We start from the raw sequence: 65,229 nt of genomic DNA on the forward strand, positions 1-65,229 counted from the left end.
TTTCAGCAAATAAACCTTGTCTTTCTGCCCTTCAACTTCAAATCCTTCTGGTTGGTCAACATATATCTCCTCTTGCAAATAACCGTTGAGAAAAGCAGATTTCACATCTAGTTGAAACACCTTCCAACCCTTTTGTGCTGCCAAAGCAAGAGCCAATCTGATTGTATCAAGCCGAGCCACTAGTGCAAATGTTTCGGAAAAATCAACTCCAAATACCCTTTTGTGCTGCCAAAGCAAGAGCCAATCTGATTGTATCAAGCCGAGCCACTAGTGCAAATGTTTCGGAAAAATCAACTCCAAATACTTGAGCGTAACCCTTCACTACAAGTCTGGCCTTGTGCTTATTAATGGATCCATCTGCATTGAGTTTGGTTCTAAACACCCACTTTACACCAATAACATTTTTGTGTTGGGGTCTAGAAACCAATTCCCATGTTTTGTTCTTCTCAATCATGTTAAGCTCCTCATGCATTGCAACAATCCACTTTGGATCCTTTTTCGCTTCTGCAAAATTTTCAGGCTCTAACACAGCAACATTACACGTTTCATAAATGTCAGAAAGCAATCTAGTTCCTCTAACAGGTGGATCATCTATTTGTTCATCTTTCACTAAAGATAAATCAGAAAATTGATTCTGATTATCTTTCTCCCAACTCCATTGTTTTTCTTCAGCAAAATGAACATCTCTACTTATTAGAATCTTACCAGTTTGTGGTTGAAAGACTCTATAAGCCTTTGAAGTTTTGCTATAGCCAATAAAGATTCCTACCTCTGCCTTTTTATCTAACTTGTCTCTTTTCACCTTTGGCACATGAGTAAAACAAATACATCCAAAAACTTTAAGATTTTGAACAAAAGGTTTATGACCATACCATACTTCAAAAGGAGTTTTTCCTTGAACAGCCTTTGTAGGAAGCCTATTTAATAGAAACACGGTTGTATTAGCAGCTTCAGCCCAGAATTTCTTTGGAAGGCCTTTTTCATGCATCATACATCTAGCCATCTCCATTATTGTTCTATTCTTCCTCTCGACTACTCCGTTTTGCTGTGGAGTGTAAGGAGTAGTAAGCTGGTGTTCAATTCCCGCCTCTTCACAAAAAGAATTAAATTGATCTGATACATACGCCTTTCCATTGTCAGACCTTATGACTTGAATTTTACAATCACATTGATTTTCAATCCAAGTCTTAAACCTCCAAAAAACTTCTGCAACTTCAGACTTAAATCTCAAGAAATAAATCCAGCACATTCTAGTAAAATCATCAATAAAGGCAATGTAATATCGACTTCCCTTTAAAGATATTTCAGGTTGTGGTCCTCCGAGGTCTGTATGAATCAGCTGCAATTTTTGTGATGCTCTCCAATTTGATTGAGGAAATGGTAGCCTGAATTGCTTCCCGTATTGGCATGCACTACAGCTACTGACATAGTCTTCTAATGATGGAAAGCCTTCCACAATATTATGTTTTTTAACATACAACAGTGCAGCATGGTTGAAATATCCCAATCGTTTATGCCAAAGCTCAGTAGCACTGATTGGACTTGAAACAGCAGCCTGCACCTCTTCCATAAGATCTAAAGAGAAGCTTTTTCCCTTCATTTTGACCTTAAACAGATCATGCCCGTTTGCATCTTGAATTAAACACATTTTATCTTCAAACAACACTTTGTAACCTTTTTCAAGTAATTGCCCAACACTCAACAGATTTTGATGAATATCTGGTACATAAAGCACATCAGTAATGATTTTAGTACCTGAGCAGCTTTCAATTGCAATTGTGCCCTTTCCTTTAACTGAAATGCACTCTCCATTGCCGATTTTGACTTTTGAAATGGTTGTTTTATCCAACTCCTTGAACAACTCCTCATCATTGGTCATATGATGTGTACATCCACTATCAATTAGCCAACTTTCACCATGGTTGTTAGTGGAAAAACAAGTTGCTACAAATAACTGCTCCTCATCATCTTGTTGATCAGCCACTTGAGCTTCAGATTGAGCCTGCCTTTTGTTCTTGCAAATTTTTGCAATGTGTCCAAGCTAGTTGCATTTGTTGCAGCGTATGTCAGGCCTCTTCCAGCATCTAAAGTGTGGATGATTTCTTTTTCCGCAATGCTGACATGCGGGATTATTTGTCTTCTCGTCATCAGCTTTACTGCTCCATTTGTTGGAACTTTCTCCTTTCTCTGAGTTGTTCCATTGGCCCTTTTTCTTCTTTCCTTTGTGACTTTGACTGAGCTTCAGTTTAGCTTGCAATGCACCTTCAGTTGTGCCTTCCTCCCTCATAAGTCTCCTTTGTTCTTGGGCTTGCAAAGCATACACCAATTCTGACAAAGTAATTGTTGACATATCTTTGGAATTTTCCAAAGAGGAAATGGTGGATTCAAACCTTTCAGGAACAGTTACAAGGATTTTTTGGACAATCCTTATATCAGAAAACTCACCTCCTAACAACCTCACGTTGTTGACAATGCTTAGAAGTTTGTCAGCATACTCTTTGATTGTTTCTGACTCCTTCATCCGCTGCATCTCAAACTCCCTGATCAAATTCAGCACTTGCATCCCTTTGACTTTCTCATTTCCTTCATACTCTTGTTTGAGAAAATCCCAAATTTCTTTTGCTGACTTCAGAGTCATGATTCTTGTGAAGATTGCTTCAGAAACAGCAGAAAATAGATAAGACTTTGCCTTCGATTTTCGCTGCTTTCTCTCCTTATGATTTTTGATTTGTGCAATTGTTGGATTGTCTGGTAATGGCTCAATCTCATAATCATCCTCAACAGCCTCCCAAAGATCATGAGCGTCAAGATAAGCCTCCATTCTGGTTGCCCATAGGTGATAATTCTCACCCTCAAAGATTGGCAATTTTATGGCTGAGTTATCAGAGTGCATTTTCAACTCTTTGGTAAGTGTTTGGGTGTTTAGTGGAACTCTCAACCTCACCAGGTCCCTCAAGAACAAGAATGCTCTTGATACCACTGTTGGAATTTAGAAAAGAAATTAAGCAGACTTATGAGTTCTGAAAACTGAAACACACACATTTCATTCCTTCTAACAACTTTAAATACAAGAAATTCATAATCAGAAATAAACAAAAAAACTGCCTATAAATTTGTAACAGACAAACATAAATTTGTAACCTCCCATAATTCCTATAGTTAAAATCATAACAGTCATAACCATAGGAATACTACAATAAACTCTAATAATAGGTTCTGATCCATATTCTCAACAAAATCACATCATCTACATAGACCAGAAGAGCAGTGAAACTTTTGTCTGTGTTAAGTGCGAAAAGGGAGTGATCTTCATTGGATTGTTTGTAACCTTGAGAAACTAGAAAACCAGTCAACTTCTCATACCATTTTCTACTAGCTTGTTTCAAACCATATAGAGATTTCAGTAGCTTGCAAACTTGATTTGGTTTTGGACTGACAACTCCTTGTGGTGCAGACATGTAAACTTGTTCATGTAGATCTCCATGTAAGAAAGCAATATTTACATCTAATTGATGTAAATTCCAGGAATGTATAGAAGCTAATGCAAGCAATGTTCTGACATTAGTTATCTTTGCCCCTCAACTTGATTATATCCTTTAGCTACTAATCTAGCATTGTACCTCTCTATAGTACCATCTGCTTTATGCTTCACCTTATATACTCATTTACTTCCAATTGGTTTAACATTTGGTGGAGTATTAACAAATATCCATGTTTTGTTTTGCTTCAAGGCTTCAAGCTCAGAATTCATAGCTTTCACCAAACATTCATGAGTACTTGCTTCTTTGTAGTTGTTTGGTTCAGAAGCACCAGTAACAGACAAAGAAAAACTTCCATGTGAAGCAGAGAGGTTACTAAGAGAATGAAAATGATTAATGGGATAGAGTATACCTGAAGACTTTGGATCAACTGATTCTTTTGAGAGATTGCAAATGTAATTTGTCAGGTGTTGAGGTTTGTGAGTATTTCTGGTTGATTTTCTGAGAGTTATAGGTTGATGTTCAGGTAAGGTAATGTCAGGTAAAGGGTTACCATTCATATTATTAGGAGATGAAATATGGTCATCAGGTTCAAATATGATAGGGTTTTGACGTTGATTAGGTTGATTTTGGATTCAGGTGCTTGAGAATGTGATTCAAGGTCAACATAAGAAATTATGGGATGATTTGAATGATATGTCCAGTGAAACGGTGGATTTGAGTTGTGATAGGGAATATATGTTCATGATAGGTGTCATGTCTAGAAAAAAAATATGGATTTGGTATTTAAATCATGGAGCACAGAACCTTTGACACCTTGCTTGTATCCTAAGAAAATACTCTTTCTAGCTCTAGGATCAAAATTTAGTTCCATGAACTTGTAAAGTGGAAGAAAAACAAAGACATCCAAAAACTTTTAACTCATTTAGATCAGATGCTTTACCAAATCTAAGATAGAAAGGAGATTTATTTTGTAACAAAGAGCTGGGAATACGATTGATAAGGAAAGTGGCATGCAAAACTGCATAAGACCAAAAACTCTTGGGCAATTTTGACTGAAACAATAAGGCTCTGCCTACATTTAGAATATGTTGGCGCTTTCTTTCTACCCTCCCATTTTGTTGGGGGGTTTCAACACAACTAGTTTGATGTTCTATTCCTTTATTTGAGTAAAAATCTGGCATTGGAAACTTAGGACCATTATCAGTTCTGACAGTTTTAACAGTGCATTAATATTGATTTTCAATCATGAGAATGATTTTTTGAACTAAATTTGTGACTTCAGATTTAGATTTACAAAGTATGATCCAAGTAAAACGATTAAAATCATCAAGAGCAGTAATGAAATATTTATAACCATGAATAGATTGAATAGAAAGAGGACCCCAAATATCAAAGTCAATCAACTCATAACATTGAGAAGCTTTATTATTGCTAAGCTTGAAAGGCAATTCTCTCTGTTTGGTGTAATGACATATATCACAAACAAAATCTTTATATATGGTTACATAAGGAAAACTATGATGTAAACCTAGCAATCTATGATTAGAAAGATGGCCTAGCCTAAAATGCCGAAGGGCTTCTTCTGGTATGATAGTAGATTGAGATTGAATCAAAGATGAGGCTATAGTGGCTTGAGGTCTTTGTGTGGAAAGGAAGTACAATCCCTCAATTAAATCAGCCGAACTAATCATCTTCAAGCTCCTCTTTTCCTGAATTAAACATTTATCATTATAAAAAGTTACTATGCATTCATTGTCTAAACAAAGTTTGGGCACAAACAATAAATTCAAATTGAAATCAGGCACAAAAAGCACATTCTTTGCAATTAAACCAGGAAAAAATTGCACTGTGCCAGAGGTTTTTGCTATAGCCATGTTACCATTAGGCAATTTTATGTGAACAGGTGTGATTGGTGCATGTGAATAAAAAATTCTCAGAGATGAACCAATATGGTCACTTGCACCAGAATCCACAATCCATGATCCAATATTTGAGTGATTCAAGGAATAAGAGAACTTTGTTATACCTGATGTAACATGTGAAACTAGATTAACCTTGCTAGAAGATGCTGATTGATTAGCTGCAGATCATGAACACTGAAGCAGATTCACCAACTACTCATATTGATCTTTGGTGAAACCATAAGATTCAGTTCCTTTTACACTCCTTGAATCATCAATGTCCTCCCTGTCTTCATTCGTCTCAAGGGAAGAGTGACTTGCCATAGCAGAATTCTTTCCAAAATTTGGATGAAAACAATGTTTCCTATAACAAGTTTCAATGGTATGCCCATTTCTACCACAAAAAGAACAGGTATGCGTCTGATTTGAGGGGAATGAAGGACCATTGCCACGTCCCCTACCTTGTGATTTCCCATAAGAAGCAGCATTTATGAGAATTTTGGACTCATAAACTGGTGTAGAAATCTTGAACTGTCTCTCATGTTGCAAAACCATGGAAAAAAATCTTGTTGAGAGTGGGTAAAGGGTTCATCAACAAAATTTGAGATCTAAGCATGTCAAAGGAATCATTTAAACCGGTTAAGAACCTAATTGAACGTGTAATTTCATGTTGGTGTTTAGAATTACTCAAACCAGTAACACAAACACAACGGTGAGGGCATGTTGCACCGAATTCATGATCCACGAATGAATAAGCATGTTGCACTGATTCCAAGCCTTAAAACTTGGATCAAACTCTGTTGGAACAGGGATTAAACCGTCAACAAAATCATACTTATTCCTGGCTCCAAGTGCTCTTCGCATCGATCTCGCCCAAGAATGATAATTGGAATGATTCAACACCGGTGTAATAGAAACGGAAGAAGGTCGATCAGAAGCATGAACGAAATAGACGTTGCCAGGTTGAGACGGATCTTGAATCGGAGGCACCACATTTGCTCCGCCATTAACGACAGCGTTAGCATGCACCATGGTGAAGAAGAAGAAAACGATAAGGAACCGAGAAGAAAGCGATGCGCAGCAGTGCTCAAAAGAGCTCTGATACCATCATGAAGTTCATCATCTTCTTGATGATGATGAAGAAAATCAGAGAAATTGATAGAAAAGAAAGAGAGAAAAATGCAGAAAATGTATATTCTGTTATTCAATGATAAGAGTTAGTTACAATATATGTTTATATAGGGGCTATCTAACTGTATAACATCTGTAACTAACAAACTCTATAAGCTGTGCTATTCTATGTAAGGTACTTGGTAAAGGAAACTTAGAGCACAAGTTAATTTGCACAACTAGTTAACTATGGTGTAACCAGAAGTTTAACAGATAGTATATAAAAAACTGTTATTTAAAAATAAAACTTAAAACAAAAAAATGAAATCCTATATGAATTTCGAAAAAATATGTATTTTCATATCAGTTGCTGCCTTGTTAATTAACAAACATATGCAAGAAATTCAATGGTGGAAAAATTAATGAAATTGACTTAAGGAGAATGCTTAAGTGCACGACAGTTTTGTCGCACAAGCGCTCGTATTTTTTGATTAAGTATGCAGTGGTCATATACAGTTATACGTTACTCCGTCTCTTCAATTCAATTTTATCTAAAAAGACATAAAATTCAATTTATTTTTTTGGTTAACCTTCGTGTTCTTAGAAGAAAGGACACCGACAATTTGAAGTTCAGTTGTGATATAAATATAGTTTGATTAAAATTGTTTCACCTAAAAATTGAATTGGGGTTTTCCAAACAATTCCTTCTTTAGATATGTTCAGAGCCTCACACTCAATCAGATAATTAAACTTAAACACGAGCTTATAAGTAAGGATAGTCTATCATTTAAAAACCGATTTATAAGGTTGAGTTATATTCAACTCAAAGTTTAACACCTTTTTAGAATCTATTTGCACTTGTGTTAAAAGTTCAACATGAGAGATGACATAACGTCTATACCGACCCAACTCAAATTCTAATATTTGCGCAACAAAAAAAAAAAAAAAATCAGAAGTTTTTCTCAATAATTAGTATTTGAATTATTTTTATTGATGTTTCAACTGAGAAAATGAGTTGATATTCTTACGTGGAAACTTTGTTGGCTGGGATGTCACTGTGTAGGTGGATTCTTAACAATTAAATCTGCCGTCAGCTAGCTTATCCGCTATAAACCCACTATCATAAAAAATTTGTTACTTTTTACCAACAGTTTGCCACAGGCACGTCAGGTGGATAGGACACAAAAAGAGTACTAATCAGAAGATGTATGATTCAAACCCTGAAAACTAACATATCTCAGTAGTATTTGCCTATAAAAAAATGCATTATGCATATATGAAGGCATTCTAATATAGATGTACATGATTCCATATCCAATGTGCTAATGTTTTTCTAAATTTATTACACATGATTCCATTTGTTATAATTTTTGGAAAGGAACCTGTTGCTGTGATAGTCAAGGGAAAAATGGATCCTCTTTGTTCACGAAAATCTCATATAGTTGTTTTGAGTAGAGAAAAGCAAGTAATCTGAAAATTTCAACTCTTTTCAAATTGAATTCTTGCAACTCGTTCACGGTCTTCTTTAAGCCACCTTCAGGATTGCCATCAGTTAAGAAATCAGCCAAAGTACCTCCTCTGTAAAATTGGGAATTTCAACCAGAAAATATTAGAAAACTGATAGAAAATAGATGACCAAGTAATAAATGCTCAATCATAAAAAAATATTCAGATTTTCATCATCTTTTTAGTTTTTAGTTACACAGGAAGTTCAAATACTAAATTTAGAAAATAAGAAACATTCTTAACAATATATAGTATTAAGAACTCACAAGACCTTTAAACAACAATTGTTTAATAAGCCGAAAGAGGTGTCTGGTTTTAAATTGCGATCCACAACCAAAACTGTGACTACAATATAAATGAATTTGAGGTCTCCGCAATGGCAACACAAATTCAATTTCGACCATATTGTCCCGCAATATTAAGGTTTGCAGTTGCAGCATAAGTGCATAACTGCAAAACTGCAATTGAAAATCATACTGCCACCCACATATACGGAAGAAAACCATGCATTGTATAAAGCTTCGTTTATTTTCATATAGGGCAGTAGTGCACATTGCACAAAGCTTAATGGAAAATATGTGTATATACATTGCTAAGGTATTTTTTTCAAAAATATTAAAGACTTCTTCATATTAAATTCAATTTCGACTTTAATAAGAAACTTATATGATTGCTCAACTTCACGTGTTTACCGACAAAAATTGAAAGCTTGACTACTCTTAAGAAAACATGTATTAATCGGTGAGTTTCATGATATGGCCTTCTCCAAACAAAAACACACTGCAAGATTCCTATGGCACAAAGACATTACAAGCATATTATGAAAGAACAAATGAATGAATTATTCTCATTAAGTGTGATCAAAGTGTTGTTACAACTTATATAGGAAAGCTGAAATACTATAGTAACTAACCTATACTAACTGTATTCTAACAATATTCCTAATACAGTTATGTAAGAAGTAACTAACTGATAACTTGCATAGCAAGTTATCTCTATGACTATGATTTGTTATCACTGATCTCTTCACTATGCAATAGCCTCCCACAAGTTGGAGGTTGGTAAATATCTACCAATCCTAACTTGGATAATAGTGTATGAAAAGGCTGAGGTAGCAATGCCTTTGTGAAGAAGTCTGCAATCTGAGCCTGAGAAGTAATAGGAAGAAATTTCATCACTCCAGCCTGCAACTTTTCCCTAACAGATGACAGTCAATCTCTAAGTACTTTGTCCTTTCATGAAAAAATGAATGGGCTGCAATATGGAGGGCACTCTGATTATCATATTAGATGACTGGTGGCTTGATGCAAGTTACTGTAAATCCTTAATGAGATATCGAAGTCACTGCAGTTCACAAGTAGCTGCTGCAAGTGCTCTATACTCAGCTTCATATGAGGATCTAGACACAATCAGATGCTTCTTGGTGCGCCAAGAGATGAGTGATTTACCCAAGAAGAAGCACTGATCTGAGATGGATCTTTTAGAATCCAGACACCCTGCTCAGTCTGCATCTGAGAAACCTTGAACCTGAAGTGTGGAATCTCTAGTGAAGAACAAACCTTTGCCTGGACAACTCTTAAGGTACCTGAGTACTCTCATAGCAGCAGTAAAGTGAATATGTGTGGGTTTAGTGAGAAATTGACTCAATTGTTGAGTAATGAAAGTAATATCAGGTCTTGTTGTATTGAGATAAAGTAACCTGCCAATCAACCTTCTATAGGAAGAAACATCTTCATAAGGTGAACTAGAATCACCATGCAGTTTAATGGATGGATCAAAAGGTGTAGAGACCGGCTTAGAGGTGGTGAAACCTGAATCAACAAACAAATATCCAAGCAGTACTTTCTTTGGCATAAAGATACCCCTTGTTCAGAACGAGCTACTTCTAAACCAAGGAAATATTTTAATTGGCCAAGATCTTTGATTTTGAAGGAGTTGTGGAGAGTGGTTTTGATGTGTTTAAATTCAGAAAGTGAATTGCCTGCTAGAATGATTTTATCTACATAGACAAGCAGTATTGTGTATGAAGAAGATGAAAATTTGGTGAATAGAGAGTGATATGAATTTGCTTGCTTGAAACCTTGAGCCACAAGTAATGAAGTGAGCTTCTCATACCACTTTCTGCTAGCTTGCTTTAATCCATAGAGAGATTTAATCAGTTTGCAAACTTGATTTGGTTTGGATGTTTTAACACCTGGAGGAAGTTACATGTACACATTTTCTTGCAAGTCGCCATGAAGAAAAGCATTATTGACATATTGATGGATAAACCAATGGTGAATGGATGCCAAAGCAATAATGAGTATGACAGTCGTAAGCTTAGCTACAAGTGAGTATGTGTCCTAGTAATTCAAACCTTCAATCTGATTGTATCCCTTTAGCAACCAAACGTGCTTTGAATCTTTCTATGGAACCATCTGCATGATGTTTAATCTTGTAAACCCATATGCAGCCTATTGGTTTGATGTTTGGAGGTAAATCAACAAGTTTTTAAGTACCAGTTTGTTCAAGAGCTGTAAGTTCAGTCTCCATAGCTTTATTCAAACAATCAAATTTTCTAGCCTCAACATATGATTTAGGCTCAGTGTGAGTGGTGAGAGACAAAGCAAAATGAAGATGAGCATTAGACAATTTATTATATGACAGCAAATGAGAAATAGGATAAGTAGCAGTATTTACAGTATTAGAAGATGATGAATGGGAAACATAACCTTTGAGATGTGGTAGCGGATGCTTAGTTCTTGAAGATTTTCTGGTCGAAGACTCAGGAGTATTGTAAATGAAAGAAGGAGGAAGAGGAGATGAAGAAATGGGAGATGGTTCAAGGGAGACAAATGATGAAGTAGAAGACTGAGATGAAGAAAATGGAAAATATTCCAAATTCTTCACAGAAGAAGAAGGATAAGGAAGTATATGGTCATGAAATATAACATTTCTAGAGATGAATATCTCTCTAGATGAATCTAATTCTATTTTTTATTCCTACCTGAGAGCATCATGCTTGTTAAATCCACGCTCGTTACGGAAAAATGTTCCCTTGATCACCTGTTCCCCAGAAGTTTGTTGTCGATAAATAGCGCAAACAACCTTCATACATAACACAGGATCCTTCCCAAATTATGCAAGCATCTCAACCTCCAATTCCCACTTAATTTTGTGCTTCTTTTTCCTCAGAATTTCCGAGAATATCTTGCCAAAGTTCATGTCCTCATCATATACATTGCACGAATCAGAATCTTTGCTATTATGATATTGTAAATCATGCGAGTTATTCAAATCAGAGTCTACATCACCATTACATCCTCCATCTTGGGACATGCTAGAGGTGACTTGACAACTAGATACATCAAAATCATCGACGATAAAATCTATAAAGTTTCCTTCTTCGCTTTGTGATAAGTCCTCTATTGATCCATAATCATTATCATGAGCCTCTTCATTTGTTGGAATACTTTGCTGATAGTTGACCTTATCACCATGAATTTTGCTTACACATTTCATTTGAGCCTTGAGACGGAGCCTACTTGCTTTCTTCCTCCTTATAAAATCAGAAATTTCCTCATTGTTTTGATCATAATTGGAGTAAAAGTTCTTCGCTTTTCTGCTGCAGAACTTGTTGGCAGAGAAATACCTCCACTACCTTGCATTTCAGATACATCCTGCAAATAAGAATCCTTGCTACTTGAACTAAAGACGACACATATAGTTTCTTTTGTTTATAATTTTTTAATTCATTTTTATGTATGACAATACTAAGTCAAATTTGCATATTCGACTTATAAAAAACAATAGTGTATAAGTGATACAATTATGAAACAATAGTGTATATTATGAAGTAGATTTAAGTAGAATTTCAAAAACAAATTAAAGTTCAACAATAACAATTAACATTCAAATATTTTGAAAATTCACTTTAAAGATATATTTTAGGGTGTAGGTTTTTAAAAACTAAATGATATAAGTTGCAAGTTTGAAATTATTTTATTAAAATGAATAAAAATGCAATTTTGGACATATTCCTATTCCCACCACTGTTTGAGGTCTACACCCCTTTGAACTAATCAGAATTGGGCAAAGCCCAATTTCCCTCCTTAAAACCGGCATGTCTCCTCCCATCCTCATTTCTCATTCTCTTGAAACCCTAAACACAATTTTCTCCCTCAGCCGCCGCTGCCAACCTCTCTCATACCACCATCGCTGGATCAACATCGATCAATCAAAAGAATCCTCCAATCCTCATTTCTCATTCTTTTGAAACCCTAAACAAAGTTTTCTCCCTCAGCCGCTGCTGCCAACCTCTCTCCTACCACCATAGCTGAGATCGACATCAATCAAACAAAATAATCCTCCCATCCTCATTTCTCATTCTCTTGAAACCCTAAACACAATTTTCTCCCTCAGCCGCCGCTGCCAACCTCTCTCATACCACCATCGCTGGATCAACATCGATCAATCAAAAGAATCCTCCAATCCTCATTTCTCATTCTTTTGAAACCCTAAACAAAGTTTTCTCCCTCAGCCGCTGCTGCCAACCTCTCTCCTACCACCATAGCTGAGATCGACATCAATCAAACAAAATAATCCTCCCATCCTCATTTCTCATTCTCTTGAAACCCTAAACACAATTTTCTCCCTCAATCGCTGTTGCCAACCTCTCTCCAAGCACCATCACTGAGATCGACATCGATCAGAAAAAAGAACCATGAAACTTCACTGAGATCGACATCGATCAGTCGCCGTTGCCAACCTCTCATGAATGGTTATCTCTTTTGATGGAGTTTTCATGAAAGTTCAACCTCGTTTCATTATTTGGGCAAGAAAGGTAATCCAAACTTTTTTCATATTTTTTTTATCTAGATCATTTTGCATGTCTTTCTCAAATTTGTGGTTGTCTTTTATGTGAGTGGTTTCAAACATCATACTATGTAATAAATACATGGATTTTATTTTAATTTATTATCCACACATGGATTTCTTATACTCTTCAAATTCCCCATCTTACCTTTGGGGAAGAGTCTTCCTCCTCATCACCAGTGCTTTTCATTTTGTTCAACAAGAATTCCTTTTCCCTTTGATGCATTCCTATGTACAAAAATTTAATATAAAATGTGTACTAGAAGTAAATAGAAAATAACAAATACAAGTACATATTTTAATAACCGAATAAAAAAAAAATCACAATATACCTTGATTCTCCCTTTTCGCGAGTACATGAAATACCTTCCATCTTGTCCTGTTCAATGATGTCAATGTCACTCATGTGTCCACTAGTCTAATTAAGGTTGATTGAATTTAAATTAAGAATTGAAAAGAATGATTGATCTTGGAATTTAATTATTCTAAAATAATATTTCACATTAAAAATTCATGTTATAAAGAGAGAAGTGATCACTTAAAAGAGTGAAACACAAAATATTTTGTGACTAAAGATAATAAAATATCTTACCCTTATATCCAAGTTTAAGTCTGGAATTTGTGTGCTAGGAGGCATGGAAGAAGGTACATTGTTTAGATTTGCATTATCAATGCAAAATGTTAAAAGTCTTCTAGGAATGCCTATTTCATTCAAAGAGGTGTTTATTTGGGCACCCAACTCTAATTGGTGTCCAAGAAACCCCCGACTTGGGTTAATTCGCCAGGCTTCCCCTTCTGTTAGGATTGAATCAGCAACATCCTGTCTTTGATGTGGTTATGTTGATTACATGATTCTCATCATTCCAGTTAACCCCAAAATATGAATGGCATTCTGAAAATCAGCATACCTATTGGCCGAAAAATATTGGCCAAATTCACAATCAACACCATGCCTTCTTCTCATATTTCATTACACAATGGATCAAAGAAATATAAGGGCTAATATATGTTGATTGTGATTTTGGTCAATATTTTTCGGCTAATAGATATGTTGACTTCCAGAATGCAATTTAGATTTTGGGGTTAAGTGGCCTGATGAGAATCATGCAATAAACAAAACCACATCAAGGACAAGATGTTGCTGCTTTAATCCTAACATAAGGGGAAGCTTGGCTAATTAACCCAAGTCGGGGGTTTCTTGGACACCAATTGGAGTTGGGTGCCCAAATAAACACCTCTTTGAATGAAATAGATAATGCAAATCCAAACAACGCATCTTCTTCCATGCCTCCTAGCACACTAATTCCAGACATAAACTTAGATATAAGTATAAGATATTTTGTTATCTTTAGCCACAAAATATTTTATGTTACACTCTTTTAAGTGATCATTTCTCTCTTTATAACATGAGATTTTAATGTGAATTATTATTTTAGAATAGTTAAATTCTAAGATCTATCATTCTTTTCAATTTTTTAATTTAAATTCAATCAACCTTAATTAGACTGACATCATTGAACAAGACAAGATGGAAGGTATTTCACGTGCTCACGAAAAGGGAGAATCAAGGTATATTGTGATTTATTTATTTTAGTTGGTTATTCAAATATGTACTTGTGTTTGTTATTTTCTATTTGTTTCTAATACACATTTTATATTTAATTTTTGTACACAAGGGAAAAGGAATTATTGTTGAACAAAATGAAGAGGAGGCCACTATAGAAGAGGAGGAAGACTATTCCCGAAAGTAAGGTGGGGAATTTGAAGAGTAGAATAAGAAGTTCATGTCTACCCAATAAAATAAAATAAAATCCATGTATTTATTACATAGTATGATGTTTGAAAACTTGTATTTGTATATTATACAGATGTTTAAAATATTATAATAATTTAGCCCACAAAAATTTAGAATTTTTCTAAATAGATATGATATAATATGAATTTTTGAAACCTAAAAATTCATATTTAACACATTTGTTGTTAAAATAATTAAAATTTTGCAAGAGAGGTTTCTATAATATACTAAATATGATTTTAAGAAAAAATCAAAATTTTGAAGGAAACACACGAGTTTACTTAAAAGCATAAACCAAAATACGTGATGAAAATTTTCTTTAGAACCAAAACTTGTTGAATTTTTTTAGAATGATTAAAAACAAATTTTTTGATGTTTATATGGACAAACAACTTATTTCACCTAACCAAATACTTACTCACAACATAAGTGTCGCATTTGCCGATTTCGCATAGATTAATAAAATGATGATCAATGAAAACAAGAAAGTATCGATATACCATATTATCCTTATTAACAATTGATGCATTCTAATTATAAATAAATTTAGAGTGATGCACGCAATATTGATTAGATGGAATGATTGAAAAAAAAAATTAAAATTGCATTGAAAACTAAAAAATGACAATTGTTTTGCAACAAATTATTTGAAGTTTAGATTTTAAGAGGTTGATGCAAAGTGTGCATGAGTGTGGTGAACTCTTGAGCTACTGAGCGAGTTCGATGAGAATCCCTAATATAGACCCCAAATTATAGGGACCATTGGTGAACCTCAAAGAAATATGACTTGCTCCAGCCAGTCACCGACCTAAAACCGTTTTTTGAGAAGGAAAATAAAAACTAAAAACTAGTAAAACTTCTTTCATCTTTTCAACAATCAAAATACAACCCGACCTTCATCTCGTTCATATTAAGGATTTCCGAGTTTGATTACCATCAATAGATCTTAGATTGACACACAATGTAGGAAGTTTTGCTAGCACAATACCTGCAACCAAGTACTGAAGCACAATATCTTTAATCGTGCCGTCTCTGACATCCCTGCCAACTATAGTCTGAAATCAAAAAGGAAGATATCCAATCAAACTCAACACTAAGGGCTACTAAAACCACCATTTATTTAACTTCTAAAAGAGCAATACAATGAAAAAAATAATGAATTTAAAACCAAAAACAAAACACTTAAGTCAAGAACAGTTGACAATATTTGCTATTAAATTCAAATTTTAAAATATAGCTATCGTGATGTTTTCCATACCTTTAGTTCAGGTTCCACAAAATTGTCATTTCTACACTTTCCATGATCATTTTCTGCATCTCTGCTACATCAAATGTATAGAAGTAAGTCACTAAAATTTGGAGATGTGTCAAATTACATAAATTGTGTACTCATAACACAAAAGCAGAGACACATTGCTTTCCACAGGACTGTCAAAACAGAATTACAATTAATAATCACTATTCAGTGAACAAATGAACTTGCAGAATTGTAATATAGTATACACAACTACAACTCAACAGTAAAAGGAGAATACATTCCTAACATTCTTATAATATGAGAGAAATTTAGAAGAAAACAAAGTAAAGATCAAAGTATTACTAGGAGAAAACAGATTATGCATCAATAGATGAAAAAAATGGGGTAAACGGATGCTGTATCAACAAGTAACAACACACTATATAGGTTTTTTTAATTTTTTTTGTGAGAACTAAATACGTAGAGCAATACTAAGAACTAGTAAACTATGTTGGTGGCACAAAGAACCAATATTGTCGAATTGTTCATAAAGATGCAGAATCAGTTACAACTAGTTTTCAACGATTAGTCACACATATAAACATACAACCGAATTCATAAACATGATGTAACTAATAAGCTGCAATTCAGGTATAGGCCTCAACACACAATAGTATTAATGAAGGCCACAATTTAATGTTTTGGATTAGGCTTGGCTTACGTGTAGTACTATATAAGAAAAGTAGTCAAACATGGATTAATTGAGAAATATATAAAAAGAGAAACACAACAAAAAGTACTTTTTTTCAATCGTCCTTTCCTTCACAAAGAAAATGAAATAATTGAATGTAATGTAATGACATGGTTGGGTACCATGCGTGTCGGACACCTAATCGTGTCAGACCCCTGACACACTTTCAATCTGAATTTGTCGGTTCGACGTATATCTACAGATCATCCAACCAATATTTTATAAATGAATGAAAATAAATTAAAATTTTCCAACAGCATTAAAACCAAGAACAAAAAGCAAATTTTTGTAAAAATAACTAACTACTCAACAGATCATTCAACTATATATTACATAATTGTAGGTTCACTACTTTCATACATTAAATCAATTAAACAGATTAGGTTCACTACCAGCGCTACTTACAAGGTGTGAATTGTGTTTGAGAAGACACAAAGTCATTTATATGATTCTATCTCTCAACACAGGGGATATTACAATTATAAAATTATTTCATTCCAAGCTAATGAGACAAATACCATATCAGTTCAAATTATTTGAATGCAAGAGAATTTTGAAAAATTAATACCTAATCTTAATGCAAGCATGATGTCATAATGAACCAGACTTACGCCACGCCTTTGGAGCAGATACTCAGATTCTCTGTTTACTAATATATAGTTTACCAATGATGTGAGAAACCGAAACGTAAAGTTTACTAATATTACGAAATTGCCACCGCGTTTATGTTTCCCCTCATGCATTAGTTCCACTTATGTCAAAACTCCTGGGCTTCTATTTTTCCCCTCAGCCATTTCTTCACCTGAAGTCAAAACCTTGTCCAAAGCATCTTTCCCATCAGATATTTTCTCTGCCGATGTGAAAACCAAAAACCCCTTGTTGTCAAATGTATATTTTCTAGTAGCGTGTATTCATTTATATGAAATCTAAAAGTAATCAGGGTAGATTGCATGGATTCTCTAGCAATTTGCCCAAATTTTTCGATCATCTACCTCGCATACAGAGCCTAAAGATTGCCGATGGATTTTTAAAGGTACAATGCTCATCCACCCCCTACAAATTTATAATGAACCACAATAATGTGTAAGCAACTCTTGATATGTTTTGACGGTTAGTTCAAAAATATTATATTTTGATTAGAGACATTCTCTTGTTTTGCTTCAATATTTGGCTGCAGGTATTGTGCCAGCAAAACTTCCTAAACTGTGTGTCAATCTAAGATCTATTCTCCATATAAAGGGTTTCCGAGTTCGATTACCATCAATAAAAAAAATAGATTTTCAGATTGAGTGCACTATTGGTCGCCTATTTTTCGATGATTCAAAATTTTATTCCTTTCATATCTAAATTAAACAAATATAGTGTCTTACTTTTAAAAAATAAAAAAAATGATAAAAAAAGATAAATAATTAATAATTCAAAAGTTTATTTTTGTTAATGTGTCCGATATTTGTATTTTAAAAATGTTTATAAAAAGTGTTAATTAAAACTTTAACTTAAAATAAATAAATAAAGTAAATTTTCAAAAAATTTGTATTGTTACATTACTTGGTGACTCGTTATATTCAATAAGAGTAATCAACAAAAATAAGAGAGACATTAATAGTGGGAAAATTAAAAAATTGTCTCAAATACAATTTTGATAAATCTCTTTTGTCTCATAATTCACAATTTGGTCATCTACTTTCAAATCGACAATTTTAGTCCTTGACATTATTCCCACCTATACAATACAATTTGAGGCTTAATTTTGATTGTTTGCAGGTGATATTCTTGTGTGGAAACTTATCACTTTGTAGGTGGTTACTTAAAAGTTAATATTCCTTTCACTATAACATACATTAATCTATATTACAAAACCAATTAAATTTGATCTAAAATACTTTTTTTAAGGAAGTGGGGGTGCAAATGGATCTGCTAACACCCGAAGTCGATTCAAATAAAAAGGGAAAATTACAAAAGCTAGAAGACATAAAGTCTAATCCAGTAAACGCAAAAAAACAAGAAAAACAAAACTACCCAACATGGTTCATGACCATAGAACCTAATATGAAACAAACCAGTATACACCACACACAATCTAGCACACCTGCGTACGCACACAAAACCAAATTGCAAAAATTGAGGTGAATAGTTACGAGCATCATACCAGATCTTTAAAGTTGTGATTGAATCTGACCGTGAACACGGTAACTAACAAAATCCGCACACACCAACTATTTACTACAATGAACAACAACAAATTAACAACCATTTTATGACTCGCACTTCAATGCCAAAGTGAAAACATATATCAACCAATGAGACCTGGAGATCTCAACATATCTAAAACTTCAGAGAACCATCGAACATGAAACTAAACATAATCAGTTTCATATAAACACTTATGCGTGAATCCAGATCGAGGGATAAATCTGTTAAAAACCAACATACACTTGCGGCAGATTCTCACTTAATAGTCTCTTACTATGTCACCAGCTTACTCATCGTATAAGGATATCACTTGTCAAATTATTAAAAAATAACCAAAATGCTAATTGGGGAAAATATGAAAATTGATGGACCATGCAAATTCGTGAGTTTAAATATAGGGAGACCAATATCAAAAGTAAAAGCAAACACACGAGATTAAAATTGTATTCAAACTTATATGAAATTTTAAAAAATTTATACTTATTTTTTTTAAATCTAAAGTATTCTCTATGTTCAACTGTGAAGACTAATTCTCCTGAGGTAACTAAAATCCAATTAATGGGTCGAAAACTTCTAATAAAGATTTTTTTCACACGTAAAGGTCAATGATTGAACCCTAGACCAAATGGTTAAGGCATACAAGTATCTACCATGTTGTTGGGGACAACTTTCTAAGATTTAGAAAAAGGAACCATAACTGTGAATTAATGAAAATAAAAGGACTAAATATTTATTTAGTAATTCCACAATTCATAATTTTCAAACGTTAACGCAAAGAAAGATAATTAGTAATTCCAGCTGCAAATCAATAACAATTAGAATCATGAACCATTGGAGTTGATTTTAGGGTCAGTGGAATGTGTTGTTTTGTTGAATGATATATTTTTTTATTGTTATTTTCCTTTCACATGTATTGTCTGTTTTATAATTTGGTTACCACTTACCACTTATAATAATATGATTGTTGAAACATACATGGAGAAATATTATGCATGGGTGTGATGCGCGAGCTACCACCAAAGATGAGATTTTGCTGGGGTGTTTAAGTCAGTGGAGTTTGATTAATTAATTAATTAATTATTACACTAACAATTTAGAGGATTGTTTTTTAATGGCAAAAAATAAAATAAAATTATTTATCAGAGCCTGGTTTTAATCCAGGGACCTATGGGTTATGGGCCCACCACGCTTCCGCTGCGCCACTCTGATTCCTTGATCATCTTAAAGAAATTAATTTATGGTTGAATGATTATCTCTTTATCACACAGTAAACCATGAATAAATGAAATTAACATGCAATATTATAGAATAACAATTGTCATAACTTTTTTAATTAAGAGCTAACTAAGTCCATTAGTTTAAAATTAATATCTTACGTTTCTGATTATCTCTTTTAAATTAATTTATGTGGTCCATTTCGGACATTGCACACCTTCATCATATGGTACTACACGTGTAGATTTCATGGGTTATATTAAAGTAGTATTGACCTTAGTTTTACAAAACTAGAACTCAACTATTAGTTTTAAACAATAAACATAAATGGTTTTTTGTTCCAAATTGTGTATATATGAAGGTAGCCTAATATATAGATAGATGTACATGATTCCATTTCTTAACATTTGAAAAGGAACACGTTGTTTCATACTCAAAAAAAAGAAGGAACATGTTGTGCTAGTCAATGAAAAAGTGGATAGTCTTTGTTCTTGAAAATTTCATGTAGTTGTTTTGAGCAGAATAAAAGCAAGTGTTCTGCAAGTTTCAACTCCATCCGAGTCAAATTTTTGTAACTCCTCTACAGTCTTCTTTAATCCACCATAAGGATTGCCATCAATAAGGAAGTTCCTCTGAAAAATTGGAATTTCAAGAACAAAATATTAGAAAACTAAGAGAAAAGAGTTGAGCAAGTATTAAAAAGTTCAATCATCAACCAAATTTGCGGCCGCAATATAAAGAATTTTGAAGTCGCATGCAGAAACTAAAATTTTGACCGCATCAGCCATATTTTCCCACTTTTATCGCAATATAAAGGCTTGCAGTGTAGCTGCAATTGCAATTTAAAACCATATTGCTACCCATATATATACAGAAATTCATGCCTTTTTTAAGCTTTTTTTACGTCCATAGAATGCAATAGTGCACAAAGATCAATGCCAAATATGTGTAGTAAAACATTAAGAGATAAAAAGTAATTAATTCAAGCTAAACTACTTACATGAACAACTCAACATCACTGTTGAACAACTTAACATATATATAGTTCATGCATGCAGCATTCTACAAATCACAAAAATATAAAATCCAAGAAACAAAGGTTTCCTTATGATTCTACAATAATTATAAAAACCAGAAAGATACTTATAATAAATTAAAGGATGTAAGATAATGTTATAGGAAGATGATAGTTCAATTTAACAATATGGTTTATGAGTGTTTGCACAATTGATGTGGATTGGAATGACAATATTGTTAAAATATTCAAATAAACTAAATTTTGTGTAAAAAGTTGAACTGGAATAATGGAAAGATTTTAACACATGAATAGCAACTTCTCGAAAAATAACAAACTTATATGAATTGCTCAACTTCATCTTTATCCTCCCGTGTTTTCCGACAAATAGGACATCGAAAGTTTGCGTATTCTTAAAAACACAAGCATTAATCTAAATGTAACTTTTCTGCATACCTGCTAGCATCACAAGAGCTAAGTCCACGCCCTTCGGGGCTCAATGTTACAAAGTTCATCTGCTCCTCGGAAGTTTGGTGTCGAAAAAGAACACATACAGCCTTCATACATAACACAGGATCCTTTCCGAAGTCTGCACGCATTTCAACCTCCGATTCCCACTTAATTTTATGCTTCTTTTGAGGCTTGAGAATTTTACTTACACATTTCCCTTGAGGCTTGAGACGGAGCCTACTCACTTTCTTCCTCCTTATAAAATCAGATTTTTCGTCATTGATTTGATCCTAATTGGAGTAAAAATTCTTTCCCTTTTCTGCTGCAGAATTTGTTGACAGAGAAATACTTCCACTACCTTGCATATCAGATACATCTTGCAAATAAGAATCCTTGCTACACGAACTAGATTCTGCGTCACTGCTAGACTCATCTCGTGAATTATTAGACATGCCTTCACAATCAGATGCATCAAAATAATCAATAAAATCACTATTGTTTTCTTCCTCATTGTGTGTCAATTAATCCTCTTCCAATTCAATAGTTTGCGGATACCTTACCTTTTGAGGTCTACTTGAAGACGTTTTATCATCCTCTAAAGACAGCGGTTTGTTATTGGAATGTCAACGACCTTGTCATCCTCTAAAGTAGCAGTAGTTAGAGAGTTTCTCATATTATCGTCATCATGATAACTTTCTGATTCGATCATAATGACATTACCAGTTCGTTTCCTCTTGGTATTTGCTGTAAAATCCATTTTTTCATCATTGTTTTCGGCTTGATTGTTGTCCAAGTTCTTTCCTTAGTCTTCTTCAAAACATGTTGTAAGAGAAATGTTTCCACTACCTTCCCTATCAAGCAAAACATTGTGAGAAACATCAGATTCATCGTCACTGTCGATGATATGAATTACATTTACAGAACTAGATTTTGCACTAACGGATGTAGTAGATGCGCCAACGTTCTGAGAATTATTAGGTTCATCGTCGCTATCAATGATATCAATTACATTTGCAAAACAATATTTTTCATCAACGGGTGTAGTAGATGCTGCCATTTCTTTTCTTTAATTCTCTTCAGTTTTAAATGTCAACTTTTATGACTTTCTTCCCTGATTGCATCATTGAATTCCCTAATATAGAAACAATTTTGGACTTGATCTATGTTCTATTTGACTAAGAAAGACTAAAATTGATATTTTGACATCAATAATAATTTGCAAAAAATCATAATTAAATGTAATTATTTGTCAATGTCGTATCAGACGTTGATATGTATTAAACAACGAAACGTTTCTCTTAGAAGTATATGCTACAGAGGTATTTAACAATGTAGTTTTCCAATATTATATACCCTACAATGTGAATAAAAGAACCTACAAGAATGAAAGATCATATGAACTTGTGATTGAATGAAGAATTATGAAACCAAAGAACAAGAAGTGTTAAAAGGAGGAAAGAAAGGGTCCGAAAAGAAAAACCAGAGAAGGAAATTATTGTATTTTAATTCGATTTGCGTGTTTTACGTTTCATTTTATTGCAGTGCAAGTTTAAATATCCTTTTAATCTTTTGTTTCAGTTAAATAAACTTTTAATTCTTATAAATATTTTTAATTTTATTTTCAGTTTCTTCTCAAAAATTTCATCAACATTTGATCTCCAAATATTTTCAATCATGAATTCTGGTCTTGTTTTTAAGTCAACTTAATGTATACTTTTTATATTTTTAAAATGAATTTTTATATTGATGTTTAGAACTTGTGTGTGACCCGTACGCGGACGCACGGATAAAATTTATCTTCGAGACACAACGATAACAATTGTCAAATATTGAAAACAGTAAAATCATATCTTTAAATCATTTCATGCTACACACCATATCAATTACACTAACCTCATATCGATTTGTATTAACTCATTTTTTCAATATATATGGCAACATATAGGATAACATCAAAGCATTTTATATGAATCCAATATTAACAGCCACACCTTTGCATAATTAAAAAAAAGTTCGATACGAGGCAACAACAATAATTGGAGCATATTATTTAATACAAATTGAAAGTTTCCAAACACAATTCTACATAATTAAAATCATTACATAAACATAGAAGACAAATAAAAGAAATCACTTTCTCCTTCAATTCCAAAAACATCTTCTACATAATTGAAAGTTTCCAAACACAATTCTAGTGTGCGACCCGTACGACGCACCGGTAGAAAATAACATCGGCTACGGACTGAACAATATCACCACGACGCATAAAATACAAACAAATCACATTCATCTTCAATTTCAAAAACAAAATCCAAAATTTCAAAAAAAAAAAAAAAAAGCGTACTAAGCAATTAAAAAAGAGTACTGCATCGATATATGAAAATAGAATTTAGAAATTTCTTCAATAACTTCTTGCAACAATTTTATTGTGATGACCCAGTCAGAAAATAGATATTCAGTTGAGTATGAAGAAAAAACTCAAGTAGTAACCACCATATTACATAACAACTATCCACAAATACTTAAACAAATTGTATAAAAAAAAAAAACATACATATCATCTCTAATTGAGAGCTATGCTCATATGCACTTAAAAAAATATATATCGTAACACACTATTTTCTTTGACAAAAAACAAATGGTTATAACACCACACAAAGACGACAACATACATACCAGAAAAGGCAAGAATGAACTAACATTAGGATTAATTTTGAACAATAAGCTATCACAAAACCTCCACTTCCAAAATCTTCTTCATTCCCTACCACCTATAAACTCATTTGTATAAAAAGTGATTCAACATAAATTTTAAAAATGCAAACAAACAAAATTGTGTTCAATAGATTACAAACTAATTAAATATTAATATAAATAAGAAGTAATGTGAAGATAAATTTAAGATTCAATATAATATAATTTTTGTTTTTTTTTTAAATGATTCATTATTTCTCCTATTATAAAAATAAATAAAGGGAAATGCATTTTTTTTTTTTTTTTATAAAAAGAGGAAGACATTGTTATTTTTCTGATAGATAGATAAAATGGCAAGGCCTTCCTTTATAAATCCACACACACAACTTGAGGTCATGGATTTGTACTCCGGTCATGACATCATGTCTAATAATTTTGACATTTTTACCATTGAGTTAGGACTTGTAGACATTGTTCTAATATTACATATCAAATTATTGAGAAAAAAAAAACTATTCAAATAAAGTTTACTACGAATTCATGTTGAACAAATTTTTGAGTGAATACGACACATAAAGTTTCTTTTGTTTATAATTTTTTAATTCATTTTTATGTATGACAATACTAAGTCAAATTTGCATATTCAGAAAAATGACTTATAAAAAAACAATAGTATATAAGTGATACGTATAGTGTAATTATGCAACAATATAATTAAATTCTCATTGGGCATTGAATCGAATGAAGTAGATTTAAGTAGAATTTCAAAAACAAATTAAAGTTCAACAATAACAATTAACATTCAAATATTTGAATTACTTTGATTAGAAAATATTTTGAAAATTCACTTTAAAGATATATTTTAGGGTGTAGGTTTTCAAAAACTAAATGATATAAGTTGCAAGTTTGAATTTATTTTATTAAAATGAATAAAAATGCAATTTTGGACATATTGCTATTTCGACCACTGTTTGAGTTCTAAACCCCTTTGAACTAATCAGAATTGGGCAAAGCCCAATTTCCCTCCTTAAAACCGGCATGTCTCCTCCCATCCTCATTTCTCATTCTCTAGAAACCCTAAACACAGTTTTCTCCCTCAGCCGCCGCTGCCAACCTCTCTCATACCACCATCGCTGGATCGACATCGATCAATCAAAAGAATCCTCCAATCCTCATTTCTCATTCTTTTGAAACCCTAAACAAAGTTTTCTCCCTCAGCCGCTGCTGCCAACCTCTCTCCTACCACCATAGGTGAGATCGACATCAATCAAACAAAAGAATCCTCCCATCCTCATTTCTCATTATCTTGAAACCCTAAACACAATTTTCCCCCTCATCCGCCGTTGACAACCTCTCTCCTACCAACATTGCTGAGATCGACATCGATCAGAAAAAAAGAACCAAGTTTTTTTCTTTATCTCTTTAATGTTCTATACTCGTCTATCCAAACAAAATCAAAAAAACAATCAGATAGAAAAGTGGTTATCTCTTTTGATGGAATTTTCATGAAACTTCAACCTCGTTCCATTATTTGGGCAAAAAAGGTAATCAAAACTTTTTCCACATTTTTTTATCTAGATCATTTTGCATGTCTTTCTCTGATTTGTGGTTGTCTTTTATGTGAGTGATTTCAAACATCATACTATGTGATAAATACATGGATTTTATTTTAATTTATTATCTACACATGGATTTCTTTTCTACTCTTCAAATTCCCCATCTTACCTTTGGGGAAGAGTCTTCCTCCTCATCACTAGTGCTTTTCATTTTGTTCAACAAGAATTCCTTTTCCCTTTGATGCATTCTTGTGTACAAAAATTTAATATAAATTGTGTACTAGAAGTAAATAGAAAATAACAAATACAAGTACATAATTTAATAACCGTATAAAAAAAATAAATCACAATATACCTTAGGAAGTTTTGTTGGCATAATACCAGCCAAATATTGAAGCAAAACAAGAGAATGTCTCTAATCAAAATATAATATTTTTTAAAGTAACAGTCAAAACATATCAAGAGTTTCATACACATTATTGTGGTTCATTATAAATTTGTAGGGGGGTGGATGAGCATTGTACCTTTAAAAATCCATCGGTAATCTTTAGGCTCTGTATGCGAGGTAGATAAAAATTTTGGGCAAATTGCTTGAGAACCCATTCAATCTACCTTGATTGCTTTTAGATTTCATATAAAATAATACAATAGATAATTGAAAAGTGTTGTCAAAGTTAATACTCTCAAATTCTTCGTCGACTTCAAAAAACTTGAGATTTGGTGCATCAATATTAATATGGGTTAAACCATCAATTTTTGTCAATGTCAATTTCTCTAGTAGGGGGCATCCAGCTATCATGTTATTGAAAGCTACTTGAGTCATTGTAACCCGATTCAAATAAAGACTTTTCTGATTCCGAAAGCCTTCAAACATTGTTGGAGGTTTAAGCCAACAATAATTAAGATCTAAATGATGTAAACCTTGGCAGGAGAATAAGGATGAAGGTATCTTATAGCGTTGATCAAAACAAATGTCCAACACAAACTCTTTAATATACTTTCCGGTTAGATGAACAATCCACTGATTAATATCAGCCATAGCGTTCACATCAATAATGATGTCCCGATAGGAGTTAGAGACCTCAATCTTGTTGATTGGCCCGGAATGAAGTAAAAGTACATGATCAATAATTCTCAAAAACTTTCTCTCAACAACCGAAGGGTTTTCGGAGGTTGCCGTAGATACACATCGACTATCAAACACAAGATCTGGTTGTGTGGACCATTTCTTCCTGTATTCGCTCGATAACAAACTTGTTCTTACTGCTTCCTTAATTGTCAAGTGTGAGGGAATCTGCTGTATAAGATGATCTGGTAAGAAACTAATTTCAATTCGTAAACAAAACAAAAATTAACAACAACGATTCTTTTCACTTTTCAGCTTTAAAACACTGACACTTCTAATAAAAAAAACATGTTTGTAAATGTCACTGTTCAATAGTTCACATTTCATTTTCATTTTCTCAAATTATTAGTGGTGTTAATGTGTAGTCTTGATGTCGTGTCAATGCTTTGTAGCTTTTTAGATCTCAGTTGTCTAAAAAAAAAAATCAAAATGAAATTAGAGTGGAATGTAACGCAACGTACCATCTTAAACAAGCATGGAGTTTCACCAAAGTTTAAAATTGAATGAAACTGTCGAAAATTTGCTTCGAATATCGTAAGAGTAAACAAGTGTAGACGCGTGTGTCTTTGAGAGACAAAAGATGGATAAATGGTGAAGAAAATGCTACACCAAGGTGTAAATAAAAACAAGAAAAAGGTGTAGCATTTTACACATTTTTACACTTTTGTGTCTTCTCTAAAACCATGTAAAAAGGTGTAAAATGCTACACCTGTTTCGTGTTTTTATTTATGCCTTGGTGTAGCATTTTCTTCACCATTTCTCCATCTTTTGTCTCTCAAAGACACACACGTCTACACTTGTTTAATCTTATGATATTCGAAGCAAATTTTCGACAGTTTCATTCAAATTTCAACTTTGGTGAAAGTCGGTACTTGTTTAAGATGTTACGTTGCGTTACATTCCACTCTAATTTCATTTTGAATTTTTTATGATAACTACGATCTGAAAAGCTACGAAGCATTGATGCGACATCGAGACTACACATTAACACCACTAATAATTTGAGAAAATGAAAATGAAATGTGAACTGTTGAACAGTGACATTTACAAACACATTTTTTTATTAGAAGTGTCAGTGTTTTAAAGTTGAAAAGTGAAAACAATTGTTGTTGTCAATTTTTGTTTTGTTTACGAATTGAAATTAGTTTCTTAAAATTGGTTCATCCTTATTTTCCTGCCAAGATTTACATCATTTAGATCTGAATTATTGTTGGCTTAAACCTCTCCAACAACGTTTGAAGGCTTCCGAAATCTAAAAAGTCTTTATTTGAATCGGGTTTAGAATGACTCAAGATGCTTTCAATAACATGATATTTGGCTGCCCCCTTCTAGAGAAATTGACATTAACAAAATTGATGGTTTATCCCATAATATTTATGCACCAAATCTCATGTTTTTTGAAGTCGACGATGAATTTGAGAGTATTAACTTTGACAACAGTTTTCAATTAGCTACTGTATTCATTTATAAGAAATCTAAAAGTAATCAAGGTAGATTGCATGGATTCTCTAGCAATTTGTCCAAATTTTTCGATCATCTAACTTGCATACAGAGCCTAAAGATTGCCGATGGATTTTTAAAGGTACAATGCTCATCCACCCCCTACAAATTTATAATGAACCACAATAATGTGCATGCAACTCTTTATGTTTTGACGGTTAGTTTAAAAAATATTATATTCTGATTAGAGACATTCTTTTGTTTTGCTTCAGTATTTGGCTGCAGGTATTGTGCTAGCAGAACTTCCTAAACTGTGTGTCAATCTAAGATCTATTCTCCATATAAAGGGTTTCCGAGTTCGATTACAATCAATAAAAAAATAGATTTTAAGATTAAGTGCACTATTGGTCGCCTATTTTTCGATGATTCAAGATGTTAGTCCTTTCATATCTAAATTAAACAAATATAGTCTCTTACTTTTAAAAAATTCTATAAAAAAGAAAAATAATTCATAATTCAAAAGTTTATTTTTGTTAATGTGTCGGATATTTGTATTTAAAAATGTTTATAAAAAAAGTGTTAGTTAAAACTATAACTTAAAATAAATAAATAAATAAAGTAAAATTTTAAAAAATATGTATTGTCACATCACTTGGTGACTCGTTATATTCATCAACAAAAAAGAGAGACATTAATAGCGGGAAAATTTAAATATATTCTCAAATACAATTTTGATAAATCTCTTTTGTCTCATAATTCACAATTTGGTCATCTACTTTTAAATCGACAATTTTAGTCCTTGACATTTTTCCCACCTATACAATTTGAGGCTTAATTTTGATTGTTTGTAGGTGATATTCTTGTGTGGAAACTTAGTTGGCTACATATCACTTTGTAGGTAGTTACTTAAAAGTTAATAACTTTCACTATAACATACATTAATCTATATTACAAAACCAATTAAATTTGTTATAAAATACTTTTTTTAATCAAATGGGGTGTAAATGGATCTGCAACACGCGAAGTCGATTCAAATAAAAAGGGAAAATTACAAAGCTAGAAGACATAAAGTCTAACCCAGTAAACGCAAAAAAAAAAACAAGAAAAATAAAACAACACAACATGGTTCATGACCATAGAACTAAATCTGAAACAAATCAGTATACACCACACATAATCTAGCACACCTGCGTATGCACACAAAACCAAATTTCAAAAAATGAGGTGAATAAATGACGAGCATGATACCATATCTTTAAAGTTGTGATTGAATCCAACAGTGAACACGGTAACTAACAAAATCCGCACACACCAACTATTTACTACAATGAACAACAACAAATTAAGAACCATTTTATGACTCGCATTCCAATGCCAAAGTGAAAACAGATATGAACCATTGAGACCTGGAGATCAATATCTAGAAGATTAGAGAACCATCTAACATGAAACTAAACACAATCAGTTTCATATAAACAATTCTGCGTGAATCCAGATCGAGGAATAAATCCGTTAAAAACCAACATACATTTGCGGCAAATTCTCACTTAATAATAGCCTCTTTACAATGTCACCAACTTACTTATCGTATAAGGATATCACTTGTCAAATCATTAAAAAAACCAAAATGCTAATTGGGGATAATATGAAAATTGATGGACCAATGCAAATTTGTGAGTTTAGATATAGGGAGACCAATATCAAAAGTAAAAGCAAATACACGAGATTAAAATTGTATTCAAACTTATATGAAATTTTAGAAAATTTATTCTCTTTTTTAAATCTAAAGTATTCTCTATGTCCAATTGTGAAGACTAATTCTCTCGATGTAACTAAAATCCAATTAATGGGTTAAAAACTTCTAATGAAGATTTTTTTCACATGTAAAGGTCAAGGATCGAACCCTAGACCAAATAGTTAAGGCATACAAGTATCTACCATGTTGCTGGGGACAACTTTCTAAGATTTAGAAAAAGGGACCATAATTGTGAATTAATGAAAATAAAAGGACCAGATATTTATTTAGTAATTCCACAATTCATAATTTTTAAACGTTAGCGCAATAAAATGAGCGGAAAGACGTCCGTCTTTTTGCTAGTATGATATATAAGAAAGCTAATTAGAAATTCCAGCTACAAATCAATAATAATTAGAATCATGAACCATTGGAGCTGATTTTGGTGTCACTGTTGGAATGTTTTGTTTTGTTGAATGATATATTTTTTGCTTAATAATACATCCTCTTGTCCCTTAACTTATTTCAATTGTCAGTTTGGTCACTTAACTATTAAACGTTTCAATTTGGTCCTTATCTTTGTTTTCGTCATTGATTTGGTTCTATTTTATTAATTTTAAATCCCTAAAAAAGAAGACTGTTGGATAAAGGAGGTTCATCATATCTAACCGTGTATCCCCAACACCTAATATCAAAGTGTGAATATATCACCAGTGTCACACACTGTCATCGATTTGGTTTGCCATTGTACGACGGAGAAAGTAGTATGAGTGGTTTGAGCAACTTTCAAACTCTGACCATGTCTCAATGATGCAGCTTCCAAATCTTTCAAATATGATAGGCAATAATGTGGCTAGTACTTCTATAAGCCATAATACTTGCTTATAGAAGTACTAACCACATTATTGCCTATCATATTTGAAACATTTGGAAGCTGCATCATTGAGACATGGTCAGAGTTTGAAAGTTGCTCAAAGTTTCTCAAACCACTCATACTACTTTCTCCGTTGTACAATGACGATCCAAGTTTTTCACATTTCCTTATTCTTATATGCCAGAAGTTTTTTATGTCATTATCAGTTCTTTCAGGCACATGACACAAATGGAAAAAAATACAAAATAAGTATATGACAAAATATACAAACAAATAAATGCATATACACTAAATTGGAATAATTGTTATCATATTTCTCAATAGTTCTCATTCACTTAAATGAGAATTGTTGACTAGAAAATAATCCAAAATAATAGTGTGTGACACTGGTGATATATTCACAATTTGATATCTTACGCATATTATCAATACGGGCATATGATAAAAGACTTGGTAAAATAGATCAACCACTTAAATAAATCTCACGTGAAAATAAATTAGTTTACAATATAAAACTAATTCTAATAGTAAGGGTGTGGGTTGCTACTACATTTGATTGTCTCATCATAAATTCTACCTTAAAATTTGATTGTCTCATATGAAGTAGACGAGGCACTACTTTTTTTAAGAATTTAATGGATATACACTCATGGTACTTCAATTAAAAGTGGAGAATTAAACATTTGGGTTCAAAGAGAACTCACAAAAGGTTGTCATTTACTTGATCTAAAATGATAATGTTATAGAAAGATGATAGTTCAATTTAGCAATATGGTTTTTGGGTGTTTGCACAATTGATATGGAATGGAATGACAATTGTTAAAATATTCAAATGAACTAAATTTTGTGTAAAAACTTGAACTGGAATATTAGAAAGATTTTAACCCACTTTATAGTCTACATATACCACAAAACCAAGTAAAATAAAAGGAAAGTGTTGTTTGACACGAATAGCAACTTCTTGAAAAATAACAAACTTATATGAATTGCTCAACTTCATCTTTATCCTCCCGTGTTTTCCGACAAATAGGACATCGAAAGTTTGCCTAATTGTAACTTTTCTGCAAACCTGTTAGCATTAAAAGAGCTAAATCGACGCCTTGCAGCTCAATGTTACAAAGTTCATCTGCTCCTCAGAAGTTTGCTGTCGAAAAAGAACACATACAGCCTTCATACATTACACAGGATCCTTTCCGAAGTCTGCATGCATCTCAACCTCCGATTGTTGTCAAAGCTTTTTTATTTGTTTTTGAAGTTTTTGTTTCGTTTTTTCATTTTGCATTGTGTTGTTGTTGTCCAGTTGTTGTCAAAGTTTATCGCAACTGTTTTGTTAAGGACAATTTTAATTTAATTAAGTATCAAGATGTTTTCCATTCCAGTACTGCTTTTGTTTGAATTTTACGCTTTCAGTATCAGTTTAATGAAGTATCAAGTTAGAGTTCAATTCCATGATTAGTTGGTTGAATTTTATCACAGCTATTTTCCCAGCTTTGTCATATCTCTCTCAATTTATATGCAATAGCAACAATTCTTTCAGAATAATTATTCAATCCCCAGCTTCAAGTAAACACGTTAAAGAGCATGACACTAATGCAGTTGTTTAAAATGGTTGGACTCAAGTGTTGCACCACTTTTTCAGGGACAAAAGTTTGTTACTTAAGAATAATCATCAAAAAAATAAGACTGGTACGCATATATAATTGGAGAAAATACTACCTTTTTACCCTTTAAAGCTTTTTTAAGCATTGTATTACATAAAAAACTATTTTCTATCCCTTTAGATGTTAAGCCATTAATTTTACTTTAAATTTGTATTAGCTGCTATTCTTAAGTTTTTGATGAATTTTAAATTTTAAATTAGTATTTTACTTCAAGAAGTATTGGATATTAATATGTCTATATAGAATATTAGAGATTTTTTAAGTTAGTTTATTTTTATGAATGTGTAATGATTTACAAACTTCTTATGGTTAAGGTCATTTTTTTTTCTTCACAAAATGATTAAGGTCTTTTGGAGTATGTGGTTTTGATCATTTTAACTAAACCAATGTACAATATTTTTTTTTTTACAAATTACTTTCATATATATATCAAATTTGTTTACAATTTATGAAAAATATATTAACAAAAAAAATTGGCTTGCATATAATGATAAATAAGCTTTTAAAAGGCATAAACGCTAATAATATATTTGGTATCTAATCTAATAATTTTAATTGGCAACTTATATTTCACATCTTTTGGATAAGGGTGATGGTTATCCTTAATGTAGTACCTTATTGTTTATGAAAGATCAAAAGCAATTGGCAAATAATAAATACATCCCTTTCGGAGATAAAATAATAGTTTTTGGTGGAGATTTTAGACAGATTTTGCCGGTAATACCTAAAAGCACTAAACAAGAGGTTGAGGGTGAGGTAATATCTGGAAGTAGTGTTGGAGAAAAAATATTTATACCGTCTTTATTTCTATCATCTTCAGATGTCCGAATTCCTTTCAAATTTTAAAGACGACGGTTCCCTTTAGCCGTCTAATTTGCCATGACCATTAACAAGAGCCAATGAGAATCACTGCAACAAGTTGGACAGTATCCCAACGACTGTATTTTCGTATGGACAACTATATGTTGTTGTATAAAGAGTTACATCCAGAGAATGACTGAAGATATTGATTAATAATGAAGATGGTAAAGATATGGATGAGACGTCTAACGTCGTGTATGAAGAAGTATTTCAAAATGTGTAACACCCCCTATTATATATTTTGTTGTAACATTCTTGATTGGCGATATGATATTTCGCCAAACGATACATTTTTGACTCTGATAATTGTTCCTTACATAGTTTAATTATTTAAGTTCCATTCGAAAATATTATGTTTTAATAAGTATCAAAATATTTCAGCTCATAAGACCCGCACACGGGTCAGCGATCTAGTTGTGAATTAATGAAAATAGAATGACCAAATATTTATTTAATTCTTGACTTGAATAAATAGTACTCCCTCCGAGTGTCTATGGTCTCAAAATTGTTGTCATATTTATGTGAAGGTGGAGTTATATATCATATAGAAGAAAGCTAATTAGTAATTCCAGCTACAAATCAATAACAATTAGAATCATGAACTATTGGAGCTGATTTTGGTATCATTGGTGGAATGTGTTGTTTTGTTGAATGATATATTTTTTTTAGTTATTTTCTTTTCACATGTATAATGTATTGTCTGTATATAATTTGGTTACCACTTATAATAATATGATTGTTGAAACATACATGGAGAAATATTATGCATGAGAATGATGCCAAAGATGTTTAAGTCAGCGGAGTATGATGTTTCAAAAAAAAGTGGAGTATGATTAATTAATTAATTATTACACTAACAATTTAGAGGATTTTTTTAATTGCAAAAAAAAAAAAAAGAATTTTATTTATCAGAGCCTGGTTTCGATCCAGGGACCTGTGGGTTATGGGCCCACCACGCTTCCGCTGCGCCACTCTGATTTCTTGTTCAATTTAGAGAAATTAATTTATGGGTTGAATGATTATCTCCTTTATCACAAAGTATACCATGAATAAGTGAAATTAACATGCAATCTTAAAGAATAACAATCGTCATAACTTTTTTAATTAAGAGCTAGCTAAGTCCATTAGTTTTAAATTAATATCCTAAGTTTCTGGTTGTTGAATTTTTTGGTTTAGCTCATCCACTTTGGCCATTGCACACCTTCATCATATGGTACTATTAGTTTTACAAAACTAGTCCTCAACTATTAGTTTTAAATAATAAAAATGAACGGTTTTTCTTTTCAAATAAAAATATGCGTTAATTTACACCGTTGTGTTTTTAAGTGGGTGTACATTAGCACTCATCACATCACAAACATATAGCACAAAAGCGAAGGCATATCTCTACTACTGATAATAAATATAAATATAATCAACAATTTGCCACAGCAGACCAAATAAATAATTTCAAAATACAAATGCATTATGTATATATGAAGGCAGCCTAATATAGATGTACACGATTCCATTTCTTATCATTTTTGGAAAGAAACCTGTTTCTGTGATAGTCAAGGGAAAAATGGATCCTCTTTGTTCTTGAAAATTTCATGTAGTTGTTTTGAGTAGTTAAAAGCAAGTGTTTCGCAAGTTTCAACTCCTTCGGAGTCAAATTTTTGTAATTCCTCTACAGTCTTCTTTAATCCACCATAAGGATTGCCACCAGTGAGGAAATAAGCTAAAGTACTGCCTCTGAAAAATTGGAATTTCAAGCAGAAAATATTAGAAAACTGAGAGAAAGAGTTAGTAACCAAGTAATAAAGTTCAATCATCAACCAAATTTGCGGCCGCAATATAAAGAATTTTGATGTCGCATGCAGCAACTAAAATTTTGATCGCACCAGCCATATTTTCCCACTTTTGCCTCAATATAAAGGTTCGTGGTGTAACTGCAATTGCAATTTAAAACCATATTGCTACTCGTATATAAAGAAATTCATGCATTTTTAAAGATTTTTTTTATGTCCTAGAATGCAATAGAACACAAAGCTTAATGCCAAATATGTGTATATTTATTGCTGAAGTAAAATATTAAGAGAGATAACAATTAACTAATTCAAACTAAACTACTTACATTAACAACTCAACATCACTGTTGGAGTTAACTCTAGTAATCAACATATATATAGTTCATGCAGCATTCTACAAATCACAAAAATATAAAATTCAAGAAACAAAGGTTTCCTTATGATTCTAGAATAATTATAAAAATCAGAAAGATACTTATACTAAATAAAAGCATGTAAGATAATGTTATAGGAAGATGATAGTTTAATTTAGCAATATGGTTTATGAGTGTTTGCACAATTGATATGGAATGGAATGACAATTGTTAAAATATTCAAATAAACTAAATTTTGTGCAAAAACTTGAACTGGAAGGAATATTAGAAAGATTTTAACACACTTATGAAGCACAGATACAGACAAACACAGACACCGGACACGACACGCCGACACCACTAATAATTTGATAAAATCACATAATTCAGTGTAATTTTATGTGTCGGTGTCGTGTCCGTGTCAGACACGACACGTGTCCGACACCGGGACACGTCTAATCCGAGGAGTGTCCGTGCTTCATAGGTCTACATAGACCACAAGACCAAGTAAAATAAAAGGAAAATGTTGTTCGACGCAAATAGCAACTTCACGAAAAATAACAAACTTATATGATTGCTCAACTTCATCTTTATCCTCCCGTGTTTTCCGACAAGTAGGACAATGAAAGTTTGGCTATTCTTGAAAACACAAGTGCAACATTCTTATGACATCACAAGCATTAATATAATTGTAACTTTTCTGCATACCTGTCAGCATCAAAAGAGCTAAATCCACGCCCGTTGCGGTTCAATGTTACAAAGTTCGTCTGCTCCTCAGGAGTTTGCTGTCGAAAAAGAACACATACAGCCTTCATACATAACACTTGATCCTTTCCGAAGTCAGCACACATATCAACCTCCGATTCCCACTTAATTTTGTGCTTCTTTTTCCTCTGAATTTTGGAATATATCTTACTTAAGTTAATGCCCTCGTCAGATGCATCACTCGAATCAGAATCCTTGCTATGATCTTGTAAATCTTGTAAGTTATTCAAATCAGAGTCGACATCACCATTATGTCCTCCATCTTGTGACTTGCTAGAGGTGACTTCACAACTAGATACATCAAAATCATCAACAATAAAACCTTTCGAGTTTCCTTCCTCACTTTGTGATAAGTCCTCTATTGATTCAGCATCATCATTTGTTGGAATACTTTGCTGATAGTTGACCTTATCATCATGACTTTTGGTTACACATTTTCTTAGAGGCCTTCGACGGCGGCGCCTACTCTCTTCCTTCCTCCTTACAAGTTGACTAATCAGCATATCATCATCATCATCATCACCATCATCACCATCATCATCAACAACATTTACTAACTCATCAGCACTTCTTTCCTGAACACGATTCCTTATAAGTTTACTAATCGGTTTATCATCATCATCATTTTCATACTCACTAATAAAGACATTACGAGTCCGTTTCCTTTTCGGAATTACAGCACATAAGAGATCTTCAACAAAATCAGAATCTTCCTCGTTGCTTTGATCATAATTGGAGTACAAATTCTTTCCCTTTTCTGCTGCAGAACACGTTGACAGAGAATTACATTGACTACCTTGCATATCAGATACATCTTGAAAATTAGAATTCTTGTTACTCGTATTAGATTCCGCGTCACTATTAGACCCATCTAGTGAATTATTAGACATGTCTTCACAATCAGATGCATCAAAATCATCACCAATAAAATCAATATTGTTTCCTTCCTCACTGTATGTCGAATCCTCTTCTAATTCATCATCATCATTTGTTGGAATACTTTGCAGATGCTTACCCTTATGATGTCTACCTGAAGATATTTCATCATTCTGACTTTTGCTTTCGAGTTTCCTTAGAGTCTGTAGACGGCGCCTTGGCCTTTGAGTGTCAACAACCTTGTCAACCTCTAAATTAGCAGTAGTTAGAGAGTTGTTCATATCATCATCATCATCATCATGATCACTTTCAGACTCACTCATAACGACATTAGAATTTCGTTTTCTCTTGGTATTTGCAGAAAATAAGATATCTTCACCAAAGTCCAAATTTTCCTCATTGTTTTGAGAATGATTGTTGTCCAAGTTCTTTCCTTTTACTTCTCCAAAACATGTTGAAAGTGAAATGTTGTGAGAAAGAGCAGGTTCATCGTCGCTATCAGTGATAACAATTACATTTACAGGACTAGATTTTGGATCGTCACTATCCGTGATATCAAAGACATTTACAGAACTAGATTTTGCACGAATGGGTGTAGAAGATGCTTCCATCGTTTTGCTGAGACTCTCTTTAGTTTCAAATTTCAACTATTATAGCTTTCTTCCCTGTAGGCATTCATGAAAAACAGTTGACTAAAGAAATTCAAAAGTTATTTACCAAAAACGTAAATAAGTTCTCCCTCCGGTCCTAAATATAAGAGACAAGTGCGTCAACAAAAATTGATGTATTCGATACATCAATTTTTGTCGCGCAATTGTCTCTTATATTTAGGACGGGGAATAAAACGTTAATAATTGCTCCTACCTGCTGATTGCATAACTTTCCCCAAATTCAATGGCAGTCCTTTATCTAGCAGAAAAAGACTTGTTAAACAAAAGAGATTCATTTTAAAAGACAATATATTTAAAGGATAACAATGTTACTCCAAGGTTTATACAAAGTGTACAATTGGCTAAACATGCTGCATTCGGCAATAGCACCGATCTGAGGAGTTACACACAAATGTTTTCTTATTGGAAAAAATTAGTGGTTTATTAGCAGCGATCTATGGACCTTCTACATAATACTCCTTTAGCATCTTAACTCATACGCCGAGTGTTATGACAAATGTCTGTATTACTAGTAAGGTTTAAAAATGTCTTTTGTTGCTGTTAAAGAGTCCCACATCGGATAAGAGATGGCCTAACATAACAATGTTTTGATAAGTAAGGGCAATCCTCAGCTCACAAGCCGATTTTATGAGGTTGTGTTAGATTCAATCACGATCTCTCAGAGTCGTGACAAATATACCACTTTTTGTTTTGGTCTATCCAAAATCTATTCGAATTGCAATTTGGTCCAATTAAATAAGTAATATGTAGAATACTTGATTTCACTCCCTCAACCCTAAACCCTAAATATCAAAATTAACAAATTTAGCAGGGACTTAAACAAAACAAACATGGATCAAAAGCAAAAGATTGTATATTTGAATAATTAAAAACAAAACAAGAAATAAAAAACAAAAAAATGGCATATTTGTATCGACTTAAAAAGACATATTTAAACTTAGTAATTCATCACAGCAACTAAGCCAAACTTATATAAAATTCTGGACATGATCTTTAATCTTTATTGTATTTAACAATGTAAACCCTAGTGTATGTAAATGATATAGTTTTCTAATATTATAAACCCTAAAATGGTTAACAAATGCAATACAAAATCATATCAAGTAGAATGAAAGAGGCAGAAGCAGTAGTAAGCATACCCTAAAAAGGAAGATCATCTGAACTTGTGTTTGGCAGAAGCATACCCCAAAAAAATAAGGACAGAACCCAACAACAAGTAGGAGAGGAGAGAGACGAAAGAAAGGGGGAAATGAAAGTAATTTGAAAATCTTTCAATTGATAACAAAAAAAATTAGAGGGTGTATTCAATTGAGATTTCAAAGGATTTTAAAAGACTTTTTTGTTTTAAAAAAGTCTTTAGGTATTCAATCAAAACTTGTAAGGAATCTAAAACATTCTTGTAGTATTCAATTAGGATTTTTTAATGAGTCCAATAAAATCCAGTGGTATTCAATTGAGATTTTGCACAACTTACAAATTGTCTATTGGTATTCAAAATTGTACTCCCTCCATTCCTTTTCTTTTGATGTTTTAGAATTTCAACTATATTCCAAAACTTTTGATGTTTTAGTGAATTTGTTATTATTTTCTCAAGTTTACCCTTGTTGGAAAACACAATAAACTATTAAAATAGTTGTGACCTTTGGTTTATCACATGTGAATTTAATGATAAATAAGAACATTTAAGTAAAAAATACACAAATGTTTATATACTTTAATTACTCCTTAAAACTTGTGTCAAGAGCTAAAACATCAAAAGAAAAGGAATGGAGGGAATAAGGATTTTAATGGATTGTTGTGAGTAATGGATTTTGTGAGACTTTTTAGTGTAAAATATACTTACTAACAATCTCACACCTAACCTTAAGTGTGTGTTTGTTTCAAGTTATAATTGTTGATTCCCAGGAATAAAATGATAGAAATGTATATGCCTATGTTTGTTACAAGTTTACTAAAATTTATTCCTTGGTATAAAATGTTCCTGGGAATAGAAAAATTTTCCCAAGGAAAAGGGTGGGAATAAAGTTCCCATGGAGATGGGAATAAATTCATAAATAGTTTACCTATTATAATCCCTATTTTTATGGTTCCTAGGAATATTATAAAGCTAACCAAACATATTTTTCTTAAATTCCTTGGAATAAAATTCCCATCTTTATATTCCGAGGAATGTTATTCCTAGGAATAAATTTGATAAACTTGAAACAAACACACTTTTTGTCTCCCACACATAGCTTTGAGATTTCTTGAGACTTTTTACTCCTTCTCCCACTTCATTTTTTTGTTTCTCTCAGTATCATTATTTCATGTTTGTTTTCTTTTTCCAGGTTTTAATTTTTTTTTTATTCTCGTCATTTTTATTTTCTTCACGAATTTTGTTGATCATATTATTTACTTCATGTTTTCTTTTTTGTGCTCTTACATATTTATTTTATTATTATCAATAAAAAAAAATTACAAGGAGTAAGTTTGATTTTATTAAGTAATTATTATTATTATTATTAGTAGTCAATCCCATAAAAATTGTATCGATTTTATTTTTTATCATGCAAACCTTTGATTTTTTATTTAGTCAACTCTTGTAATTTTGAATTATTGCTAAAATTTGATAGTCATTTCAAATCTTATGAATTCTCATAAAATACTTTCAAATCTTTAAAAGTCTATGAGCTAAAATCCCTCAAAATCTTAAAAGTCTTTTAAAATCTTTTGAAAGTTAATACATTCCTCCACAATCTTTTAAAATCTTCAAGACTTTTTTTGTCAAATAGTCTTTTAAAATCTCAATCTAATACACCCCCTTAATTAACATATTATAAACTTGTATAAAAATAATATATAATAATATAAAATGAGAAGGCTCCCCTAAAGAAATATATATAAAATGAGAAGAGTATGGGAGAAGTTAACAACAAACTAGATATAGTTCGATCCTAATTTGGTTTGCGTGTTTGACGATCTTCTTGTCCGATTACAAATGCTAGTTAAGTTTAGAACTTGAGTCAAAGCAACCGATATAAGTTATTCAACTCGTGCAATCAAAGTTCTAACAACAATTAATACACCAAAATAACTATTTAATTTTAATTAATCAAAATAATTGTTTGAACAAAAATATTTAAGAACCAAAAACAATACGCGTAGCTTAAGGGAAAGAAAATGACAGTTTATGAGAAGTGGAAAAGGTGGGATAAGAAGCGGTTAATGAGTAGTGGAAAAGGTGGGATAAGAAATGGGGAGTGTAACCAGAGTTCTAACAACAATTAACACACCAAAATAAATATTTGAGAACAAAAAATGATAGGAAATGGAAAAGGTGAGATAAGAAGTAGGAGACGATTTTATAATTTGAAAGCGAAATTAATTCAACAAAAACATGTGTGGCGTAATGGCAAAAACTATGAACCACCAAGGAATTTCATGTAATATGTCTTAAAAATTAGGGTTTTTTGGTTAGTGTGACGAATAAAGTATATTCCTTGTACCCACATGTTTTATTCCTTGTTTATTTCATAGTTGAGCATAGGTGGTAGGACTAAAAATGTTATTTCTGTGCGTTTCTGGAGTTGAAAATAGGGGGTAGGACTAAAACTGCAAAAAACATAATATTTTAGGGACGATTTTGTTCGATTTGAAAGAGGCATGACTATTTTCGTGAGTTGGTCAAAGTACAAGGATCAAAAGTACAATTAAGCCATTAATACTACTAAATTGCTTAGAATATAAAAAATCAAATTAAATACATAAACAAACAAAATACAATTTTGTAAAATTTACACACTAGATACACTATCAACGTTTTTTAATATTCGTAAAAGTAGTCTAAGGAACTTATAATAAGGGGCCGAGGAAGTATTTGCTACAATGAAATCTTCATCAGTGATGTTTAGAAGCTGCAAAGTAGGAATCGTCTTCAAGAACTCTTAAAATGCTGAAGATCTTTAGAATCAACACTGTGACTTACACTTATAAGTCTAAAATCTAAATAATGATCCAACCCAAATGTTGTGAGTGATAAATTCACTTTTATGGTAAGACACGTGTCCATGATGCAAAATGACAAAGTAAAAATTTGCATGCATTGAAATGTACAACAACAAAAAAATGGTTAATGATCACATGAGTAAATATCAAAATTGTTACTTAAAGTTGTAGGAATAGGTACATCTAGTCACTCACAATATTAATATTAACTTTTGGTCTCTATCCATCCGCTCTTAACATTTGCAAAATATTTTTTTTTTATGTATGTAAGCACCATTTACATCTAATAAAATGATGTTTATATATGTGGACGGAGAGAGTAGATTATAAAATGATCGCTAAAATTGCAAAATTTTAATCCAATTTTTACGTTAGTTAACATTAAATCAAATTAAGTTAGAAATGCAAGGGATTAACTTCAAGTTCAATGAATAATGTCAATGAAACATTAAAGGGAATACAATGTTAAGGAGTGGAGTGCTAGGTCAAAGGTTTGACATCACATTCCCAACAAACTAATAGTAATAATTGTCAACAATGCATTTGATAATGTGAATAAGTAGTTGATTTGCTCTCTTCATTATATTTATTAGTTTGTTAATTTGTTCTCATTAAATGTAATTATTTATTGTAGTTACTTATATAACCTTGTAACCTATATATATATACAAGGAATAACAATGAGAAAATCATCAAAGCTATTATTCATGATAGATAAAAGATTCACATAGTTAGACAAATTTGATTAACATTTTGCTAAAACCATTTTGAAATAATGAAAATGTAAGATATTAAGTTAATACAACCCAACAATTTCAAGGATAACTTGAATATTTACATATGCTACATGAGTGACTAAATAAGTTAAACCCATTAACTAATCTCTTTAACACGTTATTTTAACTTAACAGAATATATTGTGAGGTTGTTCTGGTTTTGATGATATGGGTGGTTCCTCTAACTCCCCTCATGACCCAACACCATCAAGTTAGATTGAAAATATCTCCTTTTTTTTTTTCACTTAAATTTTTTAACTTAGTGTTTTTAGCACATTAATTAGCTCATTTTCTCCATTTACAATAAATTTTCGTGGATTAAATTTGAACTTTTTCTCTAGTTTTTGACCGGCAAACTTGTGTAAAAACCAATATCTTACAAATTTTCTTTCTCATGTCTCTAGTTCTATTATAAAATAAAATTTGCTTTTTAAATTCGTACAATAGATGATGTATCTAGCTACCGATATAGACCAAATAAATATTAAATGAATCTAAAAAGTGATTTTTCTCTTATAATAGAGACCATAATAGTATCTTATAATAGAGATTGGCCAACCCGTTGAACGGTAAGGCTGGTCAAAATGGGATAGATTGATCTGTTTTTACATGCAAACACAGTTAAAATTTTGTACAAATTAAATTATGTGTGAGAAAGACATAGCATACTTGTTTAGCTAAAGAGTATTTTATATTCCAGGAACACACTGCAAACATTTTATCTCTTTCAATATCTCAATCAATCTTTGTGGACCTTAGCTACATGCAAGACCAAATTTCATATGTACGTCTAAAAGGAAAAGGGTCCGTAATTTTATTCGGTTTTCAGACTCGTGACAAAAAGTTTCAAGCACACAATCTTCAACCTCTATTATATGCCACAGAAAGTATGGACTTGTCTAAACACACAACACTTTAAAATTATTTTTTTCATAAATTATTAATATACTTGTGGATGCTTATGTGATGAAAACTCTATTAAACAAATTAAACCTAATCCAAATGTTAAGCTTTACCTTAATTTCTTCCTTTTTGTTCACTTAATTTTGACTAACTTTGTGATCCTCTAGGAGGAGGACAATTGTGGAGCCCAAACCCCTCAATCATGGCTCAAAATAAGATTCCCTTACCAAATAATACCAAATTAAGGGGACCCAACTTGACATTACAGTACCTACATTTGGTTACTTAACAGCTTTATATTATACCACCAAATCTATTACCATTTTTTTTTTTTGGGTTCGAACCGGAATCTTGTATACATTATGTATTGTTTTTACCAATTGAGTTATGATCACAAGAATAAATCTATTACCAACTTTATACCAACTAGATCAATTTCATTTATATTATTAAGTACAAAATTGAAATCAATAGACCGAGTAAATTACATATTTAACGATCATTCACTAAAAAAAATAGATACGGAACATCACTCTAATCTATTTTACACCGACATTCATTAAAAATTTAATATTCGACCATTGAATAATATTAAAAAAAATGAAGCTCTCTCATTCGATATCAGTGTAAAATTAATTTACATCGACAATATGAGGAGTTGGAGTTGAACATTCCGATCTAGATTCAGTCGATGTTCTATTTCCACTATTAACCTTTCGAATTTCCTCAACCAGTCTCACAACTTCATCCATTTTAGGTCTTTCATCATGTAACCTCACAACACAAGCCATACCAATTTGTAACATCTCAACCATTTCTTCCTCTATATTAGGATATCTCAATAAGACTAAATCAAACACTTCAGAAGTCCACTCTTCTCTAACCACAGAATTAACCCACCTAACCAAATGAACAACTTCCTCACCTCCATGTAAAGGAGATTTTCCAGTTAAAAGTTCAAGTAACAAGACACCAAAACTATAGACGTCGGATGCTGGTGTTGATTTTCGAGTTTCGGTTACTTCTGGCGCAAGGTATCCTGCTGCCCTTGGCGATATTGGACTTGTTATCATTGTTGCTAGACCGATGTCGGATATACAACCATATCCTTTGGAGTTGAGGAAGATGTTTGAGGCTTTTATGTTTCCATGGATTAGTTGTTCTCCATGAATGTGAGCAATGCCTCTTGCTACACCAATTGCTATTTTCAACCTGCTTTCCCAATCTAAAGGAATTCTTTCTACCCCTCTTTTGCCTGCATAGTGGTGCATGATGCCAACTTATGGTTATCAAATCGAGAATCAAATCTTATTATAAATCGCAAGAAATATTGTCAATAAAAATATGTCTTTTTAAGTAAAGTAAGCGACTTGACAAAATTTCAATATGATGTATCATATATGAACCTCAAAATAATTCACGATTCAGTCCATGCATCGAATGATAAAATAAAAGTGGTTGGTCACGCTATGTTTAAGCAAATAATTCATTAGAATGAATTAGGATTCAACACAGTGAATCCCGATTCATCATAATGAATTCCTGCTTAAATATAGGCTAGCGAATTACTTCTCTTTGTCATTATACATGAAAATGATTCAACATAATGAATGCGGATTCAATATAAGATTCATGTCCAAATAAATAACGCCTAGATATTCGTGTGTCAACAATAATTGTTTGATGAGCGAAAATGTTAAAAAGAACTTACCATGTAACATTGCTGAGACACTGCCTTGTTCATAAAAATCATAAACCATAAGTTTTTCTTCCTTTGAATAGTAATAAGCCCTTAATGCATCCACATTTTCATGCCTAATCTTTCCCACCATCTCCATCTGCTGTTCAAATTCGCGTTTCCCAACCGTAACCTCCTTCAATCTCTTAACCGCAACCGTTGTTGCTTCCTCCAGAGCAGCCTTATAAACGGTACCAAATGTTCCCTTTCCAAGCACCTCGGCAGAAGCTCTCAACAAATCTTCCAAGTCAAATACAAGATTGCAACCCTCAAAGAAAACGATTTTGTTTCTTTCTAGACTCTCAGAAGATTCTTTCTTCTCAGAAAAAACTTCTTTATTCTTCTGAGACTTAATAACTTCTCCATCTTCACCGCGTTTCTCATAGCAGCAGACAATCAAGAAAGCTGCTATAATTAAAATTCCTAGCACACAACCACCAATGATGATACCTAATAATGCTTTTTCTTTAAGTCCTTTGGTTTTTTTCCTTTTTTTATGAACATTTGCAGGAAAAACATTTACATATGTAACATTGTTTCCTGAAAAGACCAAACTTGGAAATCTTTGAAGTGATTTAGGAACAAAACCACTAAGATTATTGTTTTCCAAATGTAGATCTTTGAGACTAGGAACATTGATATCAGGAATTTCACCAGAAAGAGTGTTATTAGCTAGAATCAAAGAAGTAAGATGAGTCAAATTTGAAACTGATAAAGGAATGCTACCATTAAAAGAATTGTTGGAAAAATCAACAACAGTTAGATTCTTCCAAACTGAAAAATCTAATGGCAATGGACCAGAAAATTTGTTAAATGCAAGACTCAAATTTTCAAGAGCTGAGAGTCTACTAAGAGTGTTTACTGGAATTGAACCATTCAATCCAAGACTTTGTAGCTGAAGAGATATAACTCTTGATTTTTCAGTGTTGCAAGTAACTCTATTCCATTTTTTGCATACAGAAGATTTTTTGTTCCAGTTGAGAAGTGAAGAGTGGTTCATTTTGTGAAGGAAATCAAGCAAAGCTTGTTTATCTGCTGCTGGTTCAGCTCCAACACAAACAAATAACATTGCTCCAATGAACAAAAGGGACATCTTGTTTCTCATTTTTGTAGGTTGAATAGAGAAATTTGGATGTAAAGAAAGTATATGATATGTTTTCAAAGCTGAAATATTAAAAGATAATTTGGTGAGAAGCATGATAGAATGTTATATACCTTATGTATGTAATATTGGAGTTATTTTCTTAGATTTTGACATTAAAGGCTAAAAAGTAAACAACTATTAGTAAAGTTTCTTTGTGGTCAAATTAAGCAGCACTTGTTTGACATGATAGAATCTTATTAGCTTTTTTTTTTTTTTTTTTTTTTTTCTTTTCTGTTCACCTACTTTTTGTTTGTTTCCCTAGGGAGTGCTATCAAAAAGATGTACACCAAACTTTGAAACTTTATTAGAACAGTGAGTTAAGGTCAAAAGTAAATAGATAAATAAAGCACAAAAACATAAATCGATCATAAAGTTTGGCCAATTGTATCTACGTCTCTGATACAGAAAAACCAATGTTTTTTTCTATTATGCAATTTTTAAAGTTATATGTAGATTACAAAGTTGTGATTAAATATTACGGTCCATGTTACTGTTTTACTTTGGTTCACTCAACATTTCCCCACTATATTTTGATTAAAAAAAAATGCCAATTTGTGGAATTTATAAACAGAAATACCAGTAACATTTAACATATGTATATAAACAAAAAAAAAGCATGAAAGTGTTGAACTTGATATTTTCTTTCAGATTAGGAAATAATCTAACATAAACTAAGGATCCACAATATAAAATGCAGAGAAATTGGCACTTCAATGAAGATTCACAACATACTCCTTGATTCTAAAATTCACCAGAACTAATGATAATTAGAATAGAGATGGACTATATAGGAGTTAGCAAGAAAATGGATAGGTACAAGATTTTAAAAAATGGCATAGTTACATCAAAATCCTAAGTATCACAAGAAGTTATAAACAAATATGGTCGATGTGGCTGCAATTACAGTCGCGCTGAGGTTCCAAAGGCATCGAAAACCTCGTATACAACAGGCACAATCTCGGTTGTACACTGCAATTTAAAACCTTAGTTTAAACTAAAGATAGAAACCTTTTGCTACTCATTAACAAACTTAAGGATAAAGATAACTTTTGCCACAAGAATAGTAGGTGGCATGTGAAGGAACCATAATCACTGAATTAATAAGACAAACATGAAGGTATATACATGAGTTTAATTGATCATATACCTGCTAACTCTAACTGCTTCTATCTTTGGTTCTTCTCTTTCTCCTTGGTTTTGAACAAAAACTTTCTATTGATTCTATTGAAATTTTGGTGTGGAAGGAAAGAATGGAGGTGCAATAATAAAGAGATGTTCTTGTAGAGAGACAAACTAGACAAGGACAATAGGTTAGCTCAAGAGCTTTGTCTCGTGCTTCTTTTACATAGGTGACTGCTGACCCATGTGCTACAATATCGTCTATACTCTATACTATAGGGAGTATATATCATTTAATTCTAGGGTTAAATATGTTTTTGGTCTTTATAAATATGTCAATTTTTCGTTTTAGTCCCTCTAAAATTTTCCTTCAACATTTAGTCCCTATAAAATTTTCAATCACTACTTTTGGTCCCTATTTTTTATTTAAATTTTGTATTTTTTAATGAAATTATGCAGAAATATGTAAAATATTCTAAAAAAAATTTCCTTTAAAAAATTAGAATTTTTTAACAAAACACAAATTAAATATGAATTTTTAACCGTAAAAGATATAAAAATTCATATAAAATTCATGTTTTGTTCAAAAATTCTGAATTTTTTTTGGAGTGATTCTTATAATATTTTGAATTTTTCTGAAAAATTTCATTAAATAATATGAATTCTACATATGAGTTTACTTTAAAAGAGGGACCAAAAGTGAAGATTGAAAATTTTATAGGGACTAAAAATCGAAGGAAAATTTTAGAGGGACTAAAACGAAAAGTTGATATATTTATAGGGACCAAAAACATATTTAACCCTTAATTCTATCATATCAAAATATTATTATTATTATTATTATTCATATTTGAATTAAGTACTTATTTGATATTAATGGATTTTAAATTGAATTCTCAAGATTAATTTATGTTATATCGATCAAAATAATAAATAAAGTGCATGAGTCTACACATATATGCGTTTGATTAGTAGGAGTGAGAATAGACTAATCTGATAGGAGCTGACTATCTAACATACGTCAAGTTCAGGTTAGATAAGATAACATTTTTAAATAGAGAAGACAAAAACATTATTAAAAATTTATTTAATTAAAAGATCAAGTTTACGACCATAAAAAACATTCTAAACCTATCGAGCTAACTTACATGACTTTTTAATTAGAATTTTATCTCTAATATAAATACATTTTTAAACTATTATGTACATTAAATAAACCTTTTCCAAATATACTATTTTTTAAATCTACACAAAGAATAATTTATTAATATAATATTATATACAAAATTTATGTATCACCACTGAATATCGAAGTTGCTTACAGAACGTGACAGATGAATAAAAAAATTATGGTGATTTATCGTTATGTTTACATTTGTTAACACTTTGGAATAAATAAAGATTAAAAATCATTGACTAATTTGAGTTGGATTAGGACGGTATCAACATCATAAAATGGGGGTTCAACATTTGTTATTGTTAGGCACCACCCTATACCCAAGGACCAATCACTGATCTGCATTTCATGTATGTTCAACATTTTTCATGATCAATAAGGCAATAACGTCCGTTTATCTCAATTCTTCTCCAATCAACATCAAAACTTATCTCTATCAAATCAAATAAAAATGATGAGTGAAAACTTAGTCAATACTTCATCGATATTTTGATTTTGTACACATGTGGTTGCGTTGATAAATTTTCTTGCTGCCACATAAGATAAATTAACAACAATGTATTTATACTTAGAGGAATGAAATGCTTGAACTTAAAAAAATAAAAAATGTATTCACTAAAAAAATGAAACAACTAACAACAATGTTCCAATAAAAAATGTTAATACCTATTCCCTTCATCCTATCCTATTTATAAGATTCTAGGACAAATTTTATGCATATTAAATAAACTTGCAGTGCAATTAATGTATAGATTTTATTTTTGCATGTTGTTATTACTAAATCACATTTTATTTTTAGTAGATGTATATTTAATTTGACTTTTTTATCTTTCAAAAAACTTAGACTTTTTCATGTTGTAAAAAGAAATGGTAGTATTAATAAGAGATAGAGTTTAAAAAAGAGTAATAAATAAAATGATAGTAGACATATCAAATTTTATATAAATTTTATTATCTGATTCGATAACTTAATTGATTTAGTACCTCTAAATTTTTTTAAAGAGTTTCATTATCATTTGTCGTAATAAGTATAAAATACACTTCCCTCATACCCAGTAACATGAAAACCATTTATCATTTGTCAATAGTATATGCTATGTTACTAATAAAAAGTTACACAAGACCGCGAATTTGACGTCTTAAACATGAAACTTTCATGAAAAAAGTCATATTATATCATGAAATCTAAACACAAATAATGGATATAGCTTCGATCAGAAACACCAAAAAGCATCCTCAAAATAAAAAATTAATCTGGTCTTTGAAAAGGAATAGATATTTTACGTTTTACATGTTGCTTCTACGATTTAAGTTTTACTTCTAAGTTGTGTTTTAGCTAATGAAATGTCGGCGGATGAAAATTAAAGTAGTGGGTTGGGGGTGTATAAATGAAATGTTGTTCGGTTGGAAAAAAAAGGGTGAAACGACTAATGAGCTAAATCTAGTAGATGTTTGGGCCCTCTTTTTACTTATTTCTATATATACTCCCTTTAAACCAAGTAACACTATATACCCCCTTTAAGTTCAAATTTTTCATTTGTCACAAGACTAGTCACTTCAAGAAGGATTATCATGAAAAAGGGGCAATGGCAGTTCTTTCGGTTAGTTGCAGTTTCTTTAGAGGAAGATTTTGAGAGCAGTGATGATTATTTAGGAATTTAAGAAGAGTTAGGTCATGGACTCCGGATACTCTTATGAAATGTTTCCATGGAAGGAATACTTTGAGGATATGGAGCTGAAAAACAGGTGGAGTTGTTCGCCTTGGAAATGATAAGACTTTCAAGGTCCAATGTATGGGTTCCGTGTTATGATGTTTTACAACCGTGAATTAATTTTACAAAAGTATGAGGTATGTTCCAAAACTTATGAGAAATTCAATTTCCATAAACTTTTTGATGAGTTCAGATATTTCAGTAGAATTAACAATGACATTTTTATAATCTTTCATTTAGCATTAATAATTGCAAAAGGTATCAAAGTGTGTGGTTTGTACATCTATATACACTATGGATGACTCTACGGTTTATACATTTAGCATTAATAATTGCATGGTTTAGCATTTAAGGTTATAACGAGTGAGTCAAAAGAGTATAGTTGAACTACCCAAACAAGGTTTGCAAGGAAACGTTTAATCAGGGAAACGTGAATTCTCTGATAATTTCATATTAGGAAAACAACATAGAGTTAAGTTTTGAAGTGGTATGCATCGTTGTAGTATACATGTTGAGTATGTTCACTAGGACTTTTGGGGTTCCACAAGAGTGACAACTCATGGTAATGGTTCATTTTTTCTTACTATGATTGGTGATTATTCTAGAAGAGTATGAGTTCAAATTTTAAAACATAAGAATGTCACTTTTGAAAATTTTAAGGTATGACATACTCTTGTAGAATATCAAAGTGAAACTAAACTAGAAGATTTAAGGATTGACAATGTCCTGAAATTTGTGTCATAGCAGTTTAATGATTTTTTGGATGAAACAAGGTATTAAGGGACATATATTTGTGGTAGGAACATCGCAATAAAATAGCCTAATTGAACGTATGAAGGAAACCATTTTGGATCAGGTGAGGTGTATGCTTTTGGTAGCCAAGTTACCAAAGAGTTTTTGAGGTGAAGTTGTTAGTAATTTAACATATTTGACAAACAAATGTCCATCTATAAGAATTGGCTTTAACACACTTATAGAGGATCAGGGTGGGAAAGCGGCTGCTGATATGGCAAAAGATCACTTATGTGGCAGTGTCAACTTAGAAAATGACATTAACATGTCATAAAATCAACATTTTTTAATTTACAAAAACAATTTAAACATTTAAGAAATTAAAACAAAAACAAATTGTTATTGAAAGAATTTAGAATGAAATTGAAAGAAAGATAAAAATGAAATAGTAGAAGATTAGAGTATAAAATAAAAAAAACGTCAACATGTTTATCTCAATCTTCATCATCAACAATCTTCTTTTTCATCATCATCCTCATCATAAACCTTCTTTTTCACCATCATCCTCATCAAATTCATCAATTCATCATCAACTAGCTTCATCATTCAACCACATATCACACAACACAACATAAGAAAACACATTCCTTCACAAGAAATTGAACCCAACAAATCCTTATTTTCACTAATCATCTCCATCTTATATTGTTTTACATTCAAATCCAAGAAAAAAAAAACCTTAACCCCAGAAAATGAAAACAATCATACAAATCCTTCATTTTCTTCATACATTTCTGAAAGGAAAAAAAAAAGGTAGAATACCCTAAATCCCTCATCTTCTCAAACCCATTAAAAACATTCTATTGCAGAAAACTTCACAACAGAAAAATCTCAATCTGGAAAATTCAAAGAAATCAAATCCTGAAAAGGCAAAACTCAAAGAAATCGAAATCCAAAATCATTCATCTTCTAAGAAAAAACAAATCTTAAACTCGAAAAAACAAAAAAAAGATCCAAAATAGAAAATCAGAAAAAGATAATCTCAAATCCAAATCTCAAAGTTGCTATAGCAGAAAAAAAAAATTGATGCAAAAGACATTCAATAGAAGAAGATGAGGAGGCAACTCTAAATTTGGAGGGTGTATGTTCCACATGCAAACTTGCTTGAAAACATCATGTGCTTGTAAATAAAATAAATAAAAATTGTCGCTGTTGTATTCACCAATTAGGAATTAGGGTACAATTGTTCTTATAAAAAAATTAATTTCATTGTAGTTTCTTTTACTTTTAATTTTTGAAATGTTAAATTGATTTTCTAAGTTTAAAAAAATTGATTTGATGACATGTTAATGTCATTTTCCATGTAGGAATTGCCACATAAGCGCTTTTTTGGATGCCAAATTAGGGGTTATGACCAAAATTGCAAAAAAAAAAAAATGGTATTATAGGAACAACTTTGTTCGATTTGAAAAAGACATGACCAATTGCGTGGATTGGTTAAAATAGGAAGACTAAAAGTGCAATTAAGCCAATAAAAAATGGGGATGGAGTAAACTTAATTTGAGGTGGAGCTTTCCACTAGTGTGGCAAGATATAATGTGGTTGATAGCACGTCATCAAGTTCAAGAGTGAGACTCCTTTTGATTATCACAAAACACTTTTGATTATATAGTATAAAGACATCATTTGGGAGCTGGAAATTACTCAATAATGTAAGATACATAGTGTCATTCATTTGTTAAAGCAACAAGTGCACAATGAAAGGACAAAACATATTGACATTTGTTTAAGTCTCTTAAAATACATGATTTATTAATTTAAGGAAATTGTGGTTGAGAAATTGCATCAAGAGACAATCTAATGGATGTGTTCATAAATTTACTATCTAGATCAAAGTTCAAGCATTGCTTAAACTTGATCAACTTTTTAAGAGTAATTTAAATATTGAGAAAGCGCCAAGTTGCTAGATCAATCTTGGAGCTTATAAAATGCAATTTTTACACCTTTTTTGAAGATAGGATATTTTAAATACAAAATTCTAGATCAAGGCTTTTTTTTTATTTTATATTGAATTCATAAACATGCCTTTTTATTTTATGGACTCTCTTGATCTTCTAGATTCGAGCTTCGTCTATTTACCTCCTTTTTTCTCTCAGTGGATATTCTTCAAAATCCTAAGGATTCATCATAGATTGTCAACTTGATCAAACTTTGATGTTAAGTATGTTTTACAGCACTTGAGAATCTATCAGTTGAAAAGTAGTTGTTGGAGTTGATAAGAGCATGAACATTGTTCTTTAATATGGTATTCTTGCAACCTTTTGTACTGAATACAAATAGAGATCACGGTTTGTACTAGAAGTATATTTATTTATTTTTATATAGTGAAAGAGATCTTAATAATCTGGAGTTCGACCGTGAGGTAAGGATAGTCTGACCAAGAATTGTTCCACCCAGAAATCAAACTTTGATTATCCCGAGCGATTCATCCTTTATAAAACTCATTAACAACTTGAGTTCAATTACTTAGTTTCTTAGAAGTTTAGTTACCGGAGGTTATGTCATGCTTTGAAACATGTGCATTATTTATGACTAGATTTTAATAGAACCAGAAGATGACGAAATACTGGACTGCGACTTCTCTAGTGTCAATGTGAATACATACAACATGTCAAGTGTCGAGAGGAATACATGCAACAACCCAAATGTCAAGATGTTACATGCAGTAAGCCAAGTGTTACCCATACAATAAACCAAGTGTCTTGACTCATGTGGAATACGTACAATAAATCAAGTGTCAAGACGAATCCATGCAACAAGCTAAGTGTTACCATCTCTAAAAAAAAAAAAGCTAAGTGTTACCTATGCAATAAACCAAGTGTCATGACTCACGAGGAATACATACAACAAGCCATGTGTCAAGTGGAATGCATGAAACAAGCTAAGTGTTACCCATACAACAAACCAAGTGTTAAGAAAAATACATGCAACAACCAATTGTTATCCACGCAATAACCCAAATGTCGTGAGGAATACATACAACAACCCAATTGTTATCCACACAGTAAACCAAGTGTCGAGAGGACTACGTGCAACAAGCCAAATATTATACATGCACTAAAACATATCTCTTTCTTCAGCCCTCATTAATCCCAACCCTCTTTCTTTTTCATGAACTCACCAAAACCTCCACTCTCTAGCGTTTCATTTGTTTCTTTTGAAAATGCAATCTCTCTTCTTCTCTCATCAGTCACAACCCTCTCTATTTCTTCTGGATCCTCTCCGTCGTCCCATTTTGTGCTCGCTCTCAGCAAATCCCATGGCATTTGGATCATGCATCTCTACTACAACTTTTTCCATCAGTGAATTCTTTTATGATTCTGTCAACACCTGGATTCACACCCGCCAATGTGCCACATCCATCATCTATTGCTCCAAGGCCAAACCTTTTTTTGTTGACAATTGGAGCTCGTCGTAGGTGAATAACACGTGGCTTCGAATTATTCTCTTCCTTCTCCCATACGGTAGTACTCTATCTTTCCTTCGCTCTCTCATATCTCTTGATTATTCAATAATGAATGTAAAAAAAATTGCTATAAATTTTGGAATGATTATAGACGTGTATGATTTCTTTTAAAAAGTTAATGATCTGTTTATGCATTCATTAATTTTCTTTATAATGCCTATTTTATTCTTTGCAAATTCGTAGAATTTTAAATAGTGAACAATCTTATAAATGTATGACCTAATATGTATTTAGATCAAACAAAGAATTTTATGAAATATATTTCATCAAACAAAGGCTTATATGAAATTTCTTCCATATATGTTGTTGTAAGAGTTCAAATTATTTATGTGATTGCTATTATTTTTAATAATGGATTTCTACAAAAATAATTTGCTGTACATTTTTTTCGAATTAAATTTATGACAATAATTTTATTCACCACAATTTCTAACAATAATACATTTTTCATATAACTAACCAACGTGAAAGAATAAAAGTAGTAACAAAATTCTATTCAATCCTTTTCTAGGCCATCTTCCCAGCATGAACCTACTCCCCCTATATAAGGTTATAAAGCCAGACATGCATTCCCCTTTACCATATATGAAGTTCTATACTTAACATTAAGAAACAACAAATTGTCTGATTTTAGAAATTGTTGAACAAGTCTATAGATGGGGGAGGAGGCGAAACACCATATGAAGGATTTGGCATGATGAAACTATTTTTCATAAAATTTCTATCACTTGAAAGAACTGGACTCAAGTCATTAATGAACTTAATGATGTCGGGATCCAAAAACAATGACGATGGCGAGAAAACCCCGTTAAACAAATATTTTGTTTCTTCACCACAATTACTACTTTGATGTTCTTTCTTAATATCTTGATTTGGTTCTCTAGCCTTCTCTATTGTGGCACAAGGTGCCGCAATGAAGGTTGTCATTTCATAGCTAGTATTGTCGTTTAAAGAATCATTCGACATTGATACATTATTGGATGAGGAAGAAGAAGAACCGGTGAGACGTTGAACTAGGCTCATGAATTCACTTGGTGTGGTGTGGATTATCTTTGGAGAGACCATGTAAATGATGACCGGTAGGCGAGGTTGGGCTTGCGGGGCTAACGGTGGTTTTTTTATCTTATGAGAGTTTTTGTTTATCCTTAGAGGTGTAGGGCGAGGTCCTTGTAGTTGGTGTCCTCTTTGAATTGGTGATCTTCCATAGGTAGTATCGTTAGGGAAGTTCATATTGCTAAACAATTAACGAGAATTAAAAGGAGTGGGAAAATGACGATGAGAATAAACCGATGTTGTAATGATTTATAGATATTGACATGAAATATGGACAGAGAAGTGGTCAATAGTGGATAGGAATTATTTTAATGCAAGATATACATTGGTAAAATAAGGCTCCTAGTACGGTAAATTATTTATTGTGGTTGCTGAACTTGTCTATCTATTTATGTATTAAAATTTCCATTTTTTATTATTTTCATCTATACCTCGTATTTTTTGAGCATGACGATGTCATAGAGTCATAAAGAAAATAAATCGTTTTGGCTGACATTATAACTTGCAATTTTGTTGGTGTCGTTCAAAAAGAAAAGAATTTATAATATATTTGTTATATCATTGACATTATTGAAAAAAATAAGTATAATTTATTACAATATGAAAGTATAGAATATTTATTATCTATACATGTAATTTTAATCAAATTCAAAATAATTTTAATCAAAATTTCATAAAAATTATTGTTTGTAATTTATGCGCATTATCGTAATAAGAAGAGCAGATAAACGAACACCAAACACTAGTATTATATGCGTATGATTGACGAGTTGGACGCTGATGTGGATTTAGGAAATTAATTACAGGTGCCAGGTAGTTGGAGTTTTCTCTTTGGTGATCTCCATTTCCATTGCTAATATATTGAATATAGATTTGTAAACAAATCAAGGAGGACTAGGGGAAGGGGGATGGTGGGAATAACTTATGTTTATGTTGTGATTTAAATATATTGACATGAAATACGTACGTGGTCAATAGTGAATAGAGATTATTTTAATGGAAATATATAGGTATGCTCTAACGTCACAAATACCTCATGTAAATTACAAAAAACATTAGCCTCCCGTTAGAGGAAAAACAAAAGAAAACTAAGCACCTGTCTTTTTGTTTTCATTATTGGACCAAAAAAGAAAAAAATAATCATAATCAAACCCTAAAATCATCATATGAAAAAGGGAGAACCATTCTTTACAACAGAAATGCAGATAAAATAAGTCTCAATTTGATTGACGATGACGAACAAACCATAGCAATCACAACGACCTCCAATTGCATCGTTAAAGTTACTAATTTATAATCACCTTTGAACTCCTTATGAAAATGAAATTTGTCGATCCACCGATACATTGGTGAAAACCAATAATAAATTGGTGACCACCCATAAAATTGGAAATGAAAACCGCCGTAACTGGTTTTTGGAGCAATTCACTTCTTCCTTTTGTTCTAATGTAATTCCCAATTAGTTCACCAACAACTTAATTTTCCAGTTCTTATTATTCACCGCTCAAAAAATTGGTTTTAAAAAGTTACGAATCCACAAATAAATAATTAATATAGGACCATGTCAAATTAGTTATATATATATATATATATATATATATATATATATATATATATATATATATATATATATTTAAAATGTCAAATAGCTTTACTCAAAAAAAAAAAAAAAGTCAAATAGCTATATATAATAGTGAAGTAGTGTAAAATGGAGGAGTTGGCAGCCCATGTGGATTTTGAATATTAGTTGACAAAGTTACTACTTATGACTACGTAGCATGTGGACACTATTTGATTGTGTCTTTTGTGAATGCATGAAACTTAGTTGAGTTTTTCTTTCAAAGGTTATGTTAGTTTTCTTAATTAACTGATGTTATAATTCTATAGTTATACACATGAAGAATGATAAGATAGAATTAGAAGGTTTCAAAATTCATAACAACAAGAAAAGAATTTGAATTATGAAAAGTATATCATTGAACTTCTTTGTACAATTTTAAGATTAAGAAAGTTTATTCACTCACGATCATCACGATCAACGTAGGCAAAAGAAGTTAAAATAAAGACATGAGACAAAAAAAATAACAAAAGAGTAAAGCTTACTTTGACTATTTTATTTTAGGCTTAATTCATCATATGATTCCTTAACTTAATTCTTTTTTTCGAATTGGTCCCATAACTATTGAACGTTTCAAAATGGTCCTTTATATTTGTTTTAGTCATCAATTTGATCCTATTTTATTAATTTTAAATCCAACAAAAAGAAGACCGTTGAAAAAAGGAGGTCAATTGGATCTAACCATGTATCACCAACACATAATTTAAATTACTTTCTTCCTCATCTTCATATTCTTCATATAACCATCATCAACCTTCATGAAAACCCAAAAAAATCATTAATCAAACCAGCAACTAACAAACACAAAATATCAAATCCAATCATGAATGATAAGGGCGATGAGAAAAGTTATGTTGATAAACATCATTAGCAATGTTATTGATTTCAAATGCTTCAATTACTTCCGCGATTAATTGTGCTTTCATAAACGAGTATCTCTGAATCATAAAACAAAACACAATTATTCAATTATTGAAATTAGAAAATGGAATAATAATGATATATGATTTGTTATATGATTACTTGATTTCTAGAAAATTATGGGTGGATATTATATCTTAGTTAGGAATTAGTTTTTTAACAATAAATAATTGGTTTGGTCATGTGGTTCAATTCACAGGTTTGGTTTCTTATGAGAAAAAGTGAATGAATGATTTCATGTGTTTTGATTTGCATGAATTTGGTCAAATTGGAAGCACCACAATTATGTGGTATTTGGTAGTCTGGATTTCTTCTTAATTAAGCTTAAGATTTTCATATCAATTTTATCATTGAAATATTCAATTACTCATATGTTTAGGAGTAACTTTATATTTGATAACTTTGTAACTCTTCAATCCTATCACTCTTGTATTCTGATTGATAGATTTTAATATATTATATTGTTTTCTTTTAAAAAAAAATATAAATAAATGTATTCTTACCTCTTCGATGCATTATTAATAATACATCTACTTTTTTTTTTTTCCATCATATTGCTTCTATTTCTCTTTTTAGATTTTCCCCTATCTTTTACGAATGGCTAAAATATAATGAAATTTAATAAAAAAAAAAACAAGGGATACATGCAACATATTAATTAGAGACCTTTAACATTAAATTTAAATTATAAATAGCTTGTTGCAACTCGTAAGTGATAAAAATATTTAATTGAATCAAACAAAGCACGTAATTTTTACTTATAAAGTGGTTGAAAAATTATATTTATTACTTGCTAAGGAGGAAAAATATGGCTCAAATACTCATATTTATTTATGCTTTGATCATCGTTCTATCTCTACGTCTTGTTGTATCAAGTAAAAGTATACAATTTTTAACACCACTCTCTTAATTATCTTACAGAAATATTCAACTTTCAATAACATTCATTTTTCTTTTTTGACAATGCAGCTACCTTACCCTGTGTTTCTAAGGATGACTGTCCATTAGGGTTACCTCCTCTAAGTGTAACGTGCATTAAAAAAATTTGTTTGTACTATGTGGAAGGCTTTTAAGTTTAAAAATGGTTATATTTCCTCAAAGTGATTGTACATCAAAATGATTGTACTTTTCTAATTTACATCAAAATTTGATTTATGTTTCTATCGCTTTTTACTTTTTATGACAAGATCAAAAGTGTATTATCATAATATGCAAGTATTCATATTTTCGTTGTTTCTTGAAAACATCGCAAACAACAATATCAATGCATAGTTATAATAAGCAACTTTAATAAATAAATAGTTATATATATGATTATGTAGATTAGTTATACATTATATTTCGTATGCAGTCCCTCCGATCCTTATTATAAGCAACAAAATCAAAAAACATCAATACCAATGCATTCATTGATATATTAATGTAACTTTTTGAATATTTTTACAAATATACCTTTATAAAATACTGTGAAACATTAAATATACCCACTAATATTTAAAAGAGAAACATTAAATAGGGATAAAAAGGTCATTTAAGCAATAACTACACTTTAAAAGTTGTGACATTTTCTTATAAATAGGACAAAAAAAAATTTAAAAATTTTCTTATATTAAAGAACGGAGGGAGTATTTAAAATATCATTGAAACAAGCTTAACTTAAACTATTATATATGTCAAAAGTTCTTACAAATAGTTTGTTATATTTGTAACATCCCAAATTTTAATCCAATCTACTTTTGAAATATGTGGATTATTTTTTAAAAAAAAAAATCACACTACATGCAAAATGATTTACGCTAGAAAATAAACCAGTTCTTTTATAAATAGAGGAATAATTAATATTTAAATTATAAATCTTTATTACTAATCACTTAAGAAATATGATATCTATCTGCACATCAAGTTAAACTAGAATACCGGCCCGTTTTAAATATCAATAAATAAAGTTACTTTAAAAATATATAAACACTAAAAACCGTAAATTAATAATTGGAAAGAAAAAAAAAGCCTTATCTGAATTCCCTAAATAAAAACATTAGCTAAATACAATATCAACATTATCGCTTCAACAATTACGTTATTCATAGTAATATAATTCATTTTGGTTTCTTAAAAAAAAAAACATTATCGCTTATTATCAATCAAATATGCAATAAGGGCCCTGACTTTCTAAAAGGGTAATATTGCGATATTGAGAGGGTAATCATGATTAGTAGAACATATTTATAGTGATAAGCATAAAAGTCAAATTAATCATGATTAAATCTGCAACTATACACTTGGAAATTATATATTACTAGCGAAAAGATGGGCACTCCACTCTTTTCATTACTCTTTATATGAAATTGTGATTTTAATTAAAATTATAAGTACAATAATTTTGTAGCAAACCATGTTTATATTTTTTAATGACAACAAAAATTTAACAAATATAACATAAATCTTTATCATTTTTAATACCACTAACAATATTAATTAATATAGGAAAATTTATTTAAGGATAAAATTGTAATTATAAAAAGTTTATCTGAATATCTCTAACCTCTTCATATATAGTATAGATAATATGGTTTCTATATTGTAGTGAGATATTTTCTATTTTAATGAGATTTAGTTTTTTAAATACTAAAATTTAAAATGATATTGTTAAAGGTTAAAATAGTAAATAAGATAGTTTAAATGAAGATTAAAACAGGTAATGAAAAAGTCAGCCAAAAATCATGAATTTTATTTATATATAGTATAAATTAAGGATGCTGACTTTTCTTTCTCTAAAATTGCCATCATCAATTACAACTTCACAACCGTTTCAATTAGGTGGGAAGAAATTATATAAATCGTAAGACTTTTCTTAAAATGTTATTTTCTTGTGAGAGTTTTTTTTTTTTTTTTTGGCTTTTGCACCGATTTCTGACCCACCAAAGGTGGACGATTAATCTGGTTCGTGTGTAGAGGCATGCGCACTGGTAAAACGTTGTTTCCCCTAGGAATCGAACCCGGTATTTTCCGGGTACATCCTTGGAAGGAGCTCCTTGCCACTGGAGCCCAACAACTTGGTTTTCTTGTGAGAGTTTTTACTTAAGAATGATTCAACCACATCATTTAAGTATCATAATTTATCGAAACTGTTATTGGAAAGGACAAATTCGTTGGATTATAAAGCAATGAGGGGTAATAAAGACTTTGCAAGTGGTTTGGAGGGAAAAAAAAAATTAGCTTTAGGGTTAATGTGAAGATTTAAGGAGGCAAACAAAAGTAATTGATTGCCATTATATCCAACATTATGCTCCGCAGCAGTTAACTTCCAATGGAAAATAACCACATCAATAGTTAACTACCGACAATTTTGTTCATCGATAGTTAACTGCTGATGGAGTTATTTTTGTAAAATATTTGTATTTCTTAACAAACATTGAAGTGTGAACAACAATATTCATGTTTCATATGCTTAATGCTTTCCACCATTAAAACCAGGTAGCTTTGAGGAAGCTTTTCTTCCCCATTCACCATCTTAATGACACTCTCACAATCACTTTCAAAAATCACAAAACAAAAACATCAGTCTCTAGCTAGTTCCATGGCTCGCAATACCGCAAAAGCCTTAGCCAACGCCGAATCGTTGCTACCTTCTCTCTTCCAAGTTGCATCCATAATACACTGCCCATCTAGGTGTCATACTATTGCTCCAATCCCCCATGTATCATTTACTTTTACACAAGAATCAATATTGGCTTTTACCCAACCTTGTTGAGGATTTGCCCAAGCTTTAATCAGGTTGTTCCTATTACAATTTCTGACCTTGATATTATTGTTGTTCCCTTGTGCATGTTGGCGATCCGCTTTGATTTCTTGACGTCAAAGGATATGTTCATGACTTTCATAATTGATTTATGGATGTTATGGAGCAATTTGACATCTATAGGAATATTCTTCCTATGAACAAACCATTGTTTATATAATATTTAGTTTTTAATTAATAGGGATATTGAATTAATCCAACAAAGAAGGAAGATGAGATTCAAGGATTTGCTAATCAGTGTTACGCATCTGAATCAAACAAACATAATCTTGTATTGGACAGAGCAATATAACTCTGCAACCCTTTTAATCTCTTTTACTTTTATTTACTTTCAAATAAGTTCCATTAATTATTGAGTTGAACGGCAATCCCTCTAAAGACGATAAAATTAATAATTTATTACTTATTACGATTTGGTGTACTTATCAATATTTTTCCTTTAGTCCATCATTTCCAAAGGGGTCCTCACGAAAGGGGTCCACAAAGTCGTGACATGAAGAGACCTACATAGTGACAACCAAAGAATGTCACACGGAAGAACACAGACCAATTAGGTGAACAACCAACATGGTCCGTGGCACAAATCTTCCAAAGAGCAAGCACTCACAACTGTCCTTCAAAGAACAACAAATATCGCTATAAGGACAATGGTTGAACTTCCAAGACAATTATCCAAGTAAAGGTACAAGGGCCTACACCCTAAACATTAAACATCCACTATAAACAGTGGCTCTTCACAAATATACTTATCATTTCACACTTACCGACCATTAACGTTCGATCGCGTGTAAGTACATCACCCCTTAATTTTCTAGGAGAAAAAGGTTGTGGGCTTCGGAGAAGAAGGCAACATCTAACGAAAGTGTCCTACTCAAAAGTCATTTAATGTCAACAATCCAAGGATCTCATGTCCGACATGATCAAAAACATTATCCACAAAAAGAAAAATATTTGAACAAAACTTCTTAACTTTGCACCTTTATTTATGTAATGATTTACTATGTTCGGTTTAAAATAAGTGCCACCTTACATATTTTTTTTCAAATAACTGTAACATTTGAAAAAAATATTTCAGGTTATTTTTAATTTCCAATATACAATTTAATTATTTTTTTCTTTAATTAACACTACATGCATCAATCTTAAGTTGTTATTCTCCATTTAGATTTATGATAACATGAATACATGATAGCTAATAAGAAAAATATACTAAAATAACAATTCTATTTTAATTTATATTTTCTAATATGTGTGAAATGATCAAATGAAACATTTATCGTGAACCTGGTTAATAATAGATACTTTAACTTGTTTCATAAAAAAGAAAAAAAAGATTTTTTTTTAATTGGAACAAATTTCCTGTCAATCCCTTACTAGGTCATCTTCCTAGTCATTTTTACACCATGAACCTACTCCCACTATATAGGGTTATTTAATCAGACACACCTTTTCCTTTTCTATGCATATAAGTTATAGTTTCTACATTAACAACAACAAACTGATTAATTTGAGAAACTGATGAACAAATCTATAGATGGAGGAGGAGGCAAAATCCAAACGAAAATTTCAAGTATTTTGCCTGGTGAATCTATTTTGCAATGAACTTAATCATACAAAATAGTTCCCACTTTGATGTTGTTTCTTGATCTCTTGATTTGGTTCTCTATATATTGTGGCGCAAGGTCCCACGAAGGTTGCCATTTCAGCTAGTATTGTCGGTTGAAGAATCATTCAACATCGATACCTTATTGGATGACGAAGAAGAAGAAGAAGAAGAACCGGTGAGGCTTTGAACAAGGCTCATGAACTCACTTGGTGATGTGTGGATTATCTTTGGAGATTCTGTATAAATGATAACCGGTTCGTGAATTTGGATTTTTGGACCCAACGGTGGTTTCTTGATCTTATGAGAGTTTTTGTTTATGGTTAGAGGTGTAGGGCGAGGAAGTCCTTGTAGTTGGAGTTCTCTTTTTTGTGATCTTTCATTGGAAATATTGTTAGGGAAGTTCATGTTGTTCATATTGAATTGTATACAAATTATGTTCAAGAGTAACTTATTTTGTGATGATTTATATATATTGACATGAACTATGTATGGAGAAGTGGTCAAAAGTGACTAGGGTTTATTTTAATGCAAAATATGCATTGGATAAATGATTATGAATGCTGAACTTGTCTATGTATTAATTCTCTTCTTCTTTTTTTATGATTTCCAAGTAGGACCATGTCATAGCTATGTATATTATAAACTAGAGTATGATGGAAGAGTTGGATGCTCATGTGGATTTCGGAAATTAATTACTGGATAAAAGAGTTGACAAAGTTATATGACTTTGTCGAATGCGGGCTATTTTGGTTGTGTCATCCACGATACTTAGTTGAGTTTTTTCTTAACGGCAGTTGAGTTCTCTTAGTTAATGCAAATGTGCAATTGAAAGTTTCAAATAAATGGAAATGTGCGAAAATTTAAGAGATATAGGTGAATGGATGTACTTGAAAAGTTCTTAGAGTATCACAATTAGGCGTGGGAATGAACCGGGTTGAGTTGGGCTTTACTTAAATAGGTTAGGCCTAGTTGAAAAAACCAAGACCTAAGCATTGACCTTTTACTTGTCAAATACTTTATTTTAATTCTGGCTCGACCTTTTTAAAAGTCTGACCTGATCTATTAATCTGTCTAAAAACCTAATTTGTGTTACAAATTTCAAATAGAGTATGTTCATAAAAAAAAAAAATCCTTTCAATTTGTGCAACGTACTTAATATAGAGATACACATTAATTATATACAAATTAAACCAATAAAACACAATTGGGGTGAGTAACTCGTGCCTCGTTAGATGAAGTTCATCTGATATATGAGGGAAATATCAAGAGTTGTGGTGAATCCCAAATACAAAATAAATAAATAAATAAATAATGGGCTCTGTACATAAAACTGAATAATAATAATTGTGGTATGAGAATTTGAAGGATCAATAATTCTTTTTGATATATATATATATATATATATATATATATATATATATATATATAATAAATGTGGAAAATGTAATATGCTTATATACGAGCCGGCCTGATAGGCTTGATAGGTTTTTTTTATAAGCCTAAACCCGGCCTA

At 31.6% G+C, this 65,229-nt stretch overlaps 3 protein-coding genes and 1 non-coding gene across 5 annotated transcripts; all 4 read right to left on the bottom strand.

The window, feature by feature from the left end:
• Window positions 1–34,362: 34,362 nt before the first annotated feature.
• On the bottom strand, window positions 34,363–34,434 carry TRNAM-CAU (transfer RNA methionine (anticodon CAU)). Its single transcript has one exon. It is a non-coding gene; the product is annotated as a tRNA-Met (tRNA).
• Window positions 34,435–35,000: 566 nt separating this feature from the next.
• Window positions 35,001–37,848, bottom strand: LOC25482390 (uncharacterized protein DDB_G0290685). Its single transcript, XM_013610939.3, has 2 exons — window positions 36,305–37,848; window positions 35,001–35,187 (listed from the first exon to the last, which is right to left on the bottom strand). The coding sequence occupies exons 1-2, from the start codon at window positions 37,846–37,848 to the stop codon at window positions 35,007–35,009; spliced, it is 1,725 nt and encodes a 574-aa protein (XP_013466393.1). The 3' UTR covers window positions 35,001–35,006.
• Window positions 37,849–44,055: 6,207 nt separating this feature from the next.
• Window positions 44,056–47,838, bottom strand: LOC25482391 (probable inactive receptor kinase At4g23740). Of its 2 annotated transcripts, none has more exons than XM_013610940.3 (3): window positions 47,601–47,838; window positions 45,283–46,473; window positions 44,056–44,826 (listed from the first exon to the last, which is right to left on the bottom strand). In XM_013610940.3, the coding sequence occupies exons 2-3, from the start codon at window positions 46,412–46,414 to the stop codon at window positions 44,204–44,206; spliced, it is 1,755 nt and encodes a 584-aa protein (XP_013466394.1). In that variant the 5' UTR covers window positions 46,415–46,473; window positions 47,601–47,838; the 3' UTR covers window positions 44,056–44,203. The 2 variants fall into 2 exon arrangements, with proteins under 2 accessions (XP_013466394.1, XP_039689671.1); XM_039833737.1 differs by having other exon boundaries at window positions 45,283–47,422.
• A 7,511-nt stretch (window positions 47,839–55,349) lies between these two features.
• On the bottom strand, window positions 55,350–55,949 carry LOC120577936 (VQ motif-containing protein 20). The gene has a single exon (XM_039830012.1). The coding sequence runs from the start codon at window positions 55,947–55,949 to the stop codon at window positions 55,350–55,352; it is 600 nt and encodes a 199-aa protein (XP_039685946.1).
• Window positions 55,950–65,229: the final 9,280 nt, after the last annotated feature.

This window comes from Medicago truncatula, chromosome 1 (assembly GCF_003473485.1).
Source record: "Medicago truncatula cultivar Jemalong A17 chromosome 1, MtrunA17r5.0-ANR, whole genome shotgun sequence".
Taxonomy (NCBI): Eukaryota; Viridiplantae; Streptophyta; class Magnoliopsida; order Fabales; family Fabaceae; genus Medicago; species Medicago truncatula.

What these genes read in the sequence shown, in the direction of transcription:
- LOC25482390 (XM_013610939.3), bottom strand. Translation starts at nt 37,848, where the DNA reads ATGGAAGCATCTTCTACACCCATTCGTGCAAAATCTAGTTCTGTAAAT. An exon ending in AGCTCTTTTGATGCTGACAG is followed by an intron (nt 35,188 to 36,304) that starts GTATGCAGAAAA and finishes CCAATTTTTCAG; the next exon opens with AGGCAGTACTTTAGCTTATT.
- LOC25482391 (XM_039833737.1), bottom strand. Translation starts at nt 46,507, where the DNA reads ATGCTTCTCACCAAATTATCTTTTAATATTTCAGCTTTGAAAACATAT. An exon ending in TGTCTCAGCAATGTTACATG is followed by an intron (nt 44,827 to 45,282) that starts GTAAGTTCTTTT and finishes ACCACTATGCAG; the next exon opens with GCAAAAGAGGGGTAGAAAGA.
- LOC120577936 (XM_039830012.1), bottom strand. Translation starts at nt 55,949, where the DNA reads ATGAACTTCCCTAACGATACTACCTATGGAAGATCACCAATTCAAAGA.